The following is a 72,089-nucleotide window of genomic DNA, read 5'->3' on the forward strand; positions in this document are numbered from 1 at the left end:
ACCACCGATCATAAAGTCGTCGTGGACTTTCTGAAGAAAAACATTCTACCAAGATTTGGAACACCGAGAGCCATCATCAGTGATAATGGTTCTCACTTCTGTAACCGTGTATTTGGGAAAATCTTATGGCAAAGTATGGAGTAATTCACAAGCTAGCTTTACCATATCATCCTCAGACTAATGGTCAAGCAGAAGTTTCGAATAGGGAAATCAAGAGTATTCTGGAGAAGACAGTAAATCCATCTAGGAAAGACTGGTCTCTTAGACTCCAAGATACACTATGGGCATACAGAACAACATTCAAAACACCCATAGGGATGTCACCCTATCGCTTGGTATATGGAAAAGCGTGTCATCTACATTGTCGAAGTTAGAACATAAAGCCTATTAAGGCAGTGAAAGAGATGAATTTCAACCTAGATCAAGCAGAGAAAGGAGGAAGCTTCGGATCGTGAATTAGAGGAATTGAGAAGTGATGCTTATGATAAGTCAAGGATTTACAAGGATAAGACTAAAGCATTACATGACGAAAGAATTCTGAGAGAGAATTTGAACCCAGACGTAGAAGGTTCTGGTCTACAACTCGCTAGAAATTTTCCCTGAAAATTGAGATCTAGATGGATTCGGACCGTTTATAGTAAGACATGTCACACCTTTTGGAGCTATTGAAGTATAAGACATCAAGAGAAGGACTCGTTTCAAAGTCAATGCTCATCGACTAAAGCCTTTTCTGGAGTTACCCATCGGAGACGGAGGCCATTTTTCTCAAGGATCCGGTTTATCAGACCACTGTTGAAGCGGAAAATTGGGGTAAGTTACCTACACACCTTAAAGATTACATTTTATGTCTTCTTTGAACCTGTTACTCTGTCTAGTTTAAGTTTTTGCATGAAGAATCCAAGCATCGTAAGTTTGACTCCTTAGGATCTCATTAGTATAAGTGCTACTTGATAGCCGGCCCCCGATTTTCATAACTTTATCATTTATCTTGAGGAGGAGTTGCAAAGCGGAGTCAATGTCTCATAACTCTAGTAGACCGAGTATAAAATGTCTATGGGAAGTAAGCATGTTGTTGAGATATCAGTTTTGGAGTAGGAATTCTAGTCTTGAGGATCTGACTTTAAAAGACTCACATTACGTCTTAGGGATCTGACGTAAAAAGACCTAAAAATTTGTTTCTTGAACTAATTCTGATATTCGGCATCAATGGTAATATCCTACCTTTTTTCTCATCCATTTCATTTACTTCTTTATACATTGAGGTCAATGCATGCATAAGTAGGGGGAGGGTGTACTTGAGGAATGAATTTCGAAAATTAGTTTTCAAAAACAAAAATATTTTTGTTTCTATATCAGTAGCATGAGAAAAATGAATTTTAATGATGAGTCTGGGATACAGATTCTATACTGCTTAATGTGAGTTTGATAGATAGTTGATATTATTGATTTCATTACCGCTTAGACTATTTATTATGCTCGGACATAGTTCTTATTGATAGAATTCTTTATCAAGGCACCACCATAATACTTGGTCAGTTTTGTGTACTTTTGCTAGAAGAGAGATTTAAACCCCTAGTAAACTGGAAGTAGAATTTTTAGACTTAGCCCGTGAGACTTGAGCTTTATACTCATTCTTTGGAGAGTTCTTACGAAAAATCTGAGTCTTAGTGACTCATCATCTTTTAGTTCTTTTTGTCGTTGTAATATAGTCTCATTATTCGTTGATTTGGTTAATCACGAAGTGACATCAACTGGGGAGATAGCCATTAGGTCTTGTAGTCTATTCAAAACAGAGTATCATACTAATAAGTCAAGTAGTGAACCCATTCAGCCTTTATCCCACCTAGTAGGACCATCATGTTAAACCCTTTTGAGCCTTACAATAAGCCATTTTCTTTCATAAAACCCTTTACCCATCACCCAACTCCAGACAAGGAGTATAGCCAAAATCTTTATCAGCCATACCCATATGTTTCGAGAATCGAGGGGGGCAAGGAGGAAGAAAGACCACAAAAGGAAGATTACAAGGAAATATCAGAGAGATACAATGAAGTCCATCATTCTGTTCAAAGTGAAAGAAGCTAGTGTAAAACAAGCATATCCAGTACTAATCAAGGATATACCACTGAGCTTTAAAAAAAAAAAAAAAAAAAAAAAAAAAAGTTGAACAGAAGAACAAAATGAATGGAAAAGCTAAGAGAAAGGAATAATTTTCTTTGCAATACAGAATTTGAAGAAATCTTCCAAAGAAAGAAGCAAAACCCTTAGTGTTTTCAGAAACAACCTTAGAATCCTTTTTACCTTTCCTTCATAAACCAATACCCAAGCCAAGTTACAACCCATGACTTATCACTACAGTATGGTACGAAGTCTAGAATAGGTGAGAGGATGCTAAAGTGAAGGACCCGACACTTCATATGTGATTGACATTCTTTCCATGAGACTACTTTTATTCAGAAGTCTGTTTTTCAAGGTAGTATGTGGGATGTTCATATGCATTATTCTTTTCCCTACATACATGAGGAAAAATAGTAGACCATCTTCTGAGAGATTCTTTGTTGAGAGTATGACTAGTGAGGATTGAAAGTCGAGATTATCTACCTATAGTAAACTAGGGATTCCGTTTCTTGGATAGGAGAGTATAGGAGATTGACTAAGTACACACATAAGCCTTGATTGAGAATTTTGTCAATTTTTACTATCTCTCATCATAATCTATGAGTCTTTGCAGCAATGTGGTTAGCAATGGAGATTGTCTATTGGAGTAAGCACTAAGTGGGTAAGGAATTTCTCTCTCTGAAAAATACTATCATTCTTGAACATGCTATTGATTGATTTTGTGGGTATATCACCTGAAAACCCTCACGAGACTATAACTCGTCCTTTTTGGATAACTTAAAGGTTTAAAGCCTTGTTGCATATGGTAAATGCAATCGCGATGCCTGCGAAAATGAGTTAGGATTTTTATTTTTGTTATTAGGATGTGATTTTGATCACTTATCTATTTTTTTATCTTATTTGCTAAGAGACTAGCAAAAGGCTAGTTGGGAGTTGTGATAAGTGCTCAAAAAGTGCTATTCAACCCTCAATTATGCCTCTTGTTTAGCCATCTTAGTGGACTAATAGTGTTTATAAGTTGTGTTTTAAGATTCTACAGGTGAAAAAGAGAGTTTTGTAGAATATTAGAGAAAATGGGGTAAAACGAAGCAATTCGGAGCATTAAGGATCACATGAGAGGCCCGTGGACAATCATGGAGAAGGCCAAGGAATTGGAGCTGTTAAAGATGCGACTTGGACCTATTTTAAAGTCTATTTGGAAGCCCAAGGCCAAAGGATTCGTTGTTTTGACCAAAGCCCGCAAAAGAGGATAGAAGGATAGAAGCGAGAGAGAGAAAAAATCGGCTTATCGTGCCGGGGCGATGTATCGAGCGTCCAGACGCATTGATTGCGTCTGGGACGCATAAATCGAGCGTCCAGACGCATTGATTAAGTCTGGGACGCATGAATAATGCGTCCAGAGGCATGAATCGACACTGTAGCCAATTTCTTCTCAGTTTTGAAGACGAAGTCGGACTCTGGAAGAAGTCTATTTGTATTAGGAAACAAATGATGGTTTGGAATGCTTCTAGAGCTCATTGTAACCCCTATAAATAGAGGACCTAAGTGCCTCATGTAATTTGCCAATTCACTGATATTCTTATCTCCAGAACTTGAGGCAGAGAGAGATTAATAATAAAAGATCGGTTTTAACTAAAAATATATATATATATATATATATATATATATATATATATTCCAACAATTACCAATATTATATTCCAACAATTTGTGTTTCATTTGGAACCTTTCTTTTGTCAAGTTGTCCAGCTTGTCATATACTTCAATATCAGGCCACTCAGCTAAGTCAAACACCATCCCCACCTTATATTTTCTTCTACCAGTATATCTTCCAAACTCATGCACACTATCATCATCACTGTAAGGGCAACAATCACCTGAATCGCTACTGTTTAGACCCCCACCTACGTGACAAACGTCCATTAGTAGGGGTCTCTATTTTATTCATTTAATCAACAGGGCTAAAGCCCAATTCGCAATATCATGGATTAATGTACATGCCCATTAACTCATGTGTCTAAGGCTGAACCTTAGCCACATGGCTTGCCACTAATGTACATTGATTTATGTCCAGATTCATTTCTTATTAAAACGATAATTATCAGTTGATAGTTATATTCTATCACAATTACTCAAACAACAAGATTACTTGAGTTACAAAGATTCTCTACTCTACCTATATAAATACCAAACTATTTTTCATAAGGAACTACATGGAAACTTGATCCCTAGAGAATAGATCTTGGGTACGTAGGCAGCCATTATCTTGGTTCAGTTTCGTCTCCCCCAACATCAAATTCCTCTGTTTTTTAGTGTGTTCTTTACCATTGCTCTCGTTGTGTTGAAGCAGTTTACTGCTGAAACATAATTGGCGCCGTCTGTGGGGAATTTAGAATTTATTATCACGTGAAACAATCAAGATGGTAAGCACAAGAAGCAGACCAAATAGTCAACATATTCCTCCTGCTAATAGGAATTGCAACCCTCGAAATTCAAATCGGCCAATGCAAGAACCGTTGAACAATCAAGTTGCTCCTAGTGGTAAGATCAATTCTCAACATCCAACCGTAGCAGCGCCACCGCCACAACCACCGCCTCCACTACCGCCACTCCTAATACGATTGAGCATGAGTTACGACGAGTCAAGAATTTAAAATAGGAACTTGAGAAGGAAGCTGGCAAAGAGGCAAAGGCCGGTGGACGAGGCTGGAAATTCAACAACATCGGGTGACCACGAAGGGACGCAGGCCATTCCAGTGTATGGGACCGTCTTGAAGATCCACTTCATCGTCGTCAACAACGTGTTATTTCTCAAACACAATCAACCAGTGCACACTCTAAGAGTAATGACCCTATTACCCGTACTTATGGGGAGAATCGGATTGGCAAGGATAACTACTACCCTAGACATGTCCGATCTCAAATGGAAGATTTGCCTCTGAGAAGCAATTTCAGGGAAGACCGCCATCCGAGATATGTCCGACATGACTAGGAAGGCGGGCATCCCAGACAAGAGCAACAAAACATGGAGAAGTGGTATAATTATACCGAGCACCCGGCCAAGGGTGACTACCGGCCTAGACAGGATGGTTACAGGGATAGACAAAGACAAAGACAATCATCGGTCGGAGCTGATCGTGCTTACCGCCAAAGATCTCTAACTCCAATAAGAGATAATGGAAGGTATCCTTCTCCACATGGGCACGACCGGGGGCGTCCAGTTGTTCGAGCCAATACTTTAACTCTAACAGAACAACAGTTGAAAGAGTTGATTGCAAAAGAACTTAACGATAGAGAGTCAAGGGATGTAAGAATGAAAAACTTGATACCAATGATGGCGTGCTTGATAAGTTTTAAACCGACATTCAGGAAGCTTACCACCATCCCGACTTCAAACAACCCGATTTTGAACTTTATGATGAGTCGGAAGGAGATCCTGGCTTGCATGTTCTATCGTTCAAAAATAAGTTGGTGTTATGGGGTGGAGATGATCCACTCATGTGTAAGCTCTTTCCATCAACTCTAAAGGGAGAAGCATTACGCTGGTTTAGTGAGTTGCCTTCAAGATCAATTCACCAATACAATGAACTAGAAAATCAGTTTGTTAATCGTTTCCGCCACAATTGCAAGATGCCAAAGGATGTCGACTCACTTTTTGAACATCAAGCAACAACGCGTGATGAAAAGTTACGTACTTTTTGTTACTAGGTTCCGAAAGCAAGAAGATCGCCGCCGCCCTACCACCACAAACGGCGGTACAAACGCCCGAAAAGAAGGCGTCGCGGAAGAAAGTATAAGGAAAAACTTCATCCCAGATTGGACCGACCTGACAGGGAAGGCCGACCTCGCAGATTTGCGGAAAATCGCCATCCTAGACAGGTCCGTCCAGATAGGGAAAAAAGGCGTCACGGAAGAAAGTATAAGGAAAAACTTCATCCCAGATTGGACCGACCTCGCAGATTTGCAAAAAATCGCCATCCTAGACAGGTCCGTCCAGACAGGGAAAAAAGGCGTCACGGAAGAAAGTATAAGGAAAAACTTCATCCCAGACTGGACCGACCTGACAGGGAAGGCCGACCTCGCAGATTTGCGGAAAATTGTCATCTTAGACAGGTCCGTCCAGACAGGGAAAAAAGGCATCACGGAAGAAAGTATAAGGAAAACCTTCATCCTAGACTGGACCGACCTGACAGGGAAGGCCGACCTCCCAGATTTGAGAAAAACTGCCATCCCAGACAGGTCCGACCAGGCAGGGATGGAAGGTGTCACAGAAGTAACTAGAAGGAAGACCACAATCCAAGACAAACTACCGACTTAGATAGGTTGGTTACACGCAAAGAAAAAGACAATCTCCAGTCGGACCCAAAAGTGTGTATCGCCTAAAATCTCTAACTCTTGTAAGAGGTAATGGCAAGTGTCATCTTCCACATAGGCTCGACCGGGCGTGCATGCATTTTAAATCTTAAGGGTGAAATGGATTTCACTCTTCAATACAATTTTTTCCGATCTGCTGGGAAAAATAATGGAGGCTTATATCGATGATATAGTCGTTAAATCGAACAATACGGGTGATCATCTTTCCGATCTTTAACTTGTTTTTGATAGGCTTAACAAGTATAACATGAGACTCAATCCCGCCAAATGTTCTTTTGGGCCTCTCTTCTGGAAAATTTCTGGGATACCTCATGACTCGTAGAGGTATTGAGGCTAATCCTGATCAGATACGCGCCGTTATTGATATGCCATCACCCAAAAATAAGAGGAAAATTCAACGACTTACTGGTCGGCTTGCCGCTTTTCATAGATTTATTTCTAAATATTCCGATCGTTGTCATCCCTTCTTCCAGACTTTAAAGAGGGTGGCAACTTGGAACATTGATTGTGAGATGGCATTGCAACAACTGAAGAAATACTTGGTCAGTCATCCTATATTAACAAGTCCTTCAACGGGTCAACCTAGTGGCATATAGCTGGCAGCTACATTGATGGAAAAATCTATAGAAGACATTCTGCCGCCGCTAATTGGGGGCGACGAAGACCAACATGAAAATGCAATTCCTAATCCCATTGAGATATGGATTGTTTACTCAGATGGCTCCCATAGTAAATCTGGGTCTGGAATTGGATGTGTTTTTGTTAAACCCGGCGGAGAAAAGATTGGGAAATCAATGCGACTTGGCTTCACCGCTTCAAATAACGGCCGAGTATGAGGCGCCATTTTGTGCCTTGAGAACGGCTTTGATGACGGGGCGAAAAACTCGCTTATACACGTTCTCGCCTTATTGCAAATCAATTTGGTGAGTCTTTTGAAGCAAGAGATGGCGTATGGCGGCTTATCTTAGTTTGATACATAGTCTTGCTCGACAATTTGATAGCATCTCTATCACTCAAAGACCCCGAAATGACTTACGTCATGCGATTCATTGGCTTATCTCTCCGCGCCGTTAGAAGCGAAGGTCAAGACACATCACTTTTGCGGTCGGCTTTTAAATCGATCTAAGTTTGAACGTTTTACGCTCGCTTAGTTCGTTACTCTCAATAAAAAAATCTGACGAAGTTACCACATTTAGCTTCGTCAGTTTAAGTTTGAACGCTTTTTACGCTCGCTTAGTTCATTACTATCATTACGAAAAAATCTGACGAAGTTACCACATTTAGCTTTGTCAGTCTAAGTTTGAACGTTTTTTACACTCGCTTAGTCATTACTATCGCTACGACAAAATCTGACGAAGTTACTACGTTTAATTTTGTCAATCTAAGTTTGAACGTTTTTACGCTCGCTTAGTTCATTACTATCATTACGAAAAAATCTGACGAAATTACCACATTTAGCTTCGTCAGTCTAAGTTTGAACGCTTTTACGCTCGCTTAATCCGTTACTATCACTACGACAATATCCGACTAAGTCACCGCTTCTTTTCGTCGATCCTAAGTTTGAACGCGTTTTCGCCGCTTAGTCTACTTTTGCCAAGTTAAGTCGACATTGGGGCGTTTTTTTTACATGGGGGGGCGTATCGTTCTATTTCATTTCAACTACATAAATCAACAATATTGTTAATTTTCCGCAGGTATGTTATCTGACATCACAACGATATTCAATTACCAACACATACTTTATTTTTATTTTCATCAAAAGAATTTTTGGTTTTATGGTATTACATTCACACAATCACATAATAATTGGTTTGGGAAAATCCAATGGTTCCTTACCAATTTTCCGCTTATACAACTTATACAAATCTTTGTAATTCATCTTTTCACATTCTAGTTGATCTCCCGTGTCTGGTAACGTCTCTGTCAATTATCTTACGGTCGCTCGATTAAATCTTCGTTTTCTTCTTCGAAATCTGCGTTCGCTTCGCTTAGCGCTTTCGGGTTAACTATTTTCCGCAGTCATTATTTTTTCTAAGGCATTGTGTCGATCTTTCTACGAAAAATTTTCCGAGCAAAAATTTTCGTCAACTTCATTATTTTTTCTAAGGCATTGTGCCGATCTTTCTACGAAAAATTTTCCGAGCGAAAAGTTTTGTCAACTTCATTATTTTTTCTAAGGCATTGTGCCGATCTTTCTACGAAAAATTTTCCGAGTTAAACTTTTCGTCAACTTCATTATTTTTTCTAAGGCATTGTGCCGACCTTTCTACGAAAAAATTTCCGAGCGAAAATTTTCATCAACTTCATTATTTTTTCTAAGGCATTGTGCCGATCTTTCTACGAAAAATTTTCCGAGCAAAAATTTTCGTCAATGTCGTTATTTTTTCTAAGGCATTCTGCAGATCTTTCTACGATAAATTTTCTGAACGAAAATTTTTAAAATTATTATTTTTTTTTTTTTTTTTTTTTTTTTTTTCTAAGGCATTAAGCCGAACTTTCTGAGCGAAACTTTCCAAGGCTCGTACAACCGTCGTTTCTCCGTGCGGCAAAAATTCGCATTACGTTAACTTTCTAAGCGAAAACTTTATTCAGCTTCTTTATTATTATTATTATTATTATTATTTTCTTTTACGGCATTGCGGCGCGGTCACCCTGAGCAAAACCTTTCTTCAGCTTCTTTATTTTTTTCTAAGGCATTGAAATATTTCCGCTCGATATTTTTCATCCATATCTTTTGCTCGTAATTCCGCCATTTCTACCTGCGATGACTAACATACCTGTTTTATGCTGTCACAACTCTTTGACACCGCTTTTTTCATATTCTCCGGACTTTTCTCCGTCTTCTTCGACATTCTCCATCTTCTTCGGCAGCCCAAATTCAATTTTGATCTAAACCCAACAATTTGAACTTAATATCCTAGCAAATCCAATTTGAAACTGATCAATCTTGACCTAGATTATGTAGGTCAATCTTTAGTTGCATATCCAATTTGAAATTACCAACATCTCGTAATAAAGAGAAATTCCAAGAGACTTCATTGTAAAACCACACTCTGCTTCATCTGACAAGGAAAAGAGAACACGATAATGCCATGAATCGGTTTAACAGCAAACACGATAATGTTTCATCTACCCGCTTCGTTGAAACCAACGAAGGAAATTACGGACTTTTGTTTTCGTGTTTATCAGTACTAGATCGTGACTTCTTTTTTCTCGTTTCTTCTCTAAGATTTGTGCTAGGCCTGGACTTCTCTCTTACTATTTTTCGATTGAGTTTATTTTGTTATTAGTTCCCATCACACGTTTCCAGCTCTTAATATATTATCTCCGTCTCCTTTTCAAATCTTTGGTGTTTAATTCCGTCACATATCACGTGCACAGTGTGCACAGTTTTGTTTGACAAGGAATTTGTCTTTATGTGGATCCAATCGGTCCTCATGCCATGTGAATATAATCTCTTTTTGTCAAATTATGAATCTAATGCGAACCCAACCATCATTATCTCTTTTTGTCATCATGTGACCCCAACTATTTTTGTCACTCATGTGAATCTAATGTGACCCCGGTTTCCCAATACTGGACCGACCTAGTTACCCAATTTTGACAATCTTTGAAAACTAGAGACTCGACCCTCTTTTACTCCGCTCACCAACTAATAGGTCTGCCAGTATAGCCCCATCACTATTTTGAATAGATTTTATCTTTTTGCATATTTCTATTAATACTAAGGTTGATATATCCTGATTAAAAATTGGTTTTCTTTATCAATTTTTTGTTACCTATTTTAATTCTCGCTTCACCCTCTATCAATTAATTACATTGCAGCCTCATATAAATTAATTTAAAATTATTTAACACACAATATTTCAGGCATTTTTCTCGACATTCTATTTTTCTATCATTTCCTTTCGCATGATACTTTGTTATACACTACGCTTACTCTTTTTTTATTCTAAGTTTTCCTTGATTTTTCTTCTCTTCTTTGCCATGTGAACTTTGTTCGCATGACAAAGAGGGGGCGGTGTTTCGACCCCCACCTTCGTGGCAAACGTCCATTAGTAGGGGTCTCTATTTTATTCATTTAATCAACAGGGCTAAAGCCTAATTCGCAATATCATGGATTAATGTACATGTCCATTAACTCATGTGTCTAAGGTTGAACCTTAGCCACATGGTTTGCCACTAATGTACATTGATTTATGTCCAGATTCATTTCTTATCAAAAAGATAATTATCAGTTGACAGTTATATTCTATCACAATTACTCAAACAACAAGATTACTTGAGTTACAAAGATTCTCTACTCTACCTATATAAATACCAAACTATTTTTCATAAGGAACTACGTGGAAACTTGATCCCTAGATAATAGATCTTGGGTACGTAGGCAGCCATTATCTTGGTTCAGTTTCATCTCCCCCAACATCAAATTCCTCTGTTTCTTAGTGTGTTCTTTACCATTGCTCTCGTTGTGTTGAAGCAGTTTACTGCCGAAACAGCTACCTTCACTGTCATAATCTCCATTATAGTACCCATTACCAGCACTAAAATATCCACCTTCACTGTCAATGTCATTGTCCTCAATACTATCATCCTCATCACTACTCATCACAACTGTTTCACTAATCTTCAAATACAAGTGAGTGTATCCTTCGTTATCATTCACAACATGAGACCACATATACAACAAGTCTGCATCTGAAGTAATAACTCTAACATCATGACCTTCAATCCAATTGACTTCAATCACAGGAATAGGAGGGCACGGAATTGTCTTTTTTCACCCAAGAAACCAATCCTAACAAGGTTGTTTCTTTAGCCTCCAAACAATCAGTATCCACAATATCCCCTCCCTTGTAATGTAACACTTCAACATTGTGCCTCCTCTTAGTTACTTTAAAACTCCCACCATAATTAAATCTAAAAGTTCTATCATCGTACACAACCATTTTTGTCCTGCAAACAAACAAGGAAACAATATGCACAAAAAAGTAACATTTTTTAGTGGAATGAAGTACAAATGGTGAGATTGAGGTGATAGTACAAACATTATTAACAAATACAACAAGGTCAAGAACTAGGTTACAAACAAAACTTCAAATGCTTAAGTAAAAGTTCAACAACGTACCTCAAGTGTTGTATAAACAGCTAGATCGGGTACCAATTATGAGAACTAGGGTTTCTTAATTAGGGTTGCAATTATGAGAACAAGTGTTGCACAAACAGCTAGATATGTGTCCACGACAGTAGCAGTTATGAGAACTAGGGTTTCTTAATTAGGGTTGTAATAATTTGGGGGGTTTTATACTATTAAAAGATTGGGGGAAAATATAATGATTTCCCGCTGTTACAAAGGTTAAATATGGTTTTTCACGATAAAGTCAACAATTGTCAAAGTCAAAAGGGCTAAAATAGGAATTTCAATTGACAGCCAATGACAGACAGATGCCAACGACTCTTTTTTGCAATAGTTTGTGTTTACCCCCCAAGGGTATTTTAGGCAATAGAGTAAATATGGATGATTTCTGAACAGAGCCAGGATGGAATGTGGGGACTTTTGTGATTATTCAAAATTTGGGGGGTCAACACAAATGCATGTCATAAAATGTGGGGTTTTCACTAATAATCCCTTAATTCTTTAGTTCCAAGATGGCCAATGGACAATGGTAGTTAAAGAAACATTTCCAAAAAGATTTCCAGTGTGACATAATCATTCCTAGTGTAGGTTTCTACAATGTGGTAGGTGAATCACCATTAAGACTCTGCATAAGAGAGAAAATAAAACAGAAGAGTTGAAGGTCCATTTAGCAGCTTTTAACTAGAGTACTGATAAGCATCCAAAACTGTGATATTATACCCCATATAGACATAGCAATTTGGTTAATTATGTGTTTAATAATCAGAAAATAATCGCATTTTCGTGCTTTTGCAGGTTGGAGCAACTAGCGTAAAAATGGTGATAAAGCCAGCATTTAAGCACGAAATAGAGAGTATACAGAAGCTTTCCGATTAAGCCCACATGAAGCCCAACAAAATCCGGACTAAAGCCCAAAGACTCAAACAGTACATAATCCAGTCAAAAACGGGATTACGTGCATAGAAGCGTCAAACTTCCAAAGCTCATATCTCTTGAACCAGGACTCTGAATGCGATGAGTGAGCTGCCCCGACGATCAGTGCGACGAACTCTATGCATAGGCGAAAAGTTGTAAAAATGCCAAAAGACCGGACTGCCACTGAACACTTCACATGGACCCACTAGGTGGGCCCATAAGATTTGATGAGTCATCATGCAAGTCAAGACAAAGGTGCAAATAATTGGTGCAAATTTGACACCTTGCATGAAGTTAATGAGTTGGTTGGATTTAGGTGATGATTATCTAAAAAAATGAAAGGTGTCAAATGGGGGTTAGTTGTGGATAAGAGAAAAATAAATGAGATGAGAGTGTTTCACGTGGGAGAAGAGAAAAAGGCTCTCTTATGTAAAGGGGGGCTGATTTTGGGAGTTAGCTAGCTTTTACTTCCTTGACTTTTATTTTCTTTTACATTCCTTGTCTTGACTTTTTAGTTCTTAGTTTTTAGAGAAAAGCTTGTAACACTTTAATGGTGGACAACACTTCTAGTTCTAAATAAAAAAAACTTCTGTTTTCCTTAGGTAATTGGGTTGTTTGGTATTTATTTCTTCTTTCTCTCTCTCATTTACATATATATTTTGTAACTTTCATTTTAATTCCAATGATCATGAGCTAGACTCTCCTTTGTGGAGGGTTAATGATGCTCATGTGAGGAATAACCCTTTTTATTTAATTCTAGTAGTTGTTTAAAACCATAAGCTAGACTCTACATCTTACCCCAAAATGGTAGTTGGTGTGGAGTTTAGTTAGGAACTAAGGTGATGACTTCCTAAGTCAATGTTTTAGTTTCTCATACTAGCAACATAATCTTAGAGATGAGTTATGTTGTTAGGGATCACAATATAATCTGATTTAAAATTTGTCTAGGAATTTTAAGGAAGATTAATATGCAATAACTAGAGTCAAGCAATAAGGGTGTTTCAAAACATGAATGGATTTACTCCCTCAACACTTTTACAAATCGATTTTCATTTTATTGTAGTTTGCATGTTAAGTAACCCTAAAAATCTAGAAGGAAACTAAGTAGTTTCGTATAACCAATCATGTTTGTTATAAAGTAAAATAAGAAACTTACTCACTCTAGCTAAACGAACGAAAACACGTTAGTAGGAACTTGTAGTTACACCAAACGGACAATAGAAGCAATAGAAGCATTAAATCTAAGACTTCAAAGTGTAAAGGTCAAATGGCGCCGCTGCCAGGGATCAAACCCGGGTCATCCGCGTGACAGGCGGGAATACTCACCACCAAATAAAAGTCAATTACTTGTTTCAGGAAAGAAAAAAAAAATAGAATCATGTTCTTAAGCCTTGGTAAAATAATAATAATAATAATTAAGTACAAAAGCTTAAGAGCAAAGTAGGAAACTCAGGTAGAAGCAGGAAAAGAAGACAAAGATTTCTCTAGTGTAAATATCTTGAAGACTTTATTCTCTCATACTTGTCATTTTCTTCTACACCATCACCTAAGCCCCACAATACCTAATAAAAACCTCTAGCTCAATTAGGAGTAGGATGGTGTGATATTAAGTAGTAGTTGTGATCGATTAAGTACCAAAGAAAATGCAGCGCCATGATGATAGTATTGATAAATTAAGTTCTTAGCGGCATCCTATGCATCTTGAATAGCTTTTACAGCAATAAATCTTCAATAGGTCCACCCTAAATTTGGCTAGATAAATTTGAACCTCCCCTTCATTAGAATAGAAGGTACATACCACATAGATTATGCATTGTGGAGCTTCATACTGAATTAAAATTAATCTAAACAAATCGATTTTAGCGATCTGATATACTCAATTATCCCAGAGTTCATATTTTTAGGTATACGGATAGAAATCATAAATTAAGGCGTATCCAGCAAAACAGGTGTTATATATGTGACATGTTGCATAAAAAAGGACAATCTAACCATAATTTTAATTTATACGTTAGTTATATAGCAATGTTAAGAGTGATATAAGAGCTTGATTTTATTGTTGGAGGAGAACAAATCATTGCTAATATAATGAACATTTAAATTTGCATCTGTGCGTACATACTGTGTTGTGTAGTAGCTAGCTAGCTCGATCATAGTAAATTTTCTATTCAAACTTTAATATTATTATTAGGAAAACAAAAGGCAAGGTACACGGTTAGTAGGTGTATACAAAACCTAGTCGGCTGCTCTGTACCATTTAAATTTTCAAGGATTTAGGCTTTAATGTAATGATCATTCTGTAGCTTCATTTCTTTAGTAATTTTGGTTAATGACCAATGTGACTTGTGCTTTAAGCAATGGGGGTGTACTAGCTGTTCAAAATCAAAGTAATAACACTCTCGCAGTCTCACAAAATTCCGAGCTACATTTCTTGTTTATAGCTCTCTAACTGAACGTGGATACTAATATCATGGTATACAATTCATAGCCCCTATAGTTTTTGTTGGGGATTATACCAATACCAATCGATTCCCCCCACTACACAGATAACTTGTATTTGAACACAATTCAACTCCGGACAAAATCTAAATATCAACTACAACCTATACTAACATGCCCAACTCGCTAAACAACTATTAACAACAGATAATAATGTAAAGCAGTAGAAGCAAACCACAACACAAAGATTTACCGTGGTTCGGCCAATGATGCCTACTTCCACAAGAGCCAGTTCTTAATAAAGTGGGAAGGAAGATTACAATCTCTCCTTTCAGTCTCTCACCTTACTAGATCACTCTTATCTCTTTACAGGGTTGTATCTCTGTAAAGGTTCTCTCTCTTTGTTTTAGTCTGGATTCCAATCCTTCTGACTTGTTTTTGGTTAGGTTTTCCAAAACCTTGATTTTTGGTTTTATCTCCAAAAACCAAATTTCGCGGGTACTGTAGCAAAGCCCACGAAAATTAGACTGAGCTTGAGTCCCTCTTTGAGCGCTTGCCGCTTCAATATCTTGGAGATCGAAGCGGGTCGCCCTAGTCTATCATCGCAGTCTCTCGAAACTGGCCGAAGTCGCGCTATCTATCCGAGTCTGGCGGCTCCGACTTGTGCAATGCCGAATTAAGCCCGTTTACGTCGGCTCTGTTTTCTCTCCTCATGTGAGGGATAACTCCAACAATCTCCCCTCGAACGGTGAGGGGCTTCCTCCATGCAATTTCCAAATCATCGGGAGGAGTGTCGCCATTCCGCAATAGCACAACAAACATCAAACTTACCTTTCGGTAAGACTTTGGTCATCATATCCGACCCGTTCTTGTCGGTATGGATCTTCTCGATACACAAATGCTTGTCTTCGAAAGTACTTCTCTAATCCAATGATAATGCACGTATGTGCTTGGATCTAGAATGAAAACTTCGGATTCTTGCTCAAGTGAATGGCGCCTCGACCGTCACATAAACTACAAACCTGTTTTCGCTTTAGCCCTAGTTCGTCGAAGAACCTCTTCATCCATAGCAACTCTTTGCAACACTCGGTGGCTGCAATATACTCGCTTCGTAGTGGAGAGGGCAACACACTTTTGCAACTTAGATTGCCAAGAAACCGCCCCCAAAAAGTAACCGGATAACCGGAGGTGGACTTCATCGAGTCAACATCACCGCCATGTCGCATCGATGTAGCCTTCAAGTAAGGGCTTACTTCCACCAAAGCACAAACATGATTTGGAAGTGCCTTTGAGATATCTCAATATCCACTTAACACCTTCCCAATGTTCTTTACCCGGTTTGATGAAATCGCTTACAACCCCAACGGCGAAAGCAATATCCGGTCTAGTACACACCATGGCATACATCAAACCGCCGCCCAATCGTGGATGCATAAGGAATCTTTTCCATCCGACTCTGCTCATGCTCACCCTTAGGACACATCTCTTTGGTCATGCGGAACCGCCACCAAGCGGACAAGACCGACCGCCCGGCTTTGATCCATGTTGAATCTCTTCAACACCTTCTCAATGTAGCTTTCTTGAGAAAGCCACAACTTCCCACTTTTTCTATCACGAGTGATCCGCATCCCAAGTATCTGCTTTGCTTGACCCAAATCCTTCATCTCAAAGGACTTACTCAAGTCTTTCTTCAGCTTGGATATCTTGTTGATGTTTGGGCCAACTATCAACATATCATCCACATACAAAGAATAAAGACTATGAAATCCCCATCTAGAAATCTCTGAACAAACGCACAATGATCGGAAGCAGACTTCTTGTATCCTTGCTTCGCCATAAAGGAGTCAAACTTTATGTACCACTGTCTCGGTGCTTGCTTCAACCCATACAAGCTCTTTATTAGCTTGCATACTAGGTGCTCCTTGCCTTTGACCTCAAACCCCTCCAGGTCGGTCCATGTAGACATCTTCTTCAAGGTCTCCATGAAGAAAAGTTGTCTTAGCATCTAGCTGCTCAACCTCTAGGTTCATACTTGCGGCCATACCCAATACCACCCGGATAGAAGTCATCTTTACTACAGGAGAGAAAATCTCATCAAAGTCAATCCCTTTTCTTTGACCGAATCCCTTCACAACAAGGCGAGCTTTATGCCTTGGGTGAGGATTGTTCTCCTCATGCTTGACTTTGTATATCCACTTATTCTTGAGAACTTTTCTCCCTGTGGGTTTCTCAACTAACTCATAAGTGTGATTCTTATGCAAAGAATCCATCTCATCATGCATGGCCTTCAACCACTTTTCTTTGTCTGTACCTTCAAGTGCCTCTTGATAGTACATAGGTTCTCCACCATCCGATAGTAAGACGCGTCGATGTGGTGGATACCTGGTTGAAGCTATTCTCCCTCTGTCAGACCTCCTTGCCCCATCTGCTGGTGCCTCAGGAGGTTGCACTTCTGCTTGCTCTGGTGGTGGTTCATGCATCTCATCTACATTTTATATACCAATAGGTTCTATCCCATCATGAGCAATAGGATTCTCATTATGAGCTTCAAACTCATGGTTCTCTGATTCTCAATGCCTTCTCGCGACGCTCCACGGTAGGAACTTCGGTTCAATCAACAAGATCATTGGTGAAAGCCTCAGTAGCTTCTCACCCTCCTCAAAGTCTGCTATGGTTTGGTCTTCTAAGAGAACACAACATCTCGACTTCGGATTACCTTCTTGTTAATCGGATCATAGAGTTTGTAACCAAACTTTTCATCTCCATAACCCAGAAAAAATGCACCGCTTGGCTTTGTCATCAAGCTTGATCTCTCATCCTTCGAATATGCACAAAATGCCCCGCACCCAAATACCCTCAAGTATCCATAATCAACATCTCGCCTGACCATACTCTCTCGGATAATCACTATTCGAGGCTTTGCCGGCGACATGTTGATCACATGCACGGCTGTACGCATTGCTTCTACCCAGTAGCTTCTAGGTAGCTTAGAGTGAGATAGCATGCATCTCATCCTCTCTACAATGGTACGGTTCATTCTCTCTGCTATTCCATTCTGTTTGTGTCTTGGGAACGGTGCGCTCATGACTTAATCCCATGACTCGGGCAAACTCTTCAAATGGCCCAATGTACTCACCCCCATTATCTGAGCGAATACACTTCAACAACTTCCCAGTCTCTCTTTCCACCATGCTGTGGAATTTCTCAAACACGCCAAGTACTTCATCCTTGGTCTTCAGACTATAGGCCCATATCTTTCTTGGACGATCATCAATGAATGTCAAGAAGTCATGAAAACCCTCGGTGGGACTTCACTCTCATAGGACCACATAAGTCTGTGTGCACTAGCTCAAGGACGATTGTCCTTTCGTGGAGACGGGAATCTTTGGAAAGACACCCCTGTGTTGCTTTCCTACCAAACAAAGTGAGTACATGTATTTAAATGTGTACCTTTAATGTCCGGCATGGCCTTTTGCTTAGCAAGAACTTCCATCCCTTTTATGCCCATGTGACCGCCTCTTGTGCCACGCGATTCGGATGAAGCTTCTTCTTATGCGCGTTATTCGGCTTCGCTTTACACAAACTAGCATGTGTTTTGTAAAGAGAGCAAGTTTTCTTTCCTCACCGGCTGCTACAATGGAACCTCTCTTTCGGTTTCCATACCCCGCTACCAAACGAGTTTACAAAGCCATCGCCATCTAATTTCCCAAAATTAAATTAGGCTTAACCGTATGTCGGGGACATGTCTTACATCCTTGAGTGTCAAGGTGTAGCCGACATTGGTTTCTACATGAACATCTCCAATGCCTATAATCTTCGAGACTCCATCGTTACCCATCCTTATTTCACCATATTCACCACAAATGTAGGTAGTGAAGAATCCCTGTCGCGGCGTGGACGTGATAGGATGCTCCTCAGATCTATCACCCACTCAGATCCTCGACATGAGGTACTAAGAGAAAGACACACCACACCGACACAATTCCCACTAGGTCGCCAACTAGTGCGGTAGTATCTCTGCCTGTGTTTTCCGTTCCTCTGCACCATGTCTTCATGTACACAGTTATTCTTCTCATCCCTCTTCAGTGTTCTGCACTCATATCTGAAGTGGCCTTTTGTGGCACAATAGTAACATTGCCTCTCTGCCTTAGGAGTTCTAGCTTCACCCCTAGATTTATACATCCATCACCTCTAGAACGAGATGGTTTTCTGTTTTGACCTCTCCCCCGTTTCTCTGTGAAAAGGATCTCTGAGTGAGAAGAGCTGCTTCTTGCACTCCTTCTAGTCTCCTCATTCAACAAAGACGTGGTAGCCATCTCCATGGTAACAATTCCATCCTTGGCGCTCCATGTAGAGAAACTGCTAATGTCTCCCAACTTTCGGGTAGAGAGCCTAATAGAAACAAAGCCTCAACTTCGTCTCCCAAATTGATCTTCATCAAATGCATCTGATTGATGATATTCTGTACTTCATTAAGATGCTCAGACATTGAAGAACCTTCTTGGTACTTCGTGTCTGCAAACTTCTTAACGACTAGCACTTTGTTTCCACCCGACTTCCTCTCATAAAGGTCTTCGAGTTTCTTCCATAGACTGAAGGTCAGAGTCTCTTAGAGCCACATGGTGAAAGACACCGCCGCCAATCCATCGTCGAATGTATCCAATCGCTACGTCAAGCTTTTTCCACACTCCTCATCGGGCCTTTTCTAGTTTTACTCCCTCATTCTCAATGGGAAGTGCCAAGTCCTTTGCAAAGATAGCAAGTCTTCCATCTTGGCTTTCCGGATGGTGTAGTTCTTCCTATTCGGACTCATCATACGAAAGTGTTCACAGAATGGTCCATCTCTACAAGTTATTTAACCTCAAATCTTCTCTCAAGAATTTCGTCAAACACCTTCTGACCAAGATTCGGATAACACCCTAGGCTATTCTAACCAAGGCTCTGATACCACTTGTTGGGGATTATACCAATACCAATCGATTCCCCCCACTACACAGATAACTTGTATTTGAACACAATTCAACTCCGGACAAAATCTAAATATCAACTACAACCTATACTAACATGCCCAACTCGCTAAACAACTATTAACAACAGATAATAATGTAAAGCAGTAGAAGCAAACCACAACACAAAGATTTACCGTGGTTTGGCCAATGATGCCTACTTCCACAAGAGCCAGTTCTTAATAAAGTGGGAATGAAGATTACAATCTCTCCTTTCAGTCTCTCACCTTACTAGATCACTCTTATCTCTTTACAGGGTTGTATCTCTGTAAAAGTTCTCTCTCTTTGTTTTAGTCTGGATTCCAATCCTTCTGACTTGTTTTTTGGTTAGGTTTTCCGAAACCTTGATTTTTGGTTTTATCTCCAAAAACCAAATTTCACGGGTACTGTAGCAAAGCCCACAAAAATTAGACCTGAGCGCGAGCGAGCGCCAATATCGTTCGAGATCGAAAGCTGGTCGCCCTAGTCTATCGGAACCTCGAAGCGCCGAAGTCGCTCTATCTCGATCTTGGCCTCGACTTGTCTAATGCCGATTATTTCATTTCATTTCGGCCAAATTTTCTTTCTCCTCATGTGAGGGATAACTCCAACAGTTTTATGTTCCTAATATTGGTGTATGGTTGAGCAGAATGAAGATATTGTAACTAACCGCAGTTTTCCCTCCTTGAGTTGCAGGATTTGGATAGCGGACATGGGTAATGAGATGGGGAACAACAATGTATCCGGTTCGCAAGGTATATTAGAAGTTTCGTTAATGTTATAATGAAGCTTTCACATAAAGAGAATTAAGTAGCAAGTTCTAATACAGTGAAATGGTACAGAGCAGGAGGACAGCGAGGTTGAAGCACCAAACGATTATTCGGAAGTGCCCTCTGCCGCAACTAATGACAGTAAAGTGAAAGCTGAGAAACCGATTTCTTCACCTAAAGAGGAGGATTTTCATGAGAGACATCAAAGTTTGATTTCTGAAGATCCAGGAGTAGGTGTTTCTTATATTAAGAAGGAAGCGTCAAACGAAAAAGGTCTGTAAATTGTTTTCTTTGAAACAATTGTATTTAGCATCTAGCATCTGCTTTACATCAATCCATTTGTGTTATATTGATTAAATTTACCTATTAAGTTGATAGATAAGTGTGAAGCCTGATTGATAAGTCAATTAAAGCAGCAACTCAATGAGTGACCACCGCCAAATTAAACTTGTTAACAAAGGAGACTCTTTGTAAATGCAAATCACAAAAAGCATGGAGACAACAAGCCTTAAATTGTGGATTCAAAATAGTTTGCAACTATTGTAACTATTGAAGAGGGGAATCAGAGGCATATAAATGAGTGCTTTGATTCATTCTCTTATACATGATTCAGAGAGAAAGAATCAGTAGCTATGGTATCAGACCCAGCCCGGAGGTCAACCCAGTGAAGGGACTGGGTCATTGGGTTAGTGGTTCAACCAGTAGGTCACTGGTTGGACTAGTGGGTCATTGCTTGGTCCGCCATAAATATATATACAATGTACTTGTTTAATTTTTATAGCAAAAGTTGATATTGTAGCCTAGTGGAATGTTGTCTATTAGTGATTTTGGAGGTTCTCGGTTCGAATCACAGTGAATACATAAACTTTTGAAAGTTTACAAATAACTTGTCTTTAAAAGTTTTGTAAATATATTAAAAATTAACTTCAAACACAAACACAAGAAGTGAATTGGCACGTTGGCGAGCATGTACATCTACCGAATTTATTTTTCAAAGTTAAAAATTTCTCATGAACCAGTTCAGTTAAAACCGCCCCGGTTTAACCGATTTAATAGAAAACCGCCGGTTTTACTGGGTTAGGACCAAACTGGGTCGCCAGTTCACCGGGTCAAACTACTGGGTTGGGTCGGGTCTGATAACACTGATCAGTAGTCTTGAGTAATTTTGCATTTTAGTTTCATTAAGGAAACCAAAAATTAGAGAGTAAGAGACAGAGAGCTTTGTAAGGGCTTATCATCTTTAATAAAAGAAACTAGTGTGCTCTTGAGGATGTAGGCAAATTGCCGAATCTCGTAAATTCTTGTTGTTATCATAATTTCGTCGCATTCATTTAAATTCTCTTGTAACGTTCTTGTTACATTGCTTACAAGATCCTATTTACTTTCGGGGTTGTTTCGTTTACACCCTAACAATTGGTATCAGAGCGGTTAGTTTCTAATTAAGAAAAAATTAATTTCTTGTTTAGTTGGAGTGGGAGCAATGGCTGCAAACGAAGGGAAGTTAAAAATAGAGAAGTTCAATGGCTCGAACTTCGGGTACTAGAATATGCAAATAGAAGACTACCTTTATCAAAAGGATCTCTATCTTCCCCTTGGCAAAAACCGACAGACATAGCACAAGATAAATGGAATGTGTTTGACAGAAAAGCACTCGGCGCTATTCGACTATCGCTCACAAAATCAGTTGCTTTCAATATTGCAATGGAGAAGACGACGGCGTCTCTCATGTCCACCCTATCAAAGATGTACGAGCAATCCTCAACAGCAAACAAGGTTCATCTTATTAAAAAGTTATTTACTTTAAAGATGCATGAAGGAGGATCTTTCGCAGAACATCTAAACGAGTTTAACACGGTGACTTCTCAACTTTCGTCAGTTGAAATAACGTTCAGCGACGAGATTAAAGCCTTGTTGGTTCTAAGTCAAATGCCCGAGAGTTGGGCAGTATGGTAACAGCTATTAGTAGCTCTGCTGGGATGTTAAAGTTGGAATTCGACAGTGTGGTAAGTTTGATTATGACAAAAGAAATCAGAAAACAAGCTACTGGGGAGTCTTCAGGTAGCGCTTTAAATGTTGAAAGCAGAGGAAGAATCTCACATAGCGGTTCAGGTCAAAGTGGATCCAAACCCCAGAAGGGCAAGTCAAAGTCAAGAAAACCGAAAGGTGTATGTTGGAATTGTGGCAAGAAAGGCCATTATGCTAACGAATGCCGATCTCCAAATAGGGAAGTTGAGAAGGATCACGGAGCAAATATTGTTGCTGAGGATGCCTTAATTTTCTCTATGGAGAGCAAAGGCGAGTCTTGGGTGTTGGACTTTGGTGCTTCATTCCACGCCATTACACATAAAGAGTTCTTTAAGAACTATGTACCTGGTGATCTCGGAAAGGTATATCTGGGAGATGACCAACCATGCAGTATCATCGGAAAAGGTGATATACAGATCAAGCTAAATGGGTCTGTCTGGAGATTGAAGGAAGTTAGGCACGTACCTGACTTAAGGAGAAATCTAATCTCAGTGGGGCAACTTGCAAATGAAGGTTATGTTACAACCTTTGCAAATGATGCCTGGAAGGTTTCAAATGGTGCAAGGATAGTTGCACGTGGCCAAAAAGACGGTACTCTCTACTTAACCACAAATGCATGTGGTTCCATTGCAGTGGCTCATAGCAAGGATGATCCAAACCTATGGCACAGAAGACTTGGGCACATGAGTGAGAAAGGATTAAAAATCCTACACTCAAAGGGAAAGCTACCTGGTGTACAATCTATTGAGATTGACATGTGTGAAGACTGCATCTTGGGGAAGCAGAAAAGGGTAAGTTTTCAGAAAGTCAGAAAAACTCCGAAAAGCCAGAAGCTTGAGCTAGTTCATACTGATGTTTGGGGGCCAGCTACTATGGCCTCAATCGGTGGGAAGTCTTACTTCGTCACCTTTATCGATGATTGCACAAGGAAAGTCTGGGTCTATTTCCTTAGACAAAAGTCAGAGGTCTTCGCCGTGTTCAAAGTTTAGAAAGCCATGGTGGAAAATCAAACAGGGCTGAAGCTAAAATGCTTGCTGTCCGATAATGGAGGAGAATATGGCGACAAAGAGTTCAAAGCATTTTGTTCTTCCAGTGGGATCAGGATGGAAAAGACTGTTCCAGGGACACCTCAGCATAATGGTGTTGCAGAAAGAATGAACAGAACTTTGACTGAGCGTGCTAGAAGCATGCGTATTCACGCTGGATTGCCAAAACAATTCTGGGCAGATGCAATCAGTACAGCAGCTTACTTGGTGAATCATGGACCATCAGTTCCATTGGATTTTGGAATTCCAGAGGAAGCTTGGAGTGGAAAGGAGGTTAAATTTTCACACTTCAAAGTTTTTTGTTGTATTTCCTATGTACATATCAGTGACAATGCTAGGGGCAAGCTAGACCCCACGTCCTTGAAATGCACATTTATTGGATATGGCATTGGCGAGTTTGGTTATCGCTTTTGGGACTACCAAAATCGGAAAATCATAAGAAGTAGAGATGTGGTATTCAATGAGAAGATGATGTACAAAGATAGAAATGATACACAACTCAGTGATACTGAGTATGTTGTGTTAGAAGACCTCGAAGTTAGTCATCGTATAGAACAACAAGAAGTTGTTGAGGTTCCTCAACTAGATGACATAAATGGTAATGTTGAGGATGCAACGCCACATAATCCAATTCCTGCCCCTGAACCTAGGAAGTCATCTAGGTCACCTGTGCCTAGCACGAGGTATCCGTCTTCTACTTATGTATACTTCTTGTTGTTTACTAATGGTGGTGAACCCCAATGCTATGATGAAGCATTTGATAGGGTTATATACTAAAAGTATTACTTTTGTATTAACTCTAATTCTTTATATTTTGAATGAGAATCATATGGGCAAATGTTATACATATTATATATATGTTATTAGTTATATGCATGTGTCTAATATTTTATGTTGTAGATGATATGGTGTGTGGTAACACACAGAATATCATATCATCAGTACCTTATAAAGTATAAGTAAACGTTCACAACCTAAATGGATTTGGACAAACCATTGGTACGATTGTAGTATAATCTGGTATTAGTATATCTTGACTACATGATTACACTAGTACACTTTGTGTGTATTGAACAGGACCAAGTGAGGTTGTTTCTCTTTATACTAACTATATAAGAGAACAAACACCTCTGTTATTATGGATGTTTGTCCTCTTAATCCGGATATAATAACGAGCACTTACGTGCATTGTACATTGCTTTAAATCATCAATGAGTGAGATTCATTTGTGAATCAACAAACTCGATGGATTGGGTAATGACATTGTATGTAAGGTGTGCTGTTGATTATAGAAGGAATCCGTGACCCGCAAGAAGTCGAGTTGATGATGTCCCCTTGAGGAGCTCATAAGGATTGTCATGTAAACCCTACAGGTGGATTTAATCCGACATGACAATGAGGTTGAGTGGTACTACTCAAGAACATAAGAAGTTGATTAATGTAGTTGTCAGTAACTTGACTTAATCAACGAGCATTCGATATCTTAAACACGGGGAGATCAACAAGCATATAATATGGAGCCCATAAATGTAACACGTAATTTGGGATTAGGGCGGTAGTGCAACAATGGCCTTTAGTGGAATAAGTCATTTGTTGACGGACTTGGGTCATGTGTTCTGGGCGAACGGTGGGAAGCCCAAGCCCATCAGGAGGCTCAACCCTAATTTCTCCTCATGGTCCCTGTTGTAGCCTATAAATAGAAACCTCTTTCTCTGGCCGTTTTTATCAAGGTTTTGCTTTAAAAAAAATAGATCTAAAATCAGTTCCAAATTCTGTGAGTGAGAGAGGCCAAGAGAGAAAGAAAAGGGTGGTAGATCATTGCCCACACAACGTCCATTCTATTGATAGGAATACAATAGAAGATCAAGAGGTTGATTCGGATTCGTAGAGCTTGGATTCTCAGAGTTATCTTAACCAATCTAAAAGGTATGATTTTCTATCTAAAACCGTGGACACCCCTTATTCCGCTGCGCGTGGGTGTTCGCGGTTCGTAAATCATTCGGTGCAACCATAACGGTTCCTACAGCATTAGAGGTAGAGGATGCAAGCAAGTAGGAGCTAGCTATGTAGGATGAGATGGAATCTCTCATCTCGAACCAGACTTGGGAGTTGACTGAACTACCCATGGGAAAACGGGCTTTACATAACAAGTGGGTTTACAGAGTTAAGGAAGAACATGATGGGAGTAAGCGGTACAAGGCCAGATTGGTAATCAAAAGCTTTCAACAGAAGGAAGGCATCGACTACACGGAAATTTTCTCCCCAGTTGTGAAGCTAACCACTATCAGAGTGGTGTTGAGTATTGTGGCTGCAGAAGACTTGTATCTTGAGCAGCTTGATATGAAAACTGCATTTCTCCATGGCAATTTGGAGGAAGAGATTTACATACAGCAACCACAGGGTTACTCAATTCATGGCAAGGAGAAAATGGTTTGTAAGCTCATAAAAAAGTTTGTATGGACTAAAGCAAGCTCCCAGGCAATGGTACAACAAGTTTGACAGCTTTATGCACCATAATGGCTACAACAGGTGCAATGCGGATCATTGCTTCTACTTCAATAAGTTTGACACCAGCTATATCATCCTTTTACTCTATGTGGATGACATGTTGGTGGCAGAGTCAAACATGAAAGAAATAATGAACTTGAAGAAGCAACTAGCAAATGAGTTTGCTATGAAGGATTTGGGAGCTACCAAACAGATTCTTGGAATGAGAATCAACAGGGAGAGAGAAAATGGGACACTGAAGCTGTCTCAAACAGAGTATGTTGAAAAAGTTCTAAAACGTTTCAACATGAGTGATGCTAAACCAGTTAGCACACCCTTGGCTAGTCATTTCAGGTTATCCAAGGAGCAGTCGCCAAAGACAAAGCACGAAAAAGAATTTATGGCAAAGGTGCCATACGCATCAGCTATCGGCAGTCTAATGTATGCTATGGTCGATCTGTACCAAACTAGACATTGCCAATGCAGTGGGAGCAGTAAGCCAATTTATGATCAATCCGGGAAAACATCACTGGGATATAGTGAAGTGGATTCTCAGGTACTTAAGAGGTACCAACGATATGTCTTTATGCTTTGGTCAAGGTGACAGTTTACTACAGGGTTATGTAGACGCTGACTTAGCCGGTGAAATTGATCGTCGTCGAAGCACTACTGGGTATGTGTTCACTATGGGTTCCACCGCAGTAAGTTGGGTCGCTCAACTGCAGAAGATTGTAGCTCTATCGACTATAGAGGCTGAGTATGTCGCAGTCACAGAAGCTAGCAAGAAGATGATTTGGTTGCAAGGTCTTTTAGAGGAACTGGGTAAGGAACAAAAGAATAACACATTATACAGTGACAGTCAAAGTGCGATTCATCTTGCGAAAAACTCGACGTTTCACTCAAGGACGAAGCACATAGACCGGAGGTACCATTTCATTCATATACTTCTGGAAGATGGTACGCTAAACCTTGAGAAGATTTAGGGGAGTAAGAACCTAGCTAGCCGACATGTTGACCAAGACGGTCACAATTGACAAACTGAAGTTGTGTTCAACTTTAGTAGGTCTTCAAGCTTGAAGATCGTGGAATGAGCGCACCAGGTTTCACAGGATTAAAGATGATTTGGTTTCAGTCTCCAAGTGGGAGATTGATAGGTAAGTGTGAAGCCCGATTGATAAGTCAATTAAAGCAGCAACTCAATTCAAAGTGAATGAGTGACCACCGCCAAATTAAGCTTGTCAATAAAGGAGACTCTTTGTAAATGCAAATCACAAAAAGCATGGAGACAACAAGCCTTAAATTGTGGATTCAAAATAGTTTGCAACTATTTGCATTGCAATTATTGCAGAGGAGAATCAGATGCCTATAAATGAGTGCTTTGATTCATTCTTTTATACATGATTCAAAGAGAAAGAATCAGTAGTCTTGAGTGATTTTGTGTTTTGGTTTCAGTAAGGAAACCAAAACTTAGAGAGTAAGAAACAGAGAGCTTTGTAAGGGCTTATCATCTTTAATAAGAGAAACTTGGGTGCTCTTGAGGACGTAGGCAAATTGCCGAACCTTGTAAATTCTTGTTGTTGTCATAATTTTGTCGCATTCATTTAAGTTCTCTTGTAACGTTCTTGTTACATTGCTTCCAAGATCCTATTTATTTTCGGGGTTGTTTCGTTTACACCCCTAACATAAGTATACTAATTCATTTGACTATACTGCAACTCTATAACCAAAAAATACTGAGGATCAGGTTCCTGATGTATCCACAATATATTTGTCGACGACAAATGGTACAAATGGCAAAAGGACTGAACCACCTTCATCATCAGAAGATGGATTTGTGAATGAGACAGCTTCAACTTCTGAGCACCCATCAGAAACTAGTAGTGGTGAAATTCAGGATCGCAGAGGTAAGAATCTTTCATTTCCTATCAGTCTTATATGAGGATAAATAGAACCAGTAACCCAAAAGATCAAGATAACGCAAGGAATGGTGGTCTAAGAAAACAAATAAGAATCAATCACTTTTTAGTAGACTAAGGCTGAGTTCAATGGTTTTGGACTCTGTATCTCCAAAACTAAAAAAAAAAAAAAAATTGTGTTTTAAGGATATAGAAAAACATACTACGCCACTTCAACTGGTGTAGTTTGAATAATTGAATTTATTACCACTTCCACCAACGTAAAATGAAAAAATAAAATAAAATAAAATAAAAGTTTGTTGGAGATAAAATGAAAGGACTTAGCGGCGCAGCTTGTTGCACGCTTATTTTAATTATTTGTAAAACTCGTTATCATTATTAATAAAAATTTCCACTTCAAAAAAATAGAAGCCATTCTATGCCACTTCAACTTGCGCCAAATGAACTGGTGTAGAATCTATTCCTCATTCCTCAATATCACTTCGTATATATGAGGAGTGTTTTCCGGATAGGGATAAGGAACCGCCCGGCATAGAGAGCCATCAAACTCACTTTTTGTACATTTTTATGGGGATAGGGAGCCATTGGACTCAGCCTAAGCTAAGCACACTATTTGGCATTCTGCGAGGATAGTTGATCGCGAGCTCGATCTCTTAATCAAAAAGTCTAATGGAGTACCAACAAGTGCACCTCAAATACAAGAAAGATCATTCCCACAGCAGTAATAAGCTCTCCTAAAAAAATGTAAACAACACTAAAACATTGTTTTGAATTGTAAGGGATAAAAGGCCGGCTTATCTGATTAATAGACAGAGGCCGTATTTATTGATACTAAAGAATACAATATGCAAATCAACTTAAGGATAGAATATCCTTGTTACATAACATTAAAGAAAGAAGATATAACACTAAAGGAAAGAAGATATATGGAGATATACTTCAACATTTTGATCATTCCCTAAAGTCTGTGCGATGGAGGCTTACACCTCGCAACTGAGGCGTACACCTTAGGAACGCCTCATGCACTGAAGCGTATGCCTCCTATGCATATACGCATTACTCAACGCTTCTAAGGAGTTTTAGGTACGCCTCGCCTCGAGGCGCCTCAAATGTTTTTTAAAACATTGCGTACTCTCTTTAAAAAAGTAACCAGCACAAGAAGTTGTCGTATGTATATAGTTTTTATTTATCTATGTCCTACATATCCATCTTAGTTTGCCTGTTTTACTGCTCCAGAGCCAGAGGATACTGAGGTTCAAGCACCTGATGAATCCTCAACTCTTTTGATGTTAGAAGATCGAAATGATGAATATATCCAATCAGTTTTATCACCTGAAGATGGAAGTTCAAATGTGACAGCTTCTGCTTCTGGTACGAATCCAACAGAAACAAATCATCCCAATATACTTGAACAAACATGGAAGGAAAGAGGTTAGTGTGTCTCCTTTATTGTTCGTAATTCTTATTTAGATTCAATAGGCCTGACTTTTGAATCATTTAGGAGTCATAGATACAATTTATATGGGAGTTTAGGATCAAGAGAAGAATAGTTACATTAGACATATTCTTTCCGAATGTAGCATTATTCCTAATAGTTAATACCTCCAAGTTGATTACTTATTAACTGTAACATTGGGGGAAGAATCAATGAATTCATCTCTGGACACAATATCAACTCCACTGGATTCAGAAGTTGTGGCATCAAAAGATCTAACTTTCAATCAATATAAGCCTGTTAACATTGACGCAGAACAAAATTCAGATGTTGGAAGTGTACTGCTGAGAAGTGATCCATTCACTTTAACAACACCTCATGATTCTGAGGAAATAAAGAACGAAACTGAAGGTGTTCTACATGGAAGTGTTATCTCTGTTACAAGTTTAGAAGTAGAAAAGCATAAGGATGACATGCAAAAGAAAGAAATGCAACTTGAAGAAGAGAAATTACTAGGTACAAACAACACCGATGAAAGGGAATTCAGAATCACAGTTGGAGCTAATGTTGAAGAGATATTGAAAGATGTGCTCAATGATGGTGACATAGGAGATAATGAACAACAAGCGCTCAAACAGAACTTTGATAGAAAAGACTCCACAGATTTACAACTGAAACTTGTTCCTGTGACCAGATCACTTGAACCATTTCAAGTAGAAACTTCCCAATCCCAAGAAAAATTTGTGGTTTTAATTAATGACACAAGTATGACTGGGAATGATTCTGGCCTCGAATGGAACAAACATAGTGTCAATACAGTTTCACTTCCTAAGGAGTTGGAGGAAGAACCAAAGGTGGACAAGTCATATAAGCTTGAAACTACCTCAATAGGCGTGGATAATGAAGAGGCAAACAACGGGATTGAGATAACGGACTGAACAAGTATGGGATCAAAACGGATTCTCAAACTAGCAAGAATAAGGTGATTGACAATGGAGACCAAGCTGCCATCTATGACAGTAATATTTCAGTTTATGAGATGAAGACGGGTTTGGAGAAAGAAGCTGAGATGCGCGGTGAAGTTTCATCTGATTTGGCTGTGGTTGATACCAATTCCATAGGAGAAAGAATTTCCATGTGTTATTTTTCCTTGTGTAGCTCAAATGTAGACGAAACGGTTGCAGAGGAAAGAGAGCATCACGACAATGTAAGGAAGGATGTAATAGAAATAGAGATACTGAAGCCTGTTTTTTTCCACTTTGATCCTACAGAACACGTTACAGCATATCCCATTTCTTCAGTCAAAATTTAATCTCAAGATCCCTTAGAGAACCTCACTGTAGTGGCCACTGAGATGGTAGATAACTTGGAACCGAAGCAAGAGGTTTCCAAAGTCGCTGATGTTAGTATAGACTCAAATTTTGATGTAGGGATCTCAAGAGAAGAAACTTCAATGCAATTTGAAACGTATGTCATTTCTACAGATCTATCTCAAGGTCAAGAACTAATATGGGGTCCCACTGCCGCTAAATGTGGTAATGGTTTAAGCATGGATATCGGATCTCCTGACAGCACTGGGAGTTACAACACTGCCTATGAACAGGAAATTTTAAGTCCCAAGGTTGACGACAAGATAAAGTCCACTTTTGCAGAAAAGCAAGGTGAAACTGTGATTGAGAAGTATGAAAATCCTACTGTTGAAGCTAAATGCAGTGTTGAGAGGTTCAATATTGCGTTGTCTTCAAAAGACTGGAACATCCATGCTGAAGTCACTGAAGTTTCAAAGGTTAAAAAATCTGAAGAGCCTACGAAAATCCCATTACAATACGAAGAACAGACTATAACTACTGAGGCCTTCAATAAAAACTCCTATGGTTCAGAAACCGTTGCTAGTAATGTTGACTCTATAATTGCAGAAACTGTTCCTTCAGCATTCAAAGAAGATCAAGAAAGCTATAGTGAAAAGCTAGGACAGCATCAAATTTCAGAAGAAAAGCAAGTCGTGACGTTGGGAAGAACCGACTCTGGGAAGTCAAACATTCCACTTTTCAGCTTCTTGAAGGAAGAAAGCTATTCTGCTGGGTCACAACAGGAACAAGAGAGACTAGTTGCAAACAACGCAATTGAAGAAAATCGAATTCTCACAATTACACAGTCATGGCTATCGCTTCCCAAGGAGGAGAGAAACGCAAGCCTAGGCCTTTCTTCTTCAGTGTCTGCATGTGTGGTACATAAGATATCCACTGAGGTCTTCGTATGTTTGTATACGTTGAGATGTTTTTTGTTCACATGTTTTCAACATTTTTGTGTCATGGGGGAGAGAGTTTGGGTAAAGAAAATGAGACTACAGAGCAAGATATTTGCTGGAAACATAGAATCAAAATAATTATATAAAGAGTGATTGTGCACCTTTGCAGTTGTGGTTTGTCAATCTTTGTATTCTTTTTTGATCGGTTTACAGGATTATGTGATATTGATTCATAATTTCATATATAAGAATTATTTCTCCATCTTGTGTGATTGTACTTGCATAGTTGGAGGAAGATTGTACTTCAAGCAGCTTTGTTACCCTATGGTGTAATGTATCCCCATAATGTTCTGCTATATTGTGAATCTAATTCTGAAGTGGACATTACTCTTGCATATTTCTTGTATGTTTTTGTTGAGTTGCCTCTCTGGAAATGAAAACATAATTCAGATCATTATTCCGTTTATCTAATTTTTGTTCTGTTTCTCAAAAGAATGTAACTGTTTAACGTTTTATTACAACTGTCAAACGTTTTGTAGAATTGGTCAAGTGTAGACTGAACTTTTTGCTTGTTAGTGTTAATAAGCTCTTCACAAGTTTTTCCACATCATGCTTTCCCACAGTCAATTTTTATAAAAGAGAAAGGAAATCACGGGTAATGAATGTTCTGCGTCAGTGGCTAGCTGAGTCTTTAGGCTGCATGTTTGATGCAGTACAGGATCTAGCAGATGCGTATATGGACGCACATGATAGTGTCTCGGTGGTTTAGGTGCTTGCTTTGTTGCTTGTGCGCATTGTCTTTGTTTTTATCATTGTTATTTAGTTCAAGTTGGACAAATCTCTGGCCTTTCACAAGCTGTTGAGTGGCTTGAGTCTGCTAATCCATATGCTGCTGTTGTTGATCAAACAATAGCTAGCAGTCGATCATATCCGTTTACCTTTTCTTGCACATGTAATTACCTTCAACTGCTGCCACCACACCATAGCACGACCATGAAACCTTGTCGCTACCAGTGCAACCCATTTGGTCTCTTGCCCCTCCTTGAAATCCATGACCTCCTCCACTGTACCGATCAAATCAATCAGTTCATCCTCCGGTAGTAAACCCCCATGAAATCCGGGCAATTCAATTTTTAACCCAAATTCCCAACGTCTGTTCTCGTTCTGGAACAAGCGGAAAGTTTTCATCTTCTTCTAAGCCAGCAAATGGGTATGCTAGACCTAATTTGCGTATTATAGCTTTGATTAGTTTGGTACCAAGGCGATAGTGTATATACGACGATGCAATTACCCCTTGTCTTTATATATATAAATACAAGTATGCAAACTGTGCTAGGCATCGAGGTTTTTTTTTTCTTGAAGTCTTGAAGCCCGTTATTCGAGATCGATAATTTGCATGGTTTTTTTGGATTCTAATTGTAATTATATATGGGAGGCGCATCAATTTTTCTCTAAATTATTAATAAAAGAGGGCTTGTTCTAAATTCAGGGAGAAAAATGGAAAATAATTATATAATTTAAGTTACATTAGGGAGGTTCTTCTAAATTATTAATAAAGAGGGTGGTTTCTAATTTTTGTGTGAGGGAGGTGTTTATAAATTAAATAGGGAGATTTCAATTTGCCTACTCGATAGTGGAGAGTGGGTTCGACTATCACCTCTCTCTATATTAAAGCATAGTACATCTTATGTGGATAGTCTCTTTCCTAGGTGGCGCATTCTTCAGACATAGATATGCCACGTGGACAGTCTTAATTAATCATAAGAAGTTTTCTAATACAATATGAACTCTTAATCTTAAAAAGTTTCCTAATACATCACAATTCTAATAAGTCAATAACATCTGACAATAAAATTTTATACGACTTCAATAAAAAAAACATTGCTAAATCAACTCTAAAAACTTATGCTAATAATTATCAGTCATTGAATTCCTCACAAAAATTTAGAGGATGTGAATTTTAGAAATGATTCCGGCCATATGGCCGGGTCTAAAACCTTGTCAAGATATTATAGCTCAACCCTCTTCAATTTCAATTGAGGAAGCATTTTTAGAGCGCCCACGTGTCATGGCTAGTTAAGAAAAAAAGTAGAGATAAAATAAGAAACAAATATTTATCTTTATCTTTAGATATATATTATAGTTGTACCCTCACCAATCTATTTTTTGGAGCACTCCTAGAGACTCTAGGTTTTTCTAAACTCTATTAGTAATTATAAAAAAGTAGGATATAAAAAAGGAAACAATCCTATCTAGAGTTTCACAGAGTCTCTAACTTTTCCTAAACACTATAGCTAATTACGAAAAAAAACAATCATATTTAGAGTTTCATAAAGTCTCAAACTTTTCCTACATAATATAGCTAATTATGAAAAAAAAAAAAAAAAAAAAAAAAAAAAAAAAAAAAAAAAAAAAAAACTAAATTGCTAAAAATAATAGTTTCCACCGAAAACGATTTTCCTAAAACCCTTTCGATTTGATGCGCCATCCACTGTGAGATTTAGACATTTATTCATAGTTAAGGATTCCAAAATTCACAATTCCGACTACAATAATTACGACATATTCTAATTCCTTATATATATATTATAGTTATACCCTCACCAATCTACTTTTTGGAACACTTGCAGAGACTCCAGTTTTTTCTAAACTGTACTATTAATTATAAAAAAATATGATATAAATAAGGAAACAATCTCATTTAGAGTTTCATATAGTCTTTAACTTTTCCTAAACACTATAGCTAATTACGAAAAAAAACAATCTCATTTAGAGTTTCACAGAGTCTCCGCCTTTTCCTAAACAATATAGCTAATTATGAAGAAAAAAAATATGAGACAAAAAACTAAATTGTTAAAAACAATAGTTTCCACCATAAACGATTTTCTTAAAACCCTTTCGATTTGATGCGTCATCCATTGTGGAAAATTAGACATTTATTCATAGTTATGAATTCCAAAAATCACAATTCTGGCCATAATAATTACGATATATTCCAATTAAATTTATGAATTTATAATTTTTCAACACTATAATGTAAACGGAATCGCTAGTAATAAAATATATATATATATATATATATATATATATATATATATATATAAATATATATATATATATATATATACATTTTGACATTTTGGTATCAGAGCCTAGGTTAGCCTAGAATGAGAAGGTCTAGGTGATCCTCGGATTGTGGTAATGGGTAGTAGGAGTGTTTTTATGGTGTTAAGTTTTCTTGTTGTTTTCAAGTTTGTTTGTTCCCGTTTTGGATTTTGGTCTTTCGCATTTTCGTATAAAGGAGTGTTTCTCAATACGTGGTTTTAATTTACGTATGTCCACATGTAAGGTTATACATTATTGTATATGTGTATTCCTTTTAAGGTGTGTATACTTGGGTATACACTTATATCTAATTTCTAATATTTGTTTATCATGACCTTTTGGTGCAAGCTGTAAATGAAGTGTAATTAACCTTGCTGACATGTTTTAGATTATCACATAAAATTCAGTCATTGAGATATGATCAGTTAACTTAGAAGAATTATTGCTTGGCATATGTTTGTTTGGTTAATCTACATTCTTTTCTAGAATCTCGAGACGAGATTCATTTAAGGTGTGTATATTATAACAACCCCAATTTTTAAACAACATAAATTAAATTATTTGATTGAAAATAACTATTATATTATGAAGTCTAGCTTATTCTAGAATTTGTTTAGCTATTGTTGATTTTCAAAAAAAAAAAGTTAATGTTTTTACTTGAATTGTTTGTTAGAACTTATGTGGGTATTTTATAATCATTTTAGGCTTGAAAAGATTGTTAAAATGTACCCATTCATATAGGTATGGACCTTGGGTGTTTTTAGACCCATTGGAGGCCCATAGGTTACCTTAAACAGACTTAAAACATGGAATAAATAAGAGCTGCGAATTTTCTCTGTAAAAATATGATTATTCAAAATCAAAACCCTAGCCTCCAATAAAAAAAAAGGGGAAGAGGAAGAAAAGAGAAAAATGGGACGCAAAGTATTGGGCTCACCGCACTATTGATATTCATAGTTGTTTACATCTTGTAGACTTAATAAGGTGAGTTATATTTATTTCTTTTATTGTTTCCATAGAAATAGGATATGTTGTTTGTTATGTGTGATCATATGGATTGTATATTGGGAGGATAAAGCCATTAATAAATTGTATAGAGTTTTGTAAAGAAGATGAACAGTTAACAGTAAACACCATTCTAGAAAAGTTGTCTGTGCAGTCTTTTAATTCTGTTCAGATGGAGATCTTTCCGCACACGGATGTCTCTCAAATTTAATCCATAGTTTCCTGACACATTGTAGTCTGACATATTAAAATTTTAGATAGATCCAACGGTTGGATTTCTGTCGAGGCGCGCATAAGCGTGACACGTCGTAGTGTTTCTACACCAGAAAAACTGCAGTGTGCAGTCTTTTATTTCTGCTTAGATGGTGTCGTTTCCATACTCGGATTTGTATGAAATTTAATCTATAGTTTCCTGACACATTGTAGTCTGACATATTAAAATTTTAGACAGATCCAACGGTTGGATTTTTTGTCGAGGTGCGCATAAGCATGACAGGTCCTAGTGTTTCTACACCAGAAAAACTGCAGTGTGCAGTCTTTTGTTTCTTCTTAGATGGTGACCTTTCCGTACTCGGATTTGTATGAAATTTAATCTATAGTTTCCTGACACATTTTAGTCTTCCATATTAGATTTTTAGATTTATCCAATGGCTTGATATCTGTCGAGGCTTCCATTAGTGGGACTAGTCGTAGTAGAAACTACACCAGAAAACTGATGGGTGCAGTCCTTTGTTTCTGTTTAGATGGAGGTCAACCTATTATCGGATTGACCTCAAATTTAATCCATAGATTCTTGATATCCAGTTAAATGACATATACAAATTTTAGGCAGATCCAATGGTGGGTTGTCTGTCAAGGCACGGATTAACAAGGTTGTTAGAATTAGCTCAAGTTTAAAATAGATATAGTTGGGTGGTTACATGATGGCATTAGATGGTCAGTGGTTATTATACTTTCGATATATTCTTACTATTGTGAAAATATTGGTGTGGAATGAAAATATATCTATATGTTTTATTTTATCGTGATTATTAAAATATTTGGAGAATTGGTTAAGAGCTACGTAAGGCTTGATTCTTATCTTAAAAGATTGGATACGTAGGCAGCCTTATGTACAGGTGCAGTCACTATATCTATAATATATATATTAGTTTGTGTGATAACTATGTGATTGTGTTAAAAAGTATTGTTGTTTTGATACTACATAAATATATATGTGTGAGATAGAAGTTGTATATGAATATAGACTTTAGTATATGTAGATCTGTTTTGGACATTAGTGTGTGTGGACTTGAATTTGGGTTAATGAAATATTTGTTTACAATATTGTATATATGAGTGTGGTTATGTAAATTGTATTTGTTTGATTATAAGTCTGTTTACATTAAATGATGCTTAAGTGCTTGATTTGCCTTGACACGCAAAATAACTCTCTACATGTGTGGTCTGTTTTGACATGAGTAATGCTAGTATAATTATAAGTGATAATAATGTTTTAAAGTGTAAGCCCACATCTTTAGAACTCTCCCATGCCTCGAGGATTTGGTAATGAGATATTATGACTTGTGATGTCATGTGATAGATGGGTATTCATTGAATGTGCCATGAATGACCCGGGTATTCATTGAATGTGCCATGAATGACCCAATAGTTTGGACTGCCCTAGAGAGGAACTAAGGTATTCGCCTTGCGGGTTGGTCATATTCCTTGAATGTACGGGAATGTAGGTTTGGGTATTCCTTGAATGTGGCGGGAATGACTCAGGGCATTCATTGAATGTGCCATGAATGGCCCGTTAGTGTTATGATGGGTATTCTTTGAATGTGGTGGGAATGACCCAAGGTATTCATTGAATGTGCCATGAATGACCTGATATTTTGTTATGCCCAAAGGAGGCTTTGTGATTATGTGTATGGAAAGCCCAGAGATGGCTGTGACTCACAAGTTACGAGTTTACAAGATAAAAATATGTTTCCTGGAGGCGATATCCCGCTTGGGACATATGTCTTGTAGTGGTACTCGGTGTGAGTGAGGCACACGGATATGTGTGATTTGGCAAATGTGTGTAGTGCAAATCGTGGAGTAGGAACTAAAGGTTGGGCTGTGTCTTTGAATAAATGAGTCAACGAGATAATTAATAAGCAAAGTAAAATATTGATTTTACGTGTGATGGAGTTATTGCATATGATGTATATGATTTCTTATGCTAAATGCTTACGTGGTTTGTATGAGTTGACACTCACAAGGGATGAATGTACTCCTTGGTTGTGACTTTTCCTCGTTCTCATAAGTAGACGAGTGATACTAAAGTAAAAGTATATGAATTGTGTAATGTTATGGATATGAAGTGTAACGGTAAATAATATTAGTAAATGATTGTGATTTCTATGTGACTGTGAAATGACTATAACTTGATATGTTATTACGAAACTATTAATGACTTGTGATAGTCTGAGATCTATGGTTATGCACGCAGAAACTTTATGACGTAATGATGTCATATGAATGACTACCCTTGATGAAGGTATTATGATAAGTGGTATTCCCCGAATATGCGGGACGAACCAGGTAATATCAATTAGACTTAATTGTCTTAAATGAGGTTTGGTTATTAATGGAATTTTGACTGGCTGAGATAAATCATTTTATTGTGATGTCTAACTCTGTTTTGCAGGAGGGTAGGATCTATTAATCTTTTCTGCAGGGACGTAAATATCCTACCCTAAGACGACGTGTTGGCTTAAAGGTAAGGTATACCAAACACATATTTAATTAGGTTGTCATATGTGCATTTAATAAATGGAATATAAGTGGTATTGTATTGTGAGTTATTTTGGAAAGTTGGAATGACGAGTACTGTTATATGAGATTCTTGGAATTTGTATGTTGGGGGTGAAATCTTACTTGGGAAGAAACTACACCCGCTTTTTGAAAAAACGGAACTATATTGTCTTCCAAGTTGAAATTGTTTGAAATGTTACATTTATTCATTTAAAAGATTATTATATATTTTGTTGTTAGTCTACTCATACCAGCAAATTCAATTTGCTGACCCATGTTTGCTTTGTTTTGCAACGTGGGTGTGTTCTTGGGAACATAGATGGTGGAGTGCAGTGGATAAGGAGACGTGATTTGGAGTTGCTCTTGGAGTCTTCTGGTTTAAGATTTTCTGAAGAGTGGGTTAGTTTCTTTATAGTTTAATAATGTAATTTAAGGATTTTTTTCCTTTTCGTTTCTTTTGATTTCAGTTTTTGTATATATCGTGTTTGATAACAGGGTTTTGGGTTTTGTTTCACCCCGGGTTTCCAGATAATTAAATATAATTGTTTTAAATATTGTCTGGAAATTTGGGGTGTGACATTTTGGTATATATATATATATATATATATATATATATATATATATATATATATATATATATATATATATATATATATATGATATATATATATATATATATATATATATATATATAAAATTAATGGAATGAATAACAAAAATGGAGAACCAAAATGGATGTAAATGCATCGAACTAACTTCAAATAATATTTAACGGGAAATCGGAAACTTGATGCAAATGCAAAAATTAAGCTAATCTTAAAAAGTAATTAATAGAAAATCGGAATATGAATACAAATGTATTAAACTAACCTCAAAGAATAATTAATGAGAAATCAAAATTTGGATGCAAATACATAAAAAAATAATTATCGGGAAATCGAAAACTGGATGCAAATGTATTGAACTAAAACTCAAAGATTAAATTAAATTGTATTGAACTAATCTCGAAGAAAAAATAATTATAAATTGGAAACATAATGCAAATGCATGGAACTAATCTTAAATAATAATTAACGGGAAATCGGAAACCGGATGCAACTGCACTGAACTAATCTCAAAAAATAAATTAGATGCAAATACATTGAACTAACCTCAAGAAATAATTAACAGAAAATTGGAAACTGTATACAAATTCATTGAACTAACCTCAAACAATAATTAATGGGAAATCATAAACTAGATGCAAATGCAACCGTATCAAATAATAAACGATAAATTGGAAATTGGATGCAAATGCATTAAATTAATCTCACAGAATAATTAACGGGAAATCAGAAACTCGATGCAAATGTATTGAACTGACCTCAAATAACAATTAATAGGAAATTGAAAATTGGATGCAAATGTATTGAACTAACCGCAAAGAATAATTAACAATAAATTGGAAATTGGATGCAACTGCATTGAACTAACCTCAAAAAATAAATAACGGGAATCATAAATTAGATGCAACTGCGTGCATTGAACTAACCTCAAAATATAAATAACAGAAAATCAAAAACTTGATACAAATGCATTGAACTAACCTCAAAACATAGTTGGTGAGTTATATGTTGTGGAAATGTCTTGATAAGTATAGTTTTGCATTTAAAATGGTGTTTATCTTATCTCTTTCCATTATGATTGGGAAATCATTACTATTCAAGTAGCTTCAATATATATAAATTTAAGCCTTATTAGGCAATCTCATAAAACTTCAATCAAACAACAAAATGAAGTTGACGGGTTTTATCAAAGCGAAGTTCTTTTTTTTAATGGAGAGTGAGGTTTTCACATTATAAGAAATTTAGATGAGTTATCAATATAATATTAATATATAATAGTTACATATTTTGCAAATATTTTTCAGAATAATTAATATAACAACTAACACCTATTAAGTAGATAATCTTTGAAGATTCCACATAGTGAGTCATGCATAATTTAAAGAATAATTAATCTTGAAATCGAGAACTGGATAATCTTTGATGATCCCACATAGTAAATCAATCATAATTTATTTTTATGTCATGTTTGTAAGGACACTAAAGATGGATCGATAGAAGTTGGTATTACACACCACATTGGACAATTAAAAGAAAATCGGAAACTGGATTCAAATACATAACTAAGCTCAAAAAGTAATTAACGCGAAATCGGAAACTTTATGCAAATACAACAAACTAAACTAAAAAAGTAATTAACTAGAAATCAGAAACTTAATGCAATTGCATTAAACTAACGTCCGAGAATAACTAACGGAAATTAGAAATTGGATGCAAATCCTTGAAAAATATTTCGAAAAATCGAAAACAGTATACAAATACATCAAACAAACCTCAAATAATAATTAATGGGAACCCGAAAATTAAACTGGATGCAAATGCATTGAACTAAACTCAAAAAATAATTAACAGAAAATCAAAACCGAATCTGTTGCATTGAAACTAACCTCATAGAATAATTGGTGGGAAATCGGAAACTAAATACAAATGCATTGAAATAATCTCAAATAATAGTTAACGAAAAACTAGAAACCGGATGTAATTGCATCGAACTAAACTCAAAGCATAAATAATCGAACTAGATCTGAGATATATTGAACTAACCTTAAAAAGAGTTATTAATGGAAAATCGAAACCCCGGATGCAAATGTAATGAACTAATCTCAATATGACTAATTAACTAAACATTGGAAAATGGGTAAAACGCGACCTAACTAACTTAAATAAATAATTAATTTAATAGGAAATTATAAATTTGATGTAACTGCATTGAACTAACCTCAAAAAATAATTAACAGAAAATAAAAAACTTGATGCAAATGCATTGAACTAATCTCATAGAACAATTAACATAAAATTGAAAATTGGATGCAACTGCATTGAACTAACCTCAAAGAATAATTAATGGAAAATTAGAAATTGGATGCAACTGCATTAAACTAAAATCAGAGATTAACTAACGGGAAATCAGAAATTGGATGCAAATGCATTGAAATAACCTCAAATAATAGTTAACTGGAAATCGGAAGCCAGATGTAACTGCATCGCACTGACCTTAAAGCATAAATAACTAGAAATTATAAACTATCGAACTAACCTAGAAAAATAATTAACGGAAATCAAAAAACTGGATGCATATGTATTGAACTAATCTCAAAAGAGTAATTAACGGAGATTGGAATCGGATGCAAATCACGATGAACTAATCTCAAAGACAAATTAACAAAACATCGAAAATTGGATGCAACTGTATTGAATTAACCTTAATGAATAACTAAAAGAAATCATAAATTCAATGAAATTGCACTGAACTAACCTCAAATAATAATTAACGAAAAATCGGAAACTTTATGCAACTACATTGAACTAACCTCAAAGAATAATTAATGAGAAATTGAAAGCTAAATGCAACGTATTACATTGAACTAACCTAGGGATGCCCAAATGGGTACCCAACCTGACCTGGGCCGAACCTGACTTTTTGGGTTTTGAACGGGTATTGGGTTACCCAAACCCGAACCGGTTTTCAGCGGGTCGGGTATTTTGTTGAGAAGTGTGACCCAACCCTACCCTAAACCTATATTTCGGGTACCCATCGGGCTCGGGTTCAGGTTTTGGGTAGGATAAAGCCCGATATAAATGAAGAAAGAAGACAATAAGAAACTTTATTTGAAATATATATCTACATTTTATTCCTTCTTCAGCTATCTACCAATCCTTCAAACAAAATAAAACTTATAATAAACTTGGAAGTAATTATCACCTATACTCAGACATAATTATTTGATATGATTTAAAAATATATGGACTCAGAATGAACTATAGACACATGATCACGTGCAATTACTGAAAAAATTGGAAATCCCGACATAAATTTTTTCATAATCCAATATATTAAATAACTCATCATTGTAAACATAAATGAGATCATAATCCAAATATTTATCTAACTCATTCTTTTATATGAGATTAGTAGTATGCAATTGAAACCGGATTTGGGGTTCGATTTCGGTCCGGGTTCGGTTTTGGGTTTTTTAGCCCTTTTAACGGGTTTAGGGATAAATTATCGGGTCGGTCCAGGTTTGGAGAGGGTGACCCAACTCTACCCTATGTATTTGGTTTGGGTTCAGGTTCGGGTTCGGGCATGGTTCGGTCTTGGAGTATTTTGTTCGAGTTTTGGGGATTTAGGCAAGATGGACATCCCTAAACTAACCTCGAAAGAATAATTAATGGAAAATCAAAAAAACGGATGCAAATCATTGAACTAATAACCCTAAAACATGTTTGTATTATATGTAGGGAATAAATGTCTCGACAAATATAATTTTGAATTTTAAGTAATGTTTATCATAATTATTTTATTATGATTGGGAATGTCTTGCTATTCAAGTAGCTTCAATATTATCTTTGCCACATTGGGAATTCTCACAAAACTTCAATCAAACTTCTATTATTAAACCTAACAACAAAAAGAAATCGATGGGTTTTATCAAGGTTTGGTGCTTTTTTTTATAGAGAGTGGTGTAAGAAATTTGAATGAGTGATTAATATAATTTTCATATCTCATAGCTATACATAATTGCTAATATTTTTTATAATAATTTAATATAACAGTACCCATTCGTAGGACGGGTTTAATATAAGTAACATTCAACCTTTTGAATCTAAGGAATGGCTCGGTATGGGATTTAAGAAGAAGTATGCATCTTAGGCTAATAGGCTGCCACTAATAATATACGTGCAAATTCAACAAAAGTTCATTGGTTGAAATTTAAGTGAAACTAAGATGTTTTGAGAGCTTGGGTTGTGTTGGTAGATGGTCCACTATCAAGATCTCTAATCTCTGTCAAAGATGATGAAGGTTCCTAAAAAAGCAGAGAGTTGATTGGATTTGGCATTCATGTTATGACGTCGGATTGAGATTTGAACGATAATGACAATGCAACTGAGGAGAGTCCTTTTCTTATTAGGATCAGTTGACAATTGCCCCTGTACTGAGGAGAGCCTTGGATACTGTTCTGAAAAAACTAGACTGCACACATGTACCGAGATTATTGGTTGTCAATTTTTTAAGTTTCTTCCACTTTCATTTTAAAGTCAATTCTAATAAATACTCAAAAATGACACCAAAGACTTGGTAATTAAGTCTCTTTACAATATTACGTATTGGATGGCCGCTTACTAGCCTTGTAGTTGGAAAAATAGAAACAGGATCATGTATGACAAGGGCCAGTGAAGTTACGCGTTCTACTGCATTCAAATAAGAAAAGCAATATACAGAGCCTATAACCTCTCTAAGGGACACAGGATAACACAACAGCTGATCTCTCCGTTCTACATGGATTGGGTCTACAAGGGGAATTGAGGAGAGCGCCCAAGATCATGATGATGGAGTGCTATTGGCTACCTCCATCCACCAACTATGGTCATTAAAATCAGTGCTCGGATGGTTCTTCAATGGGAAATTCAGGAAGTGCCGGATGGTGGTCCTTGTTCAGAGACAGTGACATCATTGTGCTGGGGTCATTCGTCGGTGGACTAGGAGTGGAGACCAACTTTGTGGCTGAAAGTCAAGCTATATTGCATTGAGTTTAGCCAAGGCTATTCAACAAGGTTGGAAGAGAATATGGATAGTAACAGATTCAATCAAGCGCAGCAGTTCAAGCATTATATTCAATACAAACCAAGTGCATTGGAAAGCCAGATCTTTATGGAGCAGGTTCAAAAATGAGGTTGAGTGGCTACACATCTCTTCCACATGGCAGGAGTGCAACTTTGGTGCTGATGCACGCAAAGGTGCATCTCTACCCAAAGGACACACTCAATGGAGGGATGGAAGACCAGATTTCCTAGCTGCTAGGATTGAACATCAAGACATGGCATAATACATATTTCTTACTTGTTGTAATCTATGTATATAGTTGGTATGCCTCACCATATACAACTACATATTATTTTGCTTCATTCTTTTCATTTGTAACACTTTTCACTTTTGGCTAGTCAATACAATTATATACTATACCTTTAGCAAAGAAAATATATAACATATTGTATATATCCTCCACAGTTTGAGCTTCACGGATTGTTGTTAAATGCGTGGATCCTAGTCACCATTCAAAATGCATATAATAGACCGAATAGCTTATGTTATATACATATTATGCTTGTTTAGGTAGACTGTTCTTTTGTTTACATCTTTACACATGCGCGCCCCTCAAACGACATGCTCTGTCCTCTAATCCTCTATGTATACGGTTAAGGATATAAAGATTAAGGATATAATGGCTGATCTGATCTCAAGGAAAGGAAGCATATGAATCGTCAGGATTCCACTTTTCACCAAAACATGAATCACACGGCCAACATCATCCTCACAAATTCCTCATAATTGACTTGGCCATCACCATCCAAATCGGCCTCTTTTATCATTTGGTTGGCCTCTTCATCTGTAAGACTCTCACCAAGACTGATCATTACGTGCCTCAGCTGTAAACGTGAAAAAACAAACATTATATTAGGTACAACAAAAAGTACTCTGGACTTGAACAATGTGAATTCACATATGTTTTTTACGTATTAGCTACGTATGCTCATTTTGGTGTACGTTGATTCTAGGTATGGATCAACTAGAAATATGCATGATGTCGACACATCATACACGTGGAATTTCTTTCTCTCAGTTAACCGTAATTCGTGTAAACGATGTTAATGGCCTCTAAGAAGCCAGATATATATTACAATTTAAATGGTCGTCCAATGGGACTGATACCTTTACGTAGTTAGCAGAAGTGATTAACTAAACGCGGCAATCCTGCATCCCGAAAAGAGCTAAAACATACACTCTAATAGAAGAGTTTTACCTCATTAGCAGATATGAAGCCATTTTGATCTTTGTCAAATACTCTGAAAGCTTCTTTCAGCTCTTCGTCAGCATCAACTTCCTGTAGGAAAAGCACAGCAAACAGCATTAGTAATATAGTATGGACAGAATTATAAGTAGACTCGTTATGGTTTTCTCTTTTTTTTTTTATCCTCCTAACCTTAATCTTTTCTGCCATGAGATTCAAGAACTCTCCAAACTCGATTGTTCCATTCCTATTTAAGTCAACTTCGCCAATCATTTGTTGGAGTTCCTCCTGCGTCGGGTTTTGATCCAATGACTGAATGACTGTTGCTAGCTCCTCAATAGTAATGCAACCTAAAGAGCAGATCAATTCATTGAAAATAATTCAGAAAAAAAAACTTTTTATTAAAATACCACAAAAAGAAGGAGACAAATATAGTCGAATTCAGAATTACTTGCTTAATTAACACACATACACATTTCATGTTCTGCTCTTATGTTATAGGTCAATAGAGATCACTTTAATGTATTTAAGATTATATTGCATACAGGGTTTAAGGGAAGATCTATCTGTGTATCCATCATATATAAGTAATATACAAACCGGACAGTTTACAAATTAAAGAGTAATGAAACAGATATCTGCACAGTTTGAAGTTTAAACGCATGATCGGACACAGGAAGAACTCACCATCTCCATCATTGTCGAATAAAGAAAGACTTCCCGAAACTCAGAAATCTGATCTCTAGTCAAGACACTAGCCATGCTTGAGTTTGTGGAAGCTTAATCAGAGAAGTACTAAAAAAAATAAATCGTAATGCATGTACTGAAAAAAGTAAGGTTCGTTCGTTGTCTCAAGTCTCAAAACTAGTTGTGTTTAAATAGAGAAGTCTGAACATGACAGCAAAATGGACCTTTACGTGACAGTCAAATACGCTTACAACGATTTTTTTTTTTTTTTTTTTCAATTAATCTTGTGGTTATGATTTTAAAGTCTTGAACACGTTTCAAGTTTGAAAATTAAGTTAAAGAAAAAAAAAGGTTTTAATGACTTATAATAGATGGTCTTGAAAATAACTAGTATTATAGAGTCTAGACTCTATAACATATGAACTCTTTTGATCACAAAGATACATGATTTTAAGTCAATCAACAAGCAGCGATTGTGACCATCAGATAGACTGCTCCGGCACGTGCGTAGAGAAAATAAGAGTTACCTAACCTAACAAACAAACCCCACCTAAAAACGCGAAAAATTTACATCCACTGTCAAACTTCCGTCTCTCGCCACTCTTTCGCGTAAACAAGTCTCAAGTCTCAACTACTTCAAAGCAATAACGGAAAAAGTGTTTGAAGTGGAATCAGTTATTAAGGAACAGATACTCTCTCTCTTTACAAAATTAATTGAACTATACACATTCCTAATACCAAAGATGACGTAATTGCTATTATAAAAAAGTTCATTTCTTCTTGGAGTGAAAATTTACAAAAACATTGGGTGGAGAATCAAATGAATATTATTGAAAACTATGATGTTGAACCTCACACTGCTTGTTTTTTTTTTCCTAGATATTTATCTTTCACGATGGTTGTATTTGGGACTGTGATCGATATTGTGCTGTACTTCTTGAAGTTGAGCTTGAACAAGCTAATTTACTTGATCAAGCTTGCTTTGGTTGTCACATTGTCACAGCCTGTAAGGATAAGAAACACTATGAGTTGAGTTTGGAGGAAGCTTTTTACCTTTTCCATTCTTTAAAGTGTCTTGAGGTTGTATGGAGAGATAAATGTCTCGAGAATGATGAACTATGGGAGTTTATGACGTCAAGGAGAAAACTGTTTCCAATTTTCTACAAGGCCTATTCTCATCTTAGAGCGAAAAACTGGGCTGTGAAATCTGAAATTAAATATGGCGTGGATTTTGTGGCGTACTGTCATCATCCTTCTCTGGTTCACTCTGAGTATCGCGGTGATTGTACTGAAAGGCGATGAGGATATAACACACTTGATGGCTTGGCCTTCTCTTCATGCTACATTACGATTTGAAGATGGTGTTGCCAAAACATTGTTGCTTCTTCACATCAATAATGTTCACGATAGGGTCTCATCTTCATGTTTCGAGCATTACACTGCCGAGGAACAAATAATTTCTAGATGGAATCCGGAGCAATGTCACGAGGAACATACAACTTCAAATACTGGAATTGAGTAAGTACTGTAATTTAGAAAATAATTTCTTCTAGTTTTATGTCAATCAATAGGAAACTTTATATCAATTATGAAGTAAAACAATTCCTGGAAGTCTAATTTAAGAAGCATTGCATTGATTTTTAAATCAAATAAATAGAAACCCTAGATTTATGAATGAAATTGTATTATGATTAGTTTGTTTCATTATTACAAAGAAGTATTTATATACATGATTACATTATAGGTATTATAACTGATTCTGTTACATACAGCTGTCAGTTGGTTACAATGGAAGCTTCTTATGCTTGTCTTGACTTCTTTCTTTGACTTATGATAGAGAATCACTAATACCCCCCTTCAAGCTGAAGGGAGAGGATTGGACTGACAGCTTGGAGATGAGCAGCTTGAACCTTGGAGCAGATAATCCCTTTGTCAGAACATCAGCAAGTTGGCCCTTGGAACAGAGATATTGAACATCTAAAAAGTTATTTGTAACTAGTTCCCTGACATAATGGTAGTCAATTTCCACATGTTTTGTCCTTGCATGAAAAATAGGGTTATTGGCTAGAGATATTGCACTTATATTGTCACAGTGAATCACAGGACACCTTGGAAGAGAAATTTGCATATCTTTAAATAATACACATAACCAGTAAAGTTAAAGGCGGTATGTGCTAAAGCCCTCAGATTCAAACTTACGTGGAGCTTCTAGCTTCTGATTGTCTTTGCTTCTTAGCAGACCAAGAGATAGGGTTTGATCCTAAGAAAATGCAATAGCCTGTAATGAATCTTCTATCCATAGGACACCCAGCCCAATCAGCATCAGTAAAGGCATTTAAATGTAAAGAACCTTTAGTAAACCATAATCCATGAGTAATTGTACCTTTTAGATATCTCAAGATTCTTTTAACTGTACTCATATGAGTCTTGGATTGTGCATAAACTGACAAACTAAGTTTACTGCAAAGGATATGTCTGGTCTTGTCCAAGTCAGATATTGTAGACTTCCTACAATTGACCTGTATTCAGTGGGATCAACAAGCTTTTCACCAGTATGATTATCAAGTCTGCAGGTAGTTGACACTGGAGTAGTACAAGGTTTGGCTTCTAACATCTTTGCTCTTGTAAGTAGATCATGAATATACTTTGTCTGAGACAAAAACAAACCTCTAGAGCTTCTTTGAACTTCAAGACCCAAAAAAAATTGTACAAAACCAAGATCCTTGATAGGGAAAGCTGAACTCAATTGATGTATAACTTCTTGATATTTGACAGAATTATTCCCAGTAATCAAAATATCATCCACATAGACTAATAAGTAAATCACTGACTTGACTTCCTTCTTAATGAAAATAGAGTGATCTGCTTCAGAAGTGACAAAACCTAAAGAGAGTAGAACTTGATAGAGTTCTTCATACCAAGCACGAGGGGCTTGTTTAAGTCCATAAAGGGATTTCAGTAGCTTGCACACATAAGTTGGTTTGAGAGGATCAACAAAACCTTGAGGTTGAGACATAAAAACTTCCTCTTTCAGATGCCCATGAAGAAAAGCATTTGACACATCTAATTGTCTAATATCCCAATCAGAGTTCACTGCTAAAGAGATAATAACTTTGATTGTAGCAGGCTTAGCAACAGGGCTGAATGTTTCTTGATAGTCAAAACCACTTCTCTGATGAAAACCTTTTGCAACAAATCTTGCTTTAAGTTTGTCCAGTGAGCCATTTGACTTTTGTTTAATCCTAAACACCCATTTATGTCCCAATACATTCTGTTTTGGATCAGGTGGAACAAGAATCCAAGTTTTGTTTTTGATAAGAGCATTGTACTCAGTAACCATAGCTGATCTCCAGTTAGGATCTTTATAAGCTTGGGAAAAATATGTAGGTGTTGTAGGTAGAGCTGACAAAGAGGAATGTAAAGCATATGAAATGGGATGTTTAGTAGTTAAAAGGACTTTAGGTTTGAAAATTCCATGTTTGGATCTTGTAGTCATAGAATGAGTAGGATTTGAGTCAGTAATTCTTGAAGAAGTAGGAGAAATGATAGGTGAGGGTGATGTATCAATGGTAGATGAATCAGAAATAGAATTAGGTATAGATTGATTTTCAGGAGAGATGGATTGTTCTGAAGTGTCAGAGTAAGTACAAAAATCATAAATAAGAAAAGAAGTAATTGAATTTGAAACAGTTGAAGTTTTAAAGGGAAACTCCAGTTCATTGAAAACCACATGTCTGGAGATGTAAATTCTTCCAGTAGAATTATCAAGACACTTGTAACCTTTGTGTTGTAGGCTGTAACCAATAAAAATGCATGGTTTCACTACAACAGAAGGGCTCTTTTGCAGCGCACCCTTTTGCCACGCTAAAAATTTGTTGCTAAAACACATCTATTGCAGCGCCAAACCGGGCCGCTAAATGTCTTCCGTTCCATAAGGCGACTTACTTGCATTCACATATTGCAACCGCAAATGCCCTTTTATTGACCGTGACAAATGCTTCCTTTTATTATTTTTAAGAAACAATAACAAATATTTTTTAGGAATTTTAGCATTGGCAACGCGGTTTGTCATTGTCGCGACAATACATGGAATTATTTGCAACGCCGTATTCATTGCTATAAGCTTTAGTCGATTTAATATTTACGCTTTCTCAATATTTGCTATATATTTGTTCTTGGCGATTGTGAAAATCACAATTGGACTCTTTCAATTTTCACAGTCTTCTTGGCGGGCTTTCTTTTGGGTTTTGGCCCGAACAAAATAACAAAATCTTGAAAATAGAAATAACAAATGTAACAAAAAAAAAAAAAAAACCCTAAAATCACTTCTTCTCTCCAACTGCTCGCTCCCCTCTTTAGTTTCTTCAGCAAATATTGCTATTGCTAGGTGGCTTCAATCTTCCACCCCCGAATTAAGGTAGTCTTCTTCTACATTTAAGATAATTCATATAAGCTTTCCATATTTTGCAATATGGAAAGCTTATAAGATAATTCATACCTGTTTTGTTGATGTTCATGGTAACAAGATGTTGAACTCTATCAAAGGTTCACTAAACTGCTTGTATGTGGTCTTTGCCTTTATCTCTGCTCTTCTTCTTGGTGCTCTCAAAGGTACTTCTTCTCTTCTTACTCCCAACTTGTATCTGCTATTTCTGATATTTTATGATGGTGGGGATTGTTTTTCTTCTTCTGTCATACTATAAAGCTGTTTGTTTGATGACGGGGTTTTGGATTTGCAGGTGTAATATTTGGTCCTATTGCAGCTCTAGTACTCATAATTGGGAATGTTGGAGTGATTTTGGGCCTTTTTCCTTATCATGTTGCTTGGACTGTTTATACCCTTGTCAAGTATGTAAATTCCTCAACCTTTGTTTCCTTCAAATTGAATGTCTTTAAGCTATTTTCCATGGAACTTCATATCTGAATTGTATTGTTTGGGTGTAATAATAATTTCTTTTCTTACTTGATACTGATCAGCTAATTGTTTCTGTCATGTAGGACTAATCGGTTCGATGTGCCACTTAAAATCACTCTCCTATTGGCTTTGCGGTGTTTTTGGCATATGGTTGGGCCTCGGCATCGCTGTAAGCGTTCTTTTAGGTCTTTGGATCACGGGTTCTTCACGCCTTGGGTGTCAACATTTGAGGCCTTCGACGGACGACACTGAATCGGGGAAAGTTTTTTGGCAATCGCATTGTGGTACGGTTAAATTCTCATTTGTGTCATTCTTTTCATTCTTGGCTCCGTAATTGAGGTTCATAAAACTAACTTGGGGTCTCTTACTATTTTATAAAAATTGGTAGGATGGGACATGGGATACTGATCAAAACAAAGGTGCATTGTAGTTCGAGATTTAAAGATTTCTGCAACCATTCTTATCCACTCTATTTAAAGGACTTACGCAAAGATTCGGATGAAACTTCGAACTCTTAGGTATGCTTTATCATTTCTAAATCTTGAAATTCATAAGTCAAACAAGCTCCATTTAAGTGATTAATGAAGTTTATCGATGGGCTCAAGCCCTTATTTTCAAGGTTTTTAAGGGGATTGTTTTCTCTTGGTCTTACATCCGGAGTTAAGTGCAAAATTCCAATTAACGAAGTGTTCTTTTTGGTTGGTTTTCATTTTGAAGCTAATCCATGAATTGCTTGAGCACCATTTTTCTTAATGATACTATATATCGATTGCGGGAATGGTGAAGAATATCTTGTCGCGCATTAAAATCAAAGAGTTGTTTATACTTTATACCATGACCTTGTTTCTTTTTGTAGGTTTGTGCACATACCTGCATGTATTTCCGTGGGGCTGATAGGACTCCTTGTAGAGATTCCACTTTACACCATAATTGCCATAGTGAAGAGTCCATACCTGCTTTTCATAGGATGGTACAGATTGCTACATGATCTCATAAGCGCGTGAAGGCCCGTTTCTTGAAAAACAGCTTGTATCCCAATTGCGGGTTTAACAATCCTTCGTGGCCACTTGTTGTGGTTGGAAGCATCTTATTTGCTATCTTCTCAAGCATCTTTGTTCTTGTTGTATGGAGCAGTTTGTTGTATATCGAGTCAGTTCACCTTTCTTTCCTACATTAAGACTTGAATCTTCTTGGCTGCCAACTTATGTTTAGTCTCTTACTCTTCTTGCGGGAAAGATCTTTCCGAAGAGGTGCGACTTATGTCGTTGCCATGGTTGCAGAATTTGATGAGTACACGAATGGTGGCTATATCGAGAGAAGGGTCTATACTACCAAAGTAATTTTCTTTTAAAGTATTCCTTCTTTTCATTTTTGAAGTAGTCGATCAAGTGGTTGCTTTTTCTTTCTTGATCCTCCATTTAACATAATTCATATAAACTTTGTTTTCGGTTCTAGGATTGGGATTGGTGTTTTGATTTTAAGGTAATCTCCCACAACCAGAAAAACGTTAGTTTTGATTTAGCAGGTCAGCGAACTTAGCTTATGAACGTGCTACTTCTAGTAAATTTTAATGGAATCAGTATCTTCAAGTTGAACATCTTTGTTGTTCCAACCGAAGTTCGACCTCCTTTTTCAAAATGATTCTTGTCGAGATGAAACGCTTGCGATTTGACATGAAAATATTGTCTTGCGAGTGTTGGATCTGGTGCGCAAGGAGAGGTTTCATTTTTTTCATGGAATCATAAGGTCCACCATATATTAGCATCCACTTCTAATAATGGTACCACAGGTGAGAAAGGGAAGACATTATCATTTCTGTATATTGATAATTGTGTGTCAGTTTTTTTTTTTTTCTTTGAATTCTTACTAATGCATGTTTTCATAAATAAGAATAATGGCTGAGACATAATAGTGTACTATATCAAATAGTTCATTCCCTCATCACTGTTCATTCTTTTCCAAGTCAAATGCCACACATCTCTGCTTTCCAATCTCCCTCTTCTCTTTATTCTCCAAAAACTGGTGATGGTGGGAGAAGTTTCCAATAATTTTCTCATACATGTGAATTAGGATTGGCTAGAAATGCAGAGATGGTGAAATTTGACTTGCACTTGAAGAACATATATGATGAAAACCACAATTCTTAATAGCATGGATGCTGGTAGAATAAGAAATAATAAGAAAAGAAAGAGTGCTTAACGAGGACTAGTAATGACATCGACCGCGAAACGATTGAAAGAAGACGATTGGCATCTCGGAGCTCCCGGATTACGCTCTTCTTGAAACGGACACTTTGGAGAAGAAGATCTTGAAGAACTCACTGCCCACGAATCGTTCGAGCTATCGAGCTGAAAGACGATCAATTACTCCATTTGGGCTGCCAGGTTCAAACCGATACTTGCGCTTTACGAGTGTAGCTCACATTCGGTTCTCCTTGATATCTCCCGGTAGAGTCCAAGATAAGAGCACTGCGCACTCATCCAAATTTTGTCCCGATTGATTTTAAGGATATCCATAAGCTGTTCTCGATGCACGGGTGGGATTACAAGGTTCAACCTCCTTGATAACATGCAGCATTGTTGCAGTAGCAAGTACAGAAGGGAGATAACAAACAGACCTCGAATCAGCAATGACAGACAGAAGCAAACGTTCACATCTCTTCATAAACTCCCAATGAAGATTATTCTTCAATCCAAGCCTCCTTATTATGTGATCAAGAAATGAAAGTGGTGTAACTTGATTCATCCTCCAATGAAGAGTAGAGAGTACCAGAAGCTCCATTCTCTGAATAGTTTTGGCTTCAAACACATACTTTGTTTCTTCCACTTGCAGATCTAAGAGAAGGGGAACTTGGGTCTCTTCCACCTTAGCAGCAACAGAAAGACAAGCTACAGCAGCAAGTTGAGTCATCCATGGCTTATCTTTCTGAAAACGAAGGCTTGACATGAATCTATCAAGATAGTTAACAGCAAGAACTGCAGTGAGTGCAGAGAAACCATAGTGTGCGTCAACTTTTAACATCCACTCAACAGCTTGTTTGGGACTGCAGTGAGTGCAGAGAAACCATACGTTGGTATTTCAGTTGTTTGGGACTGCAGTGAGTGCAGAGAAACCATACGTTGGGTGTCAGGTTTTTGATGCATGTTTACAACCTAGTGTTTACTATAGCACATTTAATAATTAACTTGTCTTTTTCTTTTTTGACCTTGCATCTGATGTATGAATGGATTTGCTCTCTAGACGGGAAGTGGGAAGACATATACAATGCTCGGTGAGATTGACGAGTTGGAAGTAAAGCCCGATCTAGGCGTGGGATGACACCACGATATTTGAATTCTTAATGCGAGAAGATATGTTGCTCCCTCAAAGCACATTCACCTTCTATGGTATGTTTTGTATTTGTTATTAGTAATAATTTACATGTTATCTCAGGCTGTATACATGTGTATTGTTCATCACATCTAACCCTGTATTATCCGATATGCCATTTCAACTTTTCCGAAGTTGTTTCATTGTATAATCGATTTTGTCATAAACTAACCAAGTAATAACTTGCATTTTTGTTGTTGTAGAGTTTGATTCAAATTTCAAGTTAATGAATAAGCAAACATATAACATCTCGGAACACATGATGGTTCATGATTGGGCCTTCACGGACACGCACTATATTTTATTTGGGAATCGTGATTAAGCTCGATATTCTGGTGAGTTAAACTTTAGATATGCAACATTATCACTGTTCCTAACACAAGTTTTTGATTTACGTAAGTGCCTAAACTCAAATAGATCATCATACATGAATTAGCTTTCTAGCATTGTACTAAAGCGGTTCCTCGATAAGCTATTCATGCAAATTACAATTTATATTTGTTCTGAACGTGAAAGTTGCTTTTAGTTTGGAATCAAAATTTCACAATATTATGTAAACACTGATTTAGAAGGACCATTGTAACATTATATATGCTGCATTTGCATAGAAGTGATTAATCTAGTCTAGCATTTGAATTGCAGGGTCAATGCTTGCATTAAGTGGGATATCTCCGATGATATCTGCGTTGTCTATGGACGATAGCAAATCTACATCTCCTATTTACTTGCTTCCTTGATTTCCAAATGAGATTGTTGAAGATCGAGATTGGAGGGTACCGATTGAGGCTCCAAAACAGATGTGGCTATTACATGTGGGTAATGCCTTGGCGAGGAGGGATGTGAAAGGGAATCTAGAAATTCAAGTGCATCTTTGCGCTGCTTGCTCCTACCAATGGTTCAATTTTTGCAAAATGTTTGGTAATTTCTTTTACTATCACACTATTTCTCTGTTTTTATCACCACGATATGATCCTTTTTTTTTTTTTATTTAGCTGAATATTGACTTTTACTACAATGGTAATTTGTAAATCGCCGCATGTAACATAAAGCAAGGATTTTAATTTTTTTTCATGATTTTGTAGGATATGACCGGAGAAGTGGTACATTGGACCCTTCTTTTATGAATGCAAGAGAAGGTGAAGAGGATTCACTGCCTCATCTAGTGGAGGTACTCTTTGTGTTCCCGTGTATGTTTTGTGATTAAACTGTGTGTATGTTCCCGTGGACTCATTTGCTCATCTTCTCTCGTTCACCATGTTTATCATTATCAAAAAAAATGTTTGTCATTTAAAACTTCTAATAGGATCACCCAACAAACCATATCTTCACCACATGGAATCACTCCAATATTTTCTACCTCAAACAAATAAGATGTGTACTTTTCTTTAGAGCCTTCTAATAATACAGAAGGTAATTTTCTTTTAATTTTCAAAAGAACACAGATTACACTAGAAATTAGAAACATTTGAACTGAGTTATGTGGTTTCTTATGTTAGTAGAATATGTAGTAATCTGTTTAATTGAATGATCTTTTGAGCGATTAAGAAAAAGATCCCACAATTCAGGTTGTAAAGTTCTGACTAAATCTTATGACAATGTAGGTGTCTATGAACTTTGACAAAGAAGGAAATTGTAAATATTGTTCCGTTGAGCCCTTGAACCTTTGGACTACACCTTCGACTTTCCTGTGATCAACCCAATGGTCTCAAGTAGAAAAACAAGTACATTTATGCTCCCACATCTTCCTCGGTTCTGCCAAACCTTGCCACATTTTCCTTTTGATACCGTTGCAAAGCTCAATGTGGACAACAAGTCGGTTTTTCGACTTGGTCGTTGGAAATCGAAGATTTATCGGTGAGCCCATCTTCATTTCTAAAGGTGACAAAGAGGATGACGGATACCTCCTTGTAGTAGAGGTAAGAATGAACACATCGAGTAGGTACTTACTCATGCTAAATGACAAAGAAGGCTGAATTTGGGGAACCGATCTTCCTTATAGAACAATAGAAATTCCCTATGTTATCCCCCTCGTTGCCATGTTATGTTGGGTGCATTTTGTATTTCAACATGTCCTTTGGGTTTCAAGGTAGTTACATATTATGGCAACACAGCTAACCACATTAAAGAAAAAGAGTATATGGTAACTTTTTTGTGCATGTACTCCGTTAATCACAAAAGTTGTGGAACTATCTACTTTGTCTCTGCTTTTAACGGATGTTAATCTATGTTTTTGATTTTTCAGTATGCGGTTTCAATTACAAAGATGTTACCTTGTGATTTTAGATCCAAGACGGATAGGAGAAGCGGATCTGATCATAGCAAGGCTTGAAGTTCCCAAAACTTAAATTTTCCTCTTGCTTTTCATGGTTTTGGGTCGAGAGAATTAGTTGTATCGTTTAAGTATTTGATTGCATTATTTTACTTCGTTAAACGGTTTGTGTCGATAATTCATTTTATACATAATGACCCAATCGCATTACCACAGTTTTTCAAGAGGTGAGTGGAAGCAAAGCAATTATCAAATACAAATTATGTGTTATATATTGAAATTGCCATTGAAGCGGCTAAAGCTTATGATCGTCGCGACTTTCAATTCAAGATGCATGGAAGCAAATCATTTCTCGATGCCTCTTCAAGACAGGAAAATTTGAATATCTCAGTGTCACCAGTTCACCACCATTGAGTCATGATAGAAAAACATCGATATACTTTCGGGGAGAGTACCATCGCGAACTTCAAGTTGAGAAACAAATTTGAACAAAAGAGTTTGGAATGTGTCGCCAGATCGCGAGTTGTTCAACTGTTTTCTGGATGACTGTTTGAGAAGATTTTGGATGGCAAGGGCTATTTATTATCGGCACTATATGCTCTAGTTCAAGTTCTGTTATTTTCTGTTTGTTTACACATGGGGTGGCCTAAGTAAGATGTTTTGGGTGTACATGTGGAGTTAATAATGAACGAATAAAAATGCATTTCTTTTGCCATTTCATTGTTGTTTTACTGCCAAATAAAGTGTGCTTTTCTGGAATTTATATCATTCGCAACAATTTTGGTGTAGCTAAAAGATTTGATTCTACCGTAACGTAGACACTTTTTGCCACACTTGGTGTGTCGCTAAATTTATGGACGTCTGTTGCCGCCAAATGTATAGCTAAAATTCAAACTTTCCATAACGAAATAGTGTAGCAAAAGGTTGCCTTTTGCGATGCCTAGTTAATGCAAACTAAAGGTATCACTTTTGCAACGCCATCCTAGTTGTTACAAGCTCTCTTTTATGGCGCCAAGCCGCTGCAAATAGTTTGAAATAAATTTGCAATTAATTTAATTTTCATAAATGAAGTAGCAACGGAATTAGTGTATTAGCAGCGCCCATAGGCATCGCAACAAACTAGGAACATTTGCCACGCCACTTTTGGCGTTGCATTTGAGTATTTGAGACGCACTTTTTAGCCACGCCTTTGCAACGCCATCTGATGCGTTGCGACAGATCTTTTGCCACGCTCAAAGGCACCTTTAGCGATGGGGTATGGCGCTGCTAAAACCATGCTCTGTTGTAGTGGCTTTGATATGTTGATTACTTCTAATAGTACGAGTGGTGATGTGAGGTTGAGTGAATTGAGGTAAAGGGAAGTGAGTGGTGAAGGTGGTGGCGTTAGGGTTTTTAGTGAGGAGGGGGCCTCCTCGTCTTCGTCGGTGGAGGTGATGACTGAGGATGCGGTTGTTGGGTTGGTTGAAAATTTTGTTGATATAAGGGGGAGTTTGGTTTGGAGACGTTCGACCTGATGATATACAACCTGAGTGAGGAGAGGAATGTATTTGGTGTAGACTACGTTCCTCGAGATGGCGGTGTTGTGGTCACTTATGGTCAAATGAAGGCTGGACTGAGGTTACCGTTCTCACGTCTTACTGTGGACGTTCTGAACTTCAGTGGGAAGGCCCCTTGTCAGTTCGTGGGGAATAGTTGGATGGTATTACATGTGTTGGATTTGTTGAATGATAGGGGTTATAACATCTGTCTATCGGATGTACTTAAGCATTTTTTGGTGTAGAGGTCGGCTGCTTTGAACTTTAGTTTCCAGGTGATGAAGGATAAATCTCTTGTTATTGTGGGTGTAAGTAAGGAGGATTTGGGGGCGTAGGCCTTTATTGATTGTTGGTAATTATTTTGCTCCTGGATGGGTGTTGGAAAATTGTATTATAAGAATGGATGGTAGGTCGTTATGTTTATAGGTCGTAGTATATGTAGGTAAATTGATATGACAATGTTCTGATTGGCATGATCTTCTTTTTCTTTGCAAAGGTTGCTATTCTTGGGCGTACAAACACCGGAGCTATAGAAAAGTTTGCTAGGTTGAGTTGGGCAGATAAACAATCTGTTTTGGAAGAAGTTGCGTATTATTTCAAGAGGCGTAGGGGTGAGAAGATCTATCTGAAGAAGGTTGAGCAGAAAAAGAGGGCCCGAAAGTTGATTCTTGAAGTTTCGGTCTCTAGTTCGGATATTGAGATGGAAAGAGAGGAGGGATCCTACTCTAAGGAGCAAAGGAGGGGGTTTGTTTCTGGGTCTAGAGGTGTTGGTGGAGGATCTGGCAGTCGTTCTGTGCTTAAACTATTTGCGTTGGGATGTGAAGCTGGTAGAGAGAGAGGTGGATGTGGTGGTGGAAGTGTTGGAGTGGTTGGTGAGGTTGCCCCTTCAATTTGGAGACCTCTGTTGAAGAGGAAAACTTAAGGTGGTGAGCCTGAGGTGGCCAAGAGGATGAGACTTGAGTCTGGAAGTGAAAAATGACCTGTTACTAGGGGTGGACGTTCTTCCTTAGGTCGGGCTCCTCTTAAAAGAATAGATTTGAAGGAGCTGGAAGTGGAGGTTGTTGGGAGAGACACTAAGGGTAAGAGAAAAGCTAGTGATGCTGAGCCTGTTGGGCAAAAATGTAAAGGGGCTAGGAGTTTGTCTGAAGGGAAAGAGAAAGGTAATTCTAATTTGCTGGAAAGGACGGTTACGTATACTGATCCTGTCAGTGGTAAGTCCCATTTGGTAAAGAATAGTGATAAACACCCAAAAGTATAGTTTAAACCCCTTAATAGTATTATATTTATAATAAATAAGAGTTAATATTGTTTATGTCTTTTTGTGTATTTCGGGTTCTGAGGTTTGGGCTTGGCCAGTTGGGTCCGAATCATTACCTTAGTCATGAGCCCATGAACCATGCATTTTGACCTTAGCCATGAACCATGGCTATGACCCTGCAACCTGTCGAATATGGAAACGACAGTTTTACTTTGACAATGACGTGTTGACTTTGACCAGAGTTGACTGTTGACTAGGGTTGACTTTGACCAGTTGACCCAATTTGACCTTTTAACTCGGATTATGATTTGGGATATTAAGATAGGTCTAGGGCTATTAGCATGCTTGGCTTTAGGCTAAGACCTTTCTATATATACGTGTGTATGTGTATTAACTGCTATGTGATATTTCAGTTTTTGTGATATGCAACGTTATGACACTTAGACATTCATGAAACTAATAACGCGTAAACCAAAAATACATTTATCAAGATACTCATTCGTTCTCTGAAATGATATATACAATAAAGTTCAATAATGCGTAAATAAATTTACCGCAACCTTTTAGAACTCTCCACGCCTCAAGTTTTGGAATTGAGTTTTATGACTGTTGATGTCATAGGTTAGGTGGGCATTTATTGAATGTGCCATAAATGGCCCGTTAGCATTATCTATGGGTATTCATTGAATGTGCCATGAATGACCCGGGTATTCATTGAATATGCCATGAATGACCAGATTCTTTGGACTGCCCTAGAGAGGAACTAAGGTATTCGCCTTGCGGGTTAGTTGTATTCCTTGAGTGTACGGGAATGTAGGGTTGGGTATTCCTTGAATGTGACGGGAATGACCTAAGGTATATAGGCACTAAATGGTGAGTGTATAAGAAAAGAAATTGATTATTTGATAAGAGAAATTGATTTGATTATGCGAGTGTATTTAGGCTTGCATTGGAATACCTATAAGATATCTACACATATTATATAGAAGTTCTAACTTTCTTTTGCAGGAGGGTAGGACTTAATAACATTTTGTGCAGGGACGCGGTCCTACCCTTATACAGCAGTGGATATCGGTAAGTTTTAATTCAATGATTTAGATATTAAAACGAGTATTAGAATAAGTTAATATAATGGAAGTTTTGCTTGGGAAGAAAGTATACCGGTTGAAATGACGGAACTACCTATCTTCCAAGCTGAGAATGGGAAAATATAACGTGATTGTTTGGATAATTAAAGTATGATAATGTTTATATGTGGTTAGTCTACTCATACCAGCAAATTCTATTTTGCTGACCCATGTTTGCTTTGTTTTGGCAACGTGGGTGTGTTCTTGGGAACACAAGTGGAAGGCAGTGGAACCGCGGCGTGTGATTTGGATTCTCGCCTGGAGCAGTCTGGGAGTTTAGTTTATTAGGTCTGATCTTTTGGAATTATGTAATAACGTAGTTTTCTTTTCATATGACATGAGAATCCGATGTTGAAGACATGTTATTCTTAGAGTGGTTTGATATTTTATTGGGATGGAAGAAAGTCTTTTAATAAAGTGATGGTTGAGGAATTTTGGAGACTTTTGTTGTTAAGATTCTTTATGATGTGGGTTTTAGGTTTTGACACGTGTTGTATCCACCCCATCAATTCGGGTAGAAAAAAATAGAAAAGTCAACAAAACTTTAAATGGGCATATCTTTAGACTTGAGCCTCAGAATTGGGCTTACTTTATGTCAAAACGACCATCTCGGAATAAGATTTCCAATGGACCTAGTCTTGCCCCAATCATAGTTATAAAAGTAGACAAAAAGGGTACTGAAGTAATTTTCAACAACTGTGGCCTCTTTAGACTTAACCTAATGGACTTTGGGCTCACATTAGAGGCCCAAAGTCCCACTTTGTGGCCCATATACGAAAATGTAACTCTAACCCTCTCCTATATAAAGAAGGTTAAGGCTAAATTTATTTTCTCCTTCCTCCCCATTAGTTTAGTTGTAATTAGGATTCTCTTTCTCTCTCTACTTTTTTAGTTTAGTTTAGATTTAGTTAATTAATTAGTTTGTAGTGTAACCTCCATTAAAACCTTTCAATAAAAGCTTTAGTTATTAATTTAATTCTTGTCTTTTATATTATGTTTTTAGTTTATTATTTAGTTAGTATGATTCTAATGAAACAAGGCTAAACCTCCATTATAGGGGCTTTATGAAGCTATGTGAAGATGATTAGTTAGTAGTTTAGTTATTGTTTTTCATAAGAACTTCAAGTTCTTCGTTGTGAGTGTCTAGAGATAGAGCTCATAACGGAGAACTAGAGTTTAGAGTCACCGCCAAAAAGATTTGTGGTGGAGCTTAATTCTCATGCTAGTGAAGCCTTGATCCGAGAAGACTTGGTATTCACTAGGGATCAATAAATTCGATTCGATAACTAACCTAATAGCCAATCGAATTGTGTTGTGGATTACTCTAATCTCTTTTATCATCTTATAAATCACTGTTTAGCATATTATTATACTATTTTGATATTATTACTCTCTCATAGTAAATCAGTTTAACAATCTAAACATGCAATCAAGTAGCTAACGTACAACTAGTGCGGCGAACACGGCTACTCTTCCCTTTATCACCACTACTAAAAAAAAAGACTTATAATGACGGCTAGTCATGAAACAGGTTTAATGACGTGTTTTCATTAAAAACGCAGCCATCATTATAGAGCCCGTCATAAAAGTTTACCAAAATCGTCATTAAATTTATGATGGTTTTACAAAAACCGTTATGCACTTCAAAGATTTTATGTCAAAAATAGGGCTAAAACCGTCATAATGGGCAATGAAATATTGAGTGTTACACAGTAACCGTCATTAATTTTAGAATAACTATCATAACTTTCAGCAAAAACCATCAAGAAACCTGTTCAATTTGTGATGGTTTTGGCAAAGCCGTCATAAAAATATACATTTTCTAGAAAAAAAATATTTATTAAAAATTATTTTATACCCAGAAAATTGAATAAATTAAATCATATAGCATACAATCAAATTCCACTGCAAACAAGTTAACATGATCACGAATGTAACGAACTAGCCAATTCATGATCTATTCACAAAATAGAATCTATTATATTCCACCATTTCAAAAAATTACATACATTTAACCAAAAATATCCACAAAATATGTCTCAAAAAGAACGGTTTGCATGGTTTGAGTTTCATTCATCGAACCTTGTCCAAACTTCACCTGCAAAAGATCGAAATCCAAAAAGAAAATAAGAAGAGTCTATCATTCAAAGAAAACAACGTAAGGAAAAAAAAACGTTACTTCTGACAAGACGAAAGTGATAACACTAACTCAATGGAATTGCTAAACAATTGCAACAGCAAGACTAGGGTGCTAAAGAGTATTTCCAACCACTACTTGGATCACCTTATGGGGCAGCAAGTAGGCAACTAACTAATAAATATATATTGATCTTATCATATAACACTACAAAAACAAGGACTTAACGAGTCACTTTTAAAGTGTCTTAAAAAGTGGTTTGTGTCACTTTTTTTGGTTACTATCAAGCGTCTTATCTGCCAGTGCCACTAAAAGTTCGTAAAAGCGTCTCAAGAAATGTATTTGTTGTGTCAGTTTCTGTTACCAAAGTGACACAAAAAACAGGTTACTTGTGTTACTTTATACCAAATAGTGACACGGAAATAACTTAAAAGTGTCACTAGAAGATGACTTTGTTATGTCACTTTTCAAAAGCATTATCAAGAAACTATAGTTTTCGGGCTATAAGTGACACAAAAGCCATCAGCTGTGACATTTTTCATAGAAGCGAGATACCATCCATTTTTTTTTAAATAAAAATTTAATATATACAATATTACTAATAATCTGTTGCACTATGGATACACTTGCAAATGGCAGTAAGCATAATCTACAATATGATCATCACTAAACCTGCCTTACAAAAGATGCAAAACAAATATAGGTAGTAACGTTTAATAATAACCATTTCATTAAATGGAAATTAATCACCATTCACATTAAGGAGCGTACTTGCTCGTTCACTAAATCAAGCAAGCTATTCAAAAACACAAAACACAGTCAATTTGAATCCATCCATAAACCTAGACCCCATTAACCTTCGAATTCGTAACCAAAACGTCATGACATAATCCAAAACCTTCACAAAAGCATAAAAAAAAAGACTAGTTACACTGTAATTAAACAGTTTACAGAAATCCCTAACATAAACCAAAATCAACGTAACCTAATTAGTATATCGACTTAGCAAAAGGCATTCCATCTTCATTTAAGTTCTTCAATCACCTACAAAATAATAACAATATGACTATCTATCAATAATATAATCAAGTGAGAAGGAGAGTTTAACCAACAATATCAAGGGTTCATGTTTATTTAAAAGAAAACATTTTATCACTAGAAAAAGAGCAATTGAAATACTAGTAGTTCACGTGTCATGCATAAGACCATAGTAGCAAGCAAACTAGCAGCAATCAATTCACTGATATGATGATCTTCACAAATTCATATGGGATGTCATCTAACAAATCACATTCTAGACAACAAGAATTGAAGCACAAACTTGAAGGATGCTGAACAGATTTAAAGCTAGCATGCACGTCACATAAAAAAAAGTTATTTCATAAGTCATACTTCAACTAACTTGGAAGCAAGAACCAGTGCCGGCTCTGGGGACAGTCCACATAGGAAGGTGGCTGGGGCCCCCAAACTCTTGGCAAAAACAAGGCCCCCAATCTAGGCATCTAGCCATGCCCAAGATCCAGTTCCCTATCTTACACCACTCTAAGCCCATTTTAAATCATTTTCACTCTTAACTTCTTAAGAGTCTAACTTAATACTGAAAGGCTTATAATTGGGCCCTTCTCACCGTCAAAGTCTCATTAACTCTCTAGTCTCTAGGCCTTTGAGTTTATTAATGTCAACTTTGAGTCTATTTTTGTGGATAATTAAGTAAAAAAGCAAAACCAAAAAAGTTCTGTTTCACATCTAACAGCAGAAGATCAAGTAGAATACTTCAGACCAATATATATGAGAAAGCAAGTCACTCCAACTTTTAAGGGTGACTAGCAACTCATCTTACAGTTTCTCACAACTCTTTTATGAACTAGAAAACTAGAAACTCCCCTGCCAACGTTCCTTGAAAAGCAGTACAAATAGATTAATAAAACAATGAAAGAGAATTTCCCCTCGCAAAGAAAACCACGCACTAACATCTAATTTGCTATAGGTGAACTCATCCCCAACAAGAACATATCCAAGACAACGTAAAACAGGATGTATATATATATATATATATCCATATTTCAACAAGCCGGTAGAAATATAGTCAAATGGTGAAATAAACTTGCATTACACATCCAGTGTCTAAGTAGACCTCTAAACTAAACCTATCACAGAAAACATTCTCAAACTCTAGTAACCATTATACATCACTTTGTGAACAAGAAACAGGGTAATGTGTGTGACCAATGTGACTGAGCATGAACTTCACACTGAACATGCAATGTCTGAAAGCTTTGTTGAAACTTCACTAAAACAAGAAACTGCCAAACCAGCAGTCCTATCACCATCTACAACTAACACTCAATAAGCATTAACGTACCGTAAACTATGCAAGTTAATCGCAAACTAAGCCTTGATATGAAATCTTCTCAACTACACAAATTGAAATCCCAAATATACCTTCATTAAGGAAGAAATCCTTGGATGATGTCGATAAACTCGAGTCGAATCTTATCTATTTCTTTGGTGGTGTATGTCTTTATGCTGGCCAACTCCTTAACTTGTTTCGAGAAAAAGCGAGTTAGTGTAGTCATTAGTGTAAAAAAACTAGCTAGGGAATGGTTGTGCTGGCACAGATGACAGAATTCAGAAATCAGTGTTAGAATTGCTTCTTCTTGTAGACTACGCAAGTCAACTGATGAATGTTTGAAGCATTTTCTATGGTTATGTCACTTCTCCGTTAATCTATGGACTTGGTATGCTGCAATAATTTTCAATATTCAGCACCCTATCACATAAGTCAATGAAGCCATCAAATTGTTAAAGAATTGGAGCCCTTTACTGAAGCAAATTTGGAACTCAGGTTTGGTTGCAGGTATGGTGAGCTTCTGGAGCATGAATATCAAGATTTATTATGAGGATAATGCCCCTAATCTGATGGACTACAAGAAATTTGTCAGGGCACAAATTCTATGTATTAGTCATTTAAGTAAGGCTACAAGCTCCAATGCAGCCATGGAAGTGCAGGTTCTTAACTCTTGGAATATGTCTCCACGGTTGAAGACCACAACTCAAATCATGTTATTGGATACCACCGGAACCAAACATTATCAAACTAAATACCGATGGATCTTAAAACCTATTGAAATCAAACTAAATACTCAAATCATGTTATTGGATACCCCCATCCCATTCCTTTGTTTTTCTCTTTCTTTTTAATAAAATTTTTACTTACTATGCATGCAAAAAAAAATAAAGTTTTATTTGTGTATAACCATTTTTTTCACCTTGCGTTTGAGCGATGGACCAGCATCAGCAAAAAAGTGTCGCATAAAAATCATCACATAATAACCACATACAATCCCGTCTCCTTGTTGTCGGCACTGGACAAATGCCATAGAAATGTCATATAGATAAATGGTAAGAGTAACAAACCTTGCATCTTCATTGCATAAATAGGCAAGTATGCTTACCGTCACGTACTCCCAATCTGGGTTTGGGTTTAATCTTCTCTTTCCACAAGACAAGTTTGATGTTTTAATTGTTCTAAAAATCACAAGAAATTATCGTCAAGGAAAATAAAATATATAAACGAAGGGGAAAAAAATAAGAGAGATACTTTACGTGTTCAACTCAAATTTAAAAGTTGGATCTCGCCTCTGTCCCAACGAATCCAACCAATAGACTTGCATTTCTTGTAAGTCAATGATGATCAAAACCCAAAGCCCACTATAACCAATCAAGTGAAAAAACAACTTACGTTACTATATTTGATTATTTGTGCTGAAGTAAAATAATGTATAATAAATAAATATGTAGAGCACTTACATACCCTGGGTTGTAAGGAATTACAAGAGTTCTGTCACCATGTTCCTTTGCCAAGTATTGGATGTATCGACTCTTATCATCTTCCTCTGTATGACAATTAAAGCTTGCTGGATTTCCAAACACATACTTTGCTCGACCAATGCAATAGATTACATACAAGTATCTGATGTATGTGATGATGCAACTGGCATTTAATTCTCTCTTGTAACAAACATCTAACAACTCATCTGTTGAGACTCTTATAGCATCAATCTCCTCCACAAACAGAGTTCCAATCCTTGGAACAGTTATAACCATGTTCTTTCCCATCTGTTTTTTCACAGATTTAGCAAAACATGAACACTGACTATTATTACCGACATAATCAAGTAGATCATTGTCTTCCTATAACATATGAAGTTAACAAAGTAAAGTAAGAGAATGCTCATTATATTGCAAGACTATATATATGAATGTAAAACAATATTATTGTTTCTACAAGTTACCTCATCATCCTCGAGCATAACGAATTCCTTAGGCCAAACTACAAATGAATTGATAGCATCTTTAACATAAACCAACCCAGCGTTGTCATTTGGAATGGGGAGAGGAGCATCATGACAAATAGTTGTATTGATAGAGACACACACATTTGACTCCCCTAAAGGCACGTTGTGAAGTGATTCTTCTGTCCCATTCCTTGGATGAAGATTACCTTCAGCAACAATGTTATCTATAGACTGCAGCGCTAACTTACAACGTTGGGTCTATAACACACAATAAAATGAAAGCTTATAAGGGATTTGTTAGTTACATAGGTTATTTACCACTTAATTTGGATCATTGACAAACATATACCTTTCCATCTTTAGATTTAAGTGTTGAAGCTGTGAGAATGCCTTTCCCTTTATCAACTTTCTTTGCCTTTTGTTTTGGAGCTAGCACAATCCCTTTCTTTGCCTTAGGTTTTGAAGATACCACCGTCTATTTTGAAGTCAATGACAAAATAGTGTACTCAAAGAACATATAAAATTGGGAACACCAAATAAGGAATAGAAAATTACTACCTGTTTTCCACATGATCTATGTGCTTCAGAAGTCATTATTACGAGCTCGCCGTTATCACTCTTAGCAGCACTATTAGACGCCACATTTTCCAATGGTCGTGGCCTGTCCATTCCTTGTTGCCTAAAAAGCTCAATTATGGTTTCATTCAGTGGTGAGCCACTTGATGCTTGTTATTTAATCAACTCTATTACGGCTACTTTCAGTGTTTGATTATCTGCTTCTAACTTCTGAGTATGTTTCCTTGATCCACGTCTAGGAAGATTGAAGTATGTAGTTGGAGTGTGGTACATACTAGCCCCCCTTACGCGACCACTTTGCTTCGGAGTTCCCAAGGCCATTGTAAGTATGTCATTGCTTCCTTCCGTAATCAAAGTTCCCTCTTCTTTCTTTTTTTTCAGCTCATCCTGTGAGACAATTGAACAATAAAAAGAAAATTGAACAATTGAACAATATAAGCAAAGAAAATGAAAATAGAACCTTGATATTGGTATACAGAACTATGGTCTTAAACACTAAACCCAAACTTACTATCTTTCCAAACATCTCTCTCAAAGAATCATCTGCATATTCTCCATTTTTATCTTGTCGAGCTAACAACCAAAATTGAGATCTGTCTATTTCTTCAATGGATATCCCTACCACTCTCTATGTTCAATCAAAACCAAATACACAAACAATAATAAACTAGTTACTGTGTATGTATATTTTAATAAAAATTATATAAAAAAACTTATAAAAATTTACTACCAGCTTATCTTCAAGGCCAGCATACCCTAACTTTCCTAGTCGATGGTTGTATAAGTTCATCATCCTTCTTGCTAGTTGAACCGTGCTAAATTTCTAATGGTTCCATAAGAATAGTACATACTAGTTAGCCATGCATTAAATTCGAATGGTTCCAAAAAAGAACTAGTTAGCATGCATAATCAGTTCAGTAATTCAAGTGAGTTTATCAACTATCATCTAAACTCTTCTACGGAAACCAGACTCGAAAGGTAAGTTTTCAGTTCTAACAGCTTACAACAAAATCATTTAAAATGCCAAAAAAAAAAAAAAAAAAAAATAGCAGGTACAACACATATATCTAGAATTCTTTTGATAACCTTATCTGCACAAACTTTTCCCAATCTGGTTGCTTGATATCGGGATTCATTTCATGTGCTTTTACTATCTCTTCAAGTTCGTCTATGAAAGGTCTAATAAACTCCCTTGTCAGATAATTCTTAAACTTCCTCCATATTTTACCACATTGTTTAAGAGCCGCCTTCCTAAATTTCGGATCTATAATGAACCTCGCCTACAAATAAAATGTAGTCAAACTTTGACTTACAAGTAAGAGAACACAAAACATTTTAAACTATAAAGAAATGAAAGTTTAAGCATTACCAGTAAGCCCACCCATACATTGGCTTTTATTTTCTTATCAACTTTTGGCCAAGTTGGCCATTCAGCAAGCAGAACATTAGCTTTTACCTGAGTGCTTGCCCAACTAGCAAAGTATTTTCGTACCTTTTCATTTATTGGGACACCGTGTTCATCTAACTTAACTTCAACTCTCACACCGTTCCAATCCCTATTGTATGAATGTTTCACTGTTTGGTCTATAACGTTAGGCTCCCCGTCATTGGCAGATTTCTTCATTTTATGTCTCCTCTTTCTTTTCTTAGGTGCTTGGATATCCCTTTCTTGATCCATAGAAAACTGTTACAAAGGGTAGACACATTAGTACATAAGGTTAGAAAGATTGATATTTCAAATAAATAATAAAAAGAAAAGCATGACTTAAACTTACCTATCATAAACAAACAAAAACAAACATTACTCACTTGACTTAAATGTTCTTGAGATTGATAGAACACCAATGTATACAACTAAAGTAGACTAAACAATATTGGCAAAGCAAACAAAACTGAGTAAGCAAAACTGAGTTTGTAGAACTATCAAATATATCAAAATGATAACGCAAATAATTAATAAATCAAAGCTTTCATTATAACAAAGTACTAGAAAACAATGAAACTCAAGATTTATTGTTGGCAACCCAAATTCCCTCCTCACAATCTACTCGCATGTAAGCTTAATGAGATTCATCTGTTGCATCAAAAGATTCGATATTTGGCAATTCTTCCACACAAGTATTTTGTTCTATGTTGCCCTCAATAAGGTCGTCGTCGTTGTCATGATAAAACTTTAGAGGAGATTCTTCAACAACTAACCAATCAGGATCTAGTTGATCAGCCACATAGAAAATTGGTTTTGCTTGAGATGCTAAAATAAATGAATCAGGCTTATGATAAATGGTAAAAATGATAGTTTACCTACGAAATGAACAATGAAACTCAAAACGTAAGTAAACTAAAACTTAATACGAGTCTATATTTATCAAGTTTTCTACTCTCAATTCTATCGAAATAGAGTGGAGTAACAAATTCGTTCCACTCCTAGTTCTATAGCATGGAATGTTTTCCAGTCTAATTAATCGGTCTTAAGTCTAATGAGAGGTTTACGAGGGGAATTCTATACTACGAGGTGAATTCAATTAACAAGTTACGAATAATGAAAAGAGAGAATGCTAAGGGTTTGAATCTAGATAAAGAATTAAAGGGAATTGAATCCACCTTAACTCGACTTAATCCTACTAACAAAGACTCATCGTGATCCAAATTGAATGCTTAGCATATCAAAATAGTAATTCTAATCCCTAATTATACATGGCATTTCTACCAATTCATAACTAGCATGTGAGCGATTAAACCCATTCTCATGGTGAATTAATCGTTTCTAGAGTGGAATAATTATCACGACGATTTCTAAGTTTAACCAAAATCAAGCGTCATCAAGGCTTCTTCAACCCATCTAATGGAGGTTCAGCCTTGATTCATACCACTATCATTTCCCATTGATTTAAAACTAAACATCATACCAAAATTCTACTTGGCTAATTTAACTAATAATACTTCAATCTAATTTAACAACTCAGAAATGATACTTAACAAGAATTAAAATTAGATCTATAAATTGAAATGACAAAAATCGAAATTAACAAACTAGCTATTTTATTTATCAAAACTAATGAAGAACAATGATTATAAGAGTTTAATCTAAAACAAGAATTGAATTTAAACTAAACTTAATTTTATTTAATGAAAACTAGATCTAGAATTATCTATTGTTTTAGGTCTAACTAGTGATAAGACATAAAATTGAATAGTTTACCTACGAAATGAACGACGAACTCAAAATGTAAGTAAACTAAAACTAATTTACGTATCTATATTTATCAAAGTTTCTACTCTCAATTCTATCGAGATAGAGTGCAGTAACAAATTCGTTCCACTCCTAGTGCTCTAGCATGGAATGTTTTCTAGTCTAATTAGTTGGTCTTAAGTCTAATGAGAGTTTTATGAGGGCAATTATACTACGATGCAATATGAAATTGATTATTTGAATTTAAACTACGAATGCTATGGAAATATGATTATTTTTAAATCTAGATAAAGGATTAGAGGGGAATTGAATCCACCTCGAATCCAACTTGATAACCTAGCATAGGTTCTTGTATCTCGATTCTTACGTTCTTACGGCAAGAATTTCGAGTTCTAATCCCTAGTGTTCATAGCATTTCTACCAAATACTAACTAGCATGTGAGGTCGTTCACCCATTCTCATGGCGAATCACGACCTTCTAGAGTGGAATAGATTCTACAATACTTCTACACTATACCACTAAGTTTTCATCAAAGCTTCATCAACCCCTCTAATGAAGGATTTAGCCACGAATCATCAACCCATCATTTCCCATTGAATTATAACTACACATCATATCAAAATTCTAACTTTACTAATCTAAATTAAACAATAATTGAAATCTAATTAATTAACTAAGAATGAAATAAGAACAAGAATTTAAACTAGATCTATAAATGCAAATGACAAAAATCAAAATTGAATAATAATAACTATTTTATTTATCTAATTAAATGACGAACAATCATTCAAGGAATTAAATAAAAACAAGATATGAAACTAATTAAATTAAACTAATTAAATCTAAGAAAAACTAGATCTAGAATTAATTAATGGAGGCTACTAATCTAATCTTTAATCTTGGTCTAACTATCTACCATTAACAAAGAGTGAAGCATTGGTTTTTATACATTCAGATCCAAAAATCGTGCATGGGCTTGGAGCCATGTTTTGGGCCAGAGAATCAGGCCCAAAACCCAATTTCTTTAGTCCAAAATGGGCTCTTCAGCT

At 36.8% G+C, this 72,089-nt stretch overlaps 2 long non-coding RNA genes and 3 pseudogenes across 3 annotated transcripts; 2 read left to right on the forward strand and 3 right to left on the reverse strand.

The window, feature by feature from the left end:
• The first annotated feature begins 38,260 nt into the window (after positions 1 to 38,260).
• Positions 38,261 to 39,368, forward strand: LOC147499869 (uncharacterized). The gene is made up of 3 exons (XR_015196109.1): positions 38,261 to 38,573; positions 38,680 to 38,751; positions 39,106 to 39,368. It is a non-coding gene; the product is annotated as an uncharacterized LOC147499869 (long non-coding RNA).
• Positions 39,369 to 44,959: 5,591 nt separating this feature from the next.
• LOC147499870 (calmodulin-2-like) lies at positions 44,960 to 46,455 on the reverse strand (annotated as a pseudogene). The gene is made up of 4 exons (XR_015196108.1): positions 46,366 to 46,455; positions 45,871 to 46,028; positions 45,691 to 45,771; positions 44,960 to 45,316 (listed from the first exon to the last, which is right to left on the reverse strand). The product of XR_015196108.1 is annotated as a calmodulin-2-like (transcript).
• Positions 46,456 to 50,864: 4,409 nt separating this feature from the next.
• LOC147499871 (putative membrane protein At3g27390) lies at positions 50,865 to 52,620 on the forward strand (annotated as a pseudogene).
• An 855-nt stretch (positions 52,621 to 53,475) lies between these two features.
• Positions 53,476 to 54,349, reverse strand: LOC147499872 (cyclin-D3-1 pseudogene; annotated as a pseudogene).
• Positions 54,350 to 67,085: 12,736 nt separating this feature from the next.
• On the reverse strand, positions 67,086 to 67,898 carry LOC147499873 (uncharacterized). The gene is made up of 3 exons (XR_015194809.1): positions 67,832 to 67,898; positions 67,623 to 67,724; positions 67,086 to 67,531 (listed from the first exon to the last, which is right to left on the reverse strand). It is a non-coding gene; the product is annotated as an uncharacterized LOC147499873 (long non-coding RNA).
• Positions 67,899 to 72,089: the final 4,191 nt, after the last annotated feature.

Source organism: Coptis chinensis, chromosome 5, assembly GCF_015680905.1.
Source record: "Coptis chinensis isolate HL-2020 chromosome 5, ASM1568090v1, whole genome shotgun sequence".
NCBI classification, from domain to species: Eukaryota; Viridiplantae; Streptophyta; class Magnoliopsida; order Ranunculales; family Ranunculaceae; genus Coptis; species Coptis chinensis.